At 35.2% G+C, this 72089-nt stretch overlaps 1 pseudogene; it reads left to right on the top strand.

Moving 5' to 3' along the window:
• The first annotated feature begins 42435 nt into the window (after positions 1-42435).
• LOC101037153 (heterogeneous nuclear ribonucleoprotein A1-like) lies at positions 42436-47326 on the top strand (annotated as a pseudogene).
• Positions 47327-72089: the final 24763 nt, after the last annotated feature.

Raw genomic sequence — 72089 nt, 5'->3', positions numbered from 1 at the left:
TCAGAGACTTCAGAATTTCTTGCTTTCTAAGGTTTCACTAAAATTTAAGGTTACTAAAGGTAAGAATTATAGTTTATATATAATCCTGTATATAAAATGTGTTAAAAATATGTTTCTAGTTAGAAGAATAATTTTGTCAAATTCAGAAGTTTTCTGAAAGTTAAATTATAGACTTAAAAAGGATATTTATGAAACAACATACAAAGGAACCAGCAAGTAGGAAAGAAAGATGTGAAAAATGTTATGAATATGAAGATACGTTTTTGGTAAGGAAGGTTATAATGAAAAGACAATAATTTTATATGAGAAAGGATCTTGTAGTGAGAATTTTCATCCTAAAATTAAATGACTGGTTATTAAAAAAGAAAAGCAAATGTAGGACAAAACAGAAAGTCCAAGCATAACATAAATGGCCTGTGAAAGTCATATGTGTTTTTTTTTTTCTGGTTTGCTGTGTGTCCTTATGCACATACAGAGAAAATAGAAAGCTGAAAAAATTTAAATAGTAAAACCTGATAGAAACTTGGAGAAATTTGGCTAATTAACATTGATTATAGTTAAAGCTCTTAATCTCAATGAATCTAAATTAAGAAATATAATGAAATACACTGGCTAGTTGGCAAATCTTTTTTTAACATAGTTAAGCATAAAGCCATATTTAACATGGAGCCAAATTTCACATAAATGCTCACATTGCATTGTTTCACACTGTGTTTGCTCTACTTCATGGATAGTACTAGTACTGAATTACTTACTGATCATATGCATAAAGTGAATTTCTTAACGGCATAAAATTCATAGTGGTAGACTAAATATGTTCCGGGAATGAAATACCTATCATATTGTCTTAAGGCTCTGGGTAACATGCTAGCCTCCAAGGTTAACTGAGTAGAAAAAAAAATTTGGAGTTGGTTTATTTGTTTTTGCCTTTAATTTTTATTTATTTGCTGTTGGTTATCCTTTGGGTTCTACTTATATAGACATATATAGAACCATTGATGTATTTTAGTTTCTAGTAGGAGGCTTTTATTTGTTTCTATAAATAGTCATCTTGTTTCCTATGCATTTCCAAAAAGCTATCATTTGTTGTGTCTTTCTAGAATTCCCAAACTACCTTTGTCAAGCTCGCAAAAAATTGTAGAGCACACCAGCCATTTAAAATTTGGTTCATTTTGCTTACCTCTGGTTATCTAGAGCGATTCAAGAGCTTTAAGGATGCTGGTGAAAATTAAAAAATAAGTAAAAAACTTATTTATACAAGTTTTGAGCAAAAATAATGCATTATTTATTTTTCTGCTTATAAAATGAGGTGAGAATAAAAATTTTAAAATGCATTTATTTCCAAAGTAATTAGGTAATTTAATTCAATCAATAATTTTAGTTTGTTTTAGATTTTTTTTGGTTAGGTAATGAAAAGCACAATGTGGATACAAAGTTTTAATGTTCAGGAAAGATTAGCCTTGTCCTTAAGTGATTGGTATTTCTCAAACAAATTCAGTTGTGTTTACCATTATTAAAATTAAGTGCTATTCACTTGGATTAAGTAGTAATAAAAAATCATGAGACTTTCTAGTGAACTTTGAACCAAGCCATTTATCTCTAATGGACCTTCATGTATATATTTGAAAACAAAATATGTATGAGTGTTGCACTGGTATTAATATTTTAGTGGCAGAAGTTACATAATCAGTTGTCAGTACTGTATCTAGAAACTAATCTTGGAAATATATGATAATGCTTCTTTAAAATAGCTGAAAAGAAATAATTGTGTGCTTGTTCTTACTTTGTCCCTATTTTGTTATATAAAATGTAAGTTAAAGATTATTTACCCTCATATTGGATTTTCAAAACTGATATTTACATTTACTTTAAAAAATTAATGGACAGAAAAGTTGTCTTACTTTAATAAATTTGCATTGTAACCAAAACCATCACACTTTTGATGCTTTTGGTCACAGTTCTGCCACTAGAATGCTAGCAACTGGAAATATGCAGTGAGTAACCTAACCACTTAAATGAAGTGATTTCAAGTGCTGCAGGCAGGCAGTGACATATTCAGGACTTTCTGTAGTTTACATATTCTATTAACTAATCCTTTTGCTGTTAAGTTATTGGCCTTTGACTCCTAGATCCTAAAAAGGCACCAACCCCTGATAAATCCTGAGTAATGACACAAATTGAAGCCTGTATTTAGACCTGGGAGAAGGTGACAATCAAAATGAACTGTTTTAGTGAGAAATGAGGCCAGAAATTAAAACTCTCAATCCCTCTAGGCCCAGGGACTAATTGCAGAAGAGGCAGGCATGTGAGATTGTAAGGGCCAATTTTGAGGGATAAGATTAGTTCAGAGTTTTTCTAGAAATGAACTATTAATTTCAAAAACACACTGATGCAAGGCCAGTATCTGGGCCCATGTGTCAGAATAACAGGGTGTTCTTGGAGCATTGATTTGTTCTTTAATAGGAAATGGGAAAAGGTTATAAAAAGCTTATGGAAATCTTACTTTATGATCAAACTGATTAAAATTTGAAAGATTTGTTTATAATATTTTCCTAAAATTAGCTTTAATGTCAATAATGTACCAGACTGCCTCAGCACAGTATCTCATGCCTGTAATTCCAGCACTTTAGGATGCTGAGGTGGGTGGATCATCTGAAGTCAGGAGTGCGAGACCAACCTGGCCAACATAGTGAAACACCATCTCTACTAAAAATACAAAAATTAGTCGGGTGTAGTGGCTCACACCAGTAAATACTCAAGAGGCTGAGGTAGGAGAATAGCTTGAAGCTGGTAGGTGGAGGTTATGGTGAGCTGAGATTGTGCCATTGCACTCTATCCTGGGTAATACAGCAAGACTGTGTCACAAAAAAATATATATGTATATATATTTCTTGGGCCTGCTGTAATTTCTCTTTGGTGGAAGTGGGGGAATAGAGAGATAAAAACTGTATTTCACAAGAAAACTATAGTGTTAGATTAATCTTTGATTCCTGGGTTGCCAAACGGTCACCTGTGGAATGGAGCTGCCCATGATGCCCCTCCTTGGCATGAAGTAACCAGAAAGATCATGACCAGATTCCCCAAATAGTAAAAAGCTATTGGGCCAGTTTCAGTCCCACCTTTCTGTTTAACCAATATTGTATAATATATTTATCAGTAAATATTGATAAAGCAATATTGGTAAATAGCGGGGGACTGAAACCAGCCTAAGAATCCCATAGACAGTTTTTTCTTCTTGATAAATATAGAAATTGGCCCTTTTTGTCTTAAAGCTTGAAGATTACATTTGTTTTATCTACATTCCTTCCTCTGGAAGAGAGCCCCAGGCCTCTTTAAAAGTATCAAAGAACTGAGTTTCATCAGATCATCACATCCAGGCATTGAGACGCCAGGCCCCTCACTCATCATGACTGACTGCTTTCTTACCCCTCCTAAGTTCCTGTTTTCTCATTCACAGTTACATATCTTCCCTGCTATATAATCCCCAAGTTTTAGTTCATCAGGGAAGTGTATTTGAGATTGATCTCCCATCTCCTCTGCTGCAACATCTGATTAAAGCCTTCTTCCTTGGCAATAATCCTTGTCTCAGTGATTGGCTTTTTGTGCAGTGAGCAGCAGGACTTAGACTGCATGATGGTATTTCAGTAATAAATGCAGTAGGATAGCTACAATCCAGTGCATAAAGCAATACATTTGGGTTAATTCCAAGACTTTGGTTTATCCTTGTCACCTGTGCATCTTAAGGACCTTATAATGCAAACACTGGGATCTCCTTCCTGAAATCTGATATCCAGCCCATTAGGCATTATGTTTTACTGTGGAAGCAGTGGACAAAGGCAAACCATGCAACTGCTACTACTGCAGTTTTTTATAAGCTTTTAGTCACTTGTGAAATGAAATATAAAAAATGAAATTATTAAATGCTGCTCAAACAAGTACAGTCTGTATACTATTTGGCTGTTTACTCTTGTTTGTATGATACCATCCAATTTGTATTAAAATCTATTGAGATTTTTGGTAATGAAGTAATTTTGCAATTCTGGGATAAATTTTGCCTGATCATTGCTGATTCATTTTAATTTCTCATTAGATCAATAAATTTGTGGCATTAAGATATTGTACATCTGTATCATGATGTGAGATTGGCACATAATTCCCTTTTGTTGGTTTGCTTTTACCTCATTTGTGTAAAATGTTTTGCCAAGTTTTCCTCTTTTCCTGTATTACAGAGAAGTTCTTTAAAAGAGTGATTTTCTGTTGTTTGAAAGTATAGTAAAATATCCTCAATAAAATTCTAGCAAACCAATTCAACAGCCCATTAAAAAGTTAATTTACCATGATCATGTGGGAATCATCCCTGGGATGTAAGGATGATTCTACATACACAAATCTATAAATGTAAAATACCAGCTTAACAGAATGAAAGACAAAAATAAAATGATAATCTCAATAGCTGCAAAAAAAAAAAAAGCAATTGACTAAATTGAACATCTTTTCATGATAAAAACTCTTTAACAAAAACATATAAAAAGTATGTACCACAGCACAATAAAGGCAAGATATTACAAGACCAAGTGAACATTTACTCAGTGGGGTAAAGAAAACTGGAAGCTGTTCTTCTAAGATCCAAAACAAAATAAAGATGCCCACTCTCACCACTTCTATTCAACATAGTACTGGAAGCTCTAGCCAGAGCAATTAAACTAGGAAAAGAAAGAAAAGGCATTAAAATTGGAATTGAATAAGTTAAATTATACCTCTCTGTAGATAACATGATCTCATACAGAGAAGAGTGAAACTCTACCAAAAAATATTAGAACTAATAAATAAATTCATAAAGATTTAGGATACAAAATCAATGCACAAAAATTATTAACATTGTTTATACACAAATAGTGAACTATCTGAAAAAAAAAATCTAGAAAAGTTTCATTTTTTAATAGGTACACAAAATAAAAATTTAGGAATAAATTTAACCAAGAGGTGAAAGTTCTGTACACCAACTAGAAAATATTAGTGAAAAAAAATTGAAGAAAACACAAATAAATGGAAACATCTTATGTCCATGGAATGGAAGAATTAATATTTTTTTAAACTTTCATGCTACTCACAGTAATCCACAGATTCAATGCAAGCCATATGAAAATTCCAACGACATTTTTTCACAGAAATAAAAAAGTCATAAAATTTATATTAATCCACAAAAGACCCTAAACAGTCAAAGTTATGTTTAGTTAAAAGAACAAACTGAAAAACATCACATGATTTGTCTTCAAAATATATTGCAAAGCTATAGTAATGAAAACAGCAAAGCTATAGGCCTAAACACAAACACATAGACCAATGGAACAGAATACGGAGCCCAGAAATAAATTCATGCATTTATAGCCAACTGATGTTTAACCATGTTGCTGGAATAAGTGGATCTCCACAGGCAGAAGAATATAATTAGACCCCTTATCTTATATAATATATACAAATCAATATAAATTTTTAAAAATAAATGAAGTATAAAAAATAGATTAAAGATGTAAATATAACACCTGAAAGTATTAAACCATTAGAAGAAACTAGGGGGAAAACTTCATGAGATTAACCTGGACAATAATTTTTTTGGATAAGACTTCAAAAACACAGGCAACAAAAGAAAAAAATAGACAAATGGGATTACATCAAACTAAAGAGCTTCTGTAGAGACAATGAAAAAATCAACAGAGCAAAATGACAACGTAAAAAATGGGAGAAAACATTTGCAAACCATACATCAGATAAAGGGTTGATATTTAAAATATATAAGGGGCTCAGCCAGGCACGGTGGCGCACGCCTGTAATCCCAGCACTTTGGGAGGCCGAGGCAGCCAATCATCTGAGGTCAGGAGTTTGCGACCAGCCTGACTAACATGGTGAAACCCCATTTCTACTAAATACTAAAAAATTACCCAGTTGTGGTGGCACATGCCTATAAACTGAGCTACTTGGGAGGCTGAGACAGGAGAATCCCTTGTACCTGGGAGGCAGAGGTTGCAGTGAGCTGAGGTCGTGCCATTGCACTCCAGTCTGGGCAACAAGAGAGAAACTCCATTGTGAAAAAAGAGGGAGAGAGTTCAAACAACTCAATGAAAAGAAAACAAATAATCCAACTTAAAAATGGGCAAAGACCTGAATAGACATTTCTTAAATGAAGGCATACAAATGGCCAAGAGGTATATGAAAAAATGTTCAACATAACTAATTATCAGGGCAATGCAAATTAAAACTACAATGAGAAGTTACCTCATACCTGTTGGAATTGCCTTGGTGAAAAAGACAAATAATAAGTGTGGCAATGTGGATAAAAAGGAACACTTGCACATTGTTGATATAAATTAGTATAGTTATGAAAAAAGTATGGGAATTTCTCAAAATATTAGAAGTAGAATTACAGTATAATTAATCAATCCCACTACTTGGTACATATCCAAAAGAAATGAAATTAGTATTTCCAAGAGATGTCTGGACTTCCATTTTTACTGCAGCATTATTCACAATAGCCAAGTTACAGTATGACCACAAGTATCTATCAATGGATGAATAGATAAAGAAAATGTGGTACATATACATGATGGAATGTATTCAGGCATACAAAATGAAATTATTTTATTTTAGACAACATGGCTGAAGCTAGAGAACATTATGTTAAGAGAAATAAGCCAGTCACAGAAAGGCGAATACCACATGATCTCGGTCATGTATAGGATCTAAAAAAGTTGATCTCATAGAAGTAGAAAATAGAATGGTGCTTATCAGGCACTGGGTCAGTAGTGAAGAAGCGGTAGAGAAACTGTTAGGAAACGGTTACAAAATTTCAGTTAGGAGTAATAAGTTCAAGAGATCTGTTGTGCAACATGGGTGACTTTAGTTGGAAAGAATATATTGTATTCCTGAAAAATGCTAACAAAGTAGATTTTAAATATCCTCACCATAAAAATGACAACCATATGAGGTAATGGATATGTAAATATGTTTGACTTGGCTATTCTACAATGTATATATATAAGTATTATAAATCATCATGTGGTACACCAAAAATATATACAATATTATCGGTGAACTTATAAAAAAATAATATTTTATTTATTTATTTATTTATTTATTTATTTATTTTGAGATGGCGTTTCGCTCTTGTTACCCAGGCTGGAGTGCAATGGCGCGATCTCGGCTCACCGCAACCTCCGCTTCCTGGACTCAGGCAATTCTCCTGCCTCAGCCTCCTAAGTAGCTGGGATTACAGGCATGCGCCACCATGCCCAGCTAGTTTTTTGTATTTTTAGTAGAGATGGGGTTTCACCATGTTGACCAGGATGGTCTCGATCTCTCGACCTCGTGATCCACCCGCCTCAGCCTCCCAAAGTGCTGGGATTACAGGCTTGAGCCACTGCGCCCGGCAAAAGAATAATATTTTAAAAAAAGAAACTATAGTAGAACTCACCTGTAAAAGGCTATAGGTCTGACTAGGTGAGGTGGCTCACTCCTGTAATCCCAAGCACTTTGGGAGGCCAAGGTGGGCACATCACAAGGCCAGAAGCTCAAGACCAGCCTGACCAACATGGTGAAACCCCATCTCTACTAAAAATACAAAAATTAGCCGGGTGTGGTGGCACATGCCTGTAATCTCAGCTACTCAAGAGGCTGAAGCAAGAGAAGAGCTTGAACCCAGGAGGTGGAGGTTGCAGTGAGCTGAGATTGTGCCACTGCACTCCTGCCTGGGTGACAGAGCAAAACTCCATCTCAAAAAAAAAAAAAAAACAAGAACAAAAAGGCTGTAGGACAGAATTTGTGTGTGTGTGGTGGAGGGGTGAAGTACAGAACTATTTTTCCTCTAACATGTTAATTTACATAATGATAATCTTTCAAGCTTTCTATTTCTTCTGACAATTTTAGCATCATATAGATGAAGAAATCCATCTATTTTATATTCTTTCAAATTTATGAACATAAGTTTAATAATATTTAATAACTCCTTTAAAAATCTCAGCAGTTACTTGTACTATAAAACACTTGGATCTGAAACAGGGAAAGATATTTCTACAAAAGGTGATAAGTTCAGCAGAGGCTCTGATGACATTTTACCTTTTAATAGGGATGTGTTTCAAGCTAAAGTCATATTTTGTGCTACAGAGAGGAGTCAAAATACTGTATTTTAACACATTTACTTATAACTCTTGAAAGTCAATAGTGTGACTGCAGCCATGTATAAACAACTAGAAAATCAAATTGCATATTTTAGTAAAAACTTCTGGGATGTTATGTAAAAATAAGTCTGCAGTTACAGTATATGCAAAAATATAGAATAAAATTAAGATCTATATTATATCTAAGGGGACTAATGTAAATAATGGCAGCTGATGGAAAGAAACAAGTGGCACCATGTATACTGACAAGAACTGTGTAGAAAATTGTTATGGAATAATTTGGAATAATGGAATTGTACATGAAATTTATCTTGTGTCTCTATATGAAAAGCTATATATCTCACATATTATTAAAAAATAAGTAAAACCGAGAGACTTTCCCTAGACTAGAGTCTATACTCTTTTTTCTTTTTTTTTTTTTTTGCATTTTAGGTTTTGGGGTACATGTGATGAACATGCAAGATTGTTGCATAGGTACACACATGGCAGTGTGGTTTGCTGTCTTCCGTCCCCTCACCTGTATCTGTCATTTCTCCCCATGCTATCTCTTCCCACCTCCCCACCCCCCCGTCCCTCCCCCATTTCCCCCCAACGGACCCCAGTGTGTAGTGTTCCCCTCCCTGTGTCCATGTGTTCTCATTGTTCAACACCCGCCTATGAGTGAGAATATACGGTGTTTGATTTTCTGCTCTTGTGTCAGTTTGCTGAGAATGATGGTTTCCAGGTTCATCCATGTCCCTACAAAGGACGTGAACTCATCGTTTTTGATGGCTGCGTAATATTCCATGGTGTACATGTACCACATTTTCCCTATCCAGTCTATTATGGTTGGGCATTTGGGTTGATTCCAGGTCTTTGCTATTGTAAACAGTGCTGCAGTGAACATTCGTGTGCACGTGTCCTTATAGTAGAATAATTTATAATCCTTTGGATATATACCCAGTAATGGGATTGCTGGGTCAAATGGGATTTCTATTTTTAGATCCTTGAGGAATCGCCACACTGTCTTCCACAATGGTTGAATTAATTTACATTCCCACCAACAGTGTAAAAGTGTTCCTATTTCTCCACATCCTCTCCAGCATCTGTTGTTTCCAGATTTTTTAATGATCGCCATTCTAACTGGTGTGAGATGGTATCTCAATGTGGTTTTGATTTGCATTTCTCTGATGACCAGTGATGATGAGCATTTTTTCATATGTTTGTTGGCCTCCTGTATGTCTTCTTTTGCAAAAGAGTCTATACTCTTTTTAAAAATAATTCAAATTTTTAAATTGGAAAATAATATTTGTACATATTTATGGGGCAAACTGTGATGATTTGATACGTGTACACACACACACATAGACACACACAGAGTAGAAAAATTAAATCAACCTTATCAACATATCTATTTCCTTATCTATTCTCTTGATTCTATTTTACAGTGCTTTTACTTCTAGACTTCAGTGTTTGAATAGACTTTCTTGTCAGCCTCACTGTTTTGTAGTGTTATTGATGTTGTATGCTCCCTTTACTCTCTTGGATAGAAAATAGTAAGGGAAAAGAAAAGTGGATCTCTGGCAATGAATAGTAGACAGTGGGAAATATATAAATAGTCTATGATAAGTCCAACTATATCTTTTTAATCTGGTATCATTTCCAAATCCACTTATCTTCTATTTTCTTGAGTTTTAGCTGCCTGAGGCTTGAAAGTCACTTCTCTGAGGCTCCAGAGCCCCCAGCCTAGAAGAAAAAAACTAGAATCCTACACTTTCTGGAAGGTGTTTGGCCTCAAAATATCATATGCTAAGTCACTTGTCATTGCTGCCAAATCATTCTTTTGTGCACAATGCTACAACTCAACAAAAATAAGTGTTCAATTTCTATCCTTTGGCATGATTTTGGAATTTATATTACCAGGTTAATTTACAGTTTGTGAATCACCTTGAAAACCTTGAAGTTGACACACAGACTGTAAAAATAGAAGCTGCATAAAATAATAGGAGATTGTTAAAGAATACCTTAAGTAGTTGGCATTCTTTACAGGGTACATGCCAATAACAAGTTGGCCCAGAGAACACACAGGGGTCATGACGAAGACCTCCAACAAGCTAGATTGGTGTCCTAGTTTAAACGAATACATTTCTTTACATAAAATTATGTTCTTTTCTACCTCATAGGAAATATTAATTTTACATTGTGTTGCTATGCTGAAGATTTTCTGCTTTTTGTTTGGTGTATATATCATATTTCAACAAGTTATGGAACAAATTTATTTAAATTTCTTTTTTTTTTGATTATTGATGTGATAATTTCTTCAAAAAGAAATTAGAGAAACTATAACAATAGCATCTTTGTTTTACTTTTATTCAAAAATCTAAGAGGTCCACATGATGGCTACATAACTACATAGACTGCGTTTAAATCCAGTATGCTGCTGATGGTCAAGTTTCTCTATAGAGGATACAGTGTTTAACATGTATCGAGGTGTAGTGCATGATTTATAAGTACATCCAGAAATGTGGCGTTTCTAACTTTTGTATATTAAACTAGTAATTATAAATTTAGGTTTTTATAATTTTATATATGATTATTATATAACAGTAAGTATTAACCATGAAATTCTCAAGAGACATCAATTTGACATGTAATACTAGCCTTTTAAATTCATTTCTAAAATAAAGCACATTTAATAAAATAATTGAAACATGTAAAATATAGTGATACACTAAATAGAAAAATGCAATATATGCATAATTAGTATAAATACCATTCAGGTTATTTTACTTGAAAACTTTTCACTTTGGGGTGTTTGAAGAGGAACATGCTAGCTAGCATTATGTATAGCTACCATTGTTTTATGTAAATTGATCTTATATGCTATCTTAGTGGTCTGTCACGGAGTGTATTTTTACAGTAAAGAAAGTAGGTAGAAAATGAATATGATTATCTCTAAAAACACAAAAAGAGCATCATTTATATTTCTTTAGGTTGCTTCTGTTTTAGATAATTTTTTCCTACATTTATACAATATGATTATTCTCACTTATGGTCTTCATGTTGCTGGAGGAAGAGAAGCATTTATTAAAAAGGTAAAAGAGTATTTTCCTAAATAGCATTCCCAGGAATCTTCTTTTTTATTTGTGTGCCGATTTTCAATACTGAAGCAAGGTGCCAGAACACAAGTAGGTATGGGCTTATTGCTTAGTTTACCCATGTTCACCTTCAAATATTTTCATGTCTGTAGAGTTTATAAGAATTAAAGTTGTTACGAGTATGAAATCAGTTTTTACTGCTTTATTTAGCTGTATTTAAATTAACAAATAATTACATATCCAAAAGCTTGAAATATGATGTGATGATTTATAATGCCATTCGTCTTTTAGAGCATTAGAATTACCTATACCGCCTTCAATTTATTTTTAAGTGCATAAAGAAAAAAATGATATTATGTCCACTTTCCAGCATCTATTTGAAACAATTGCACACACCATCCCACTTTCTTTTGCTCATTCCTGAAATGCAACATAAATATATATACATACACCCACTCCTAGCAAAGCAGCCAAATGTACCAGGCAACAGATGGGAAACTGAGAGCCCATGTGTTCACATTTCTATTATGCCAATAACTTGCTGGGTGATCTTGGGCAAACTACATATCTTCAGCTAATTACCTTCTATCTAAAAGAACAGAGCCATAGGGCCTGGATATTAGCACTCAGAAGCCAGGTAATAAATTTGTCCCATCATCTTTCTTAATATGGAAAACATATTCAAATAATAAAGAGCTGGAATTGATCTTATTATTATTGCATAATCTCACTAGGTTTTCCCGGCCGTTCTGAAGGCTATAACCAAATGCTTTGCAATGCACATTTAAAAAAAAAACTTTCTATACTACAACAATAAGAATTTTTTTAAAAAAATATTAACTCTCTAATACTGATACAGCAACAACAAAATAAGTACCTCTAACTTCTCCAAAGAAGATGTAGAAATAGACAACAAATGCATGAAATAATTCTCAATATAGTTAGTCATTAGGGAAGTGAAAATCAAAACCACAATGATATTCCATTTTAATCTACTAAGATGACTAAAATAAAAAATACAGAAAATAATGAGAATTAGTAAGGTGTGGAATAACTGGAACTCCACATGCATCGCTAATGGGATTGTGAAATGGTACATCCACTCTGGAAAACAGTTTGAATGTTCTTCAAATTGTTAGATATAGAATTAGCAGATATTTCACTACTAGTTATGTATCCAAGAGCACTGAACACGTATGTCCATTCACAAACACAGACACAAATGTTCACAGCAGCATTATTTCTGTATGATTCCAAAATAGAATTTTGTCAGAAAATGTACATCCAAATGTTTATCAACTGACAAACAGGTAAGCAAAATGTGATACATTTATATAATGGAATATTATTTAGTCATAGGAATGAAGTACTAAAATATGCTACAATATTCATAAACCTTATTAAGTGAAAGAAGTCAATGACAAAATACTCCATATTATATAATCCTATTTACATAAAATGTTCAGATAAGGGAAATCCATCGAGATAAAAAGTTTACTCACAGCAAAACTGACTCAATGCTATTTGGTGTCATCTCAGCCTATCCTCATGGTCTTCAGTGACTGAATTACCGGAAGATATTAAGGAGTCCTAAGCTGCTTTTTCCAGAAAGAAGATCTTAGAAAAAAGGTTTTGTGCAGGTTGTTAATTTGATAAAGTGAAACAAGTATGTAGTGACAACTAATGCAAGATTACATGATGCATCAGGTAAAACTGTAGATAACTATCCCCCAGTCCAAGTGGGAGCACACACCCCTCCCTGCCTTATATAAAGATCCAGGTAAACTATAATTCAAAACTATCTGATCATGAGAGGAAAAGGTATCACTTATCTGCCACTATCTGTTGCTCACTGACCAAAGGTGAATCCCTTGCATGTTAACATCTTCTCATGCTGAGGTTCACTCAGGGTGGCTGACAAAATCATAGGGGAGTATTAGCGAAAGTTATAGATTATAGTCTCAAACCTTTTGGAAGGCTGGAAGGTTTTATTAAAGCAGGCTGAAGGCAGCTGGTTCATTACATTAGCATAGGGAAAAAGATGATAAAGGCTTTCCCAGTTAAGTCTGTTTACCCTACATTCCTTTGTCTCTATTTTGTTTGCTTATGTAAACTTTGTGCTGATGGGTCTCTCAGTGGGAAGTAAAAGGGGAATTACCTGTTAATGGTGTTTACTCTGGGTGCCGGGAACCAAAAGTTTTATCATTTGTAACTTTTTTAAGCATGTTAATTATTGCAAGACAGACCTCCTCAGGGAGTGATCAAGTCTCACTCACATGTTCAGTTACCACATAGACAAGCAGCTAGCAATTCTCACGACATCCCAGGTTGAGGCCTCAGAAAGCAAGAAAGATAGGCAACAGCTGAGGTTGGGTACTGTCACATTACACTTTATTGTAACATTATGCAGCAGTAGCTAAAGAAAAGATCTGTTGAGAGACCATAATGCTAAACATAAGGAGTATATAATACAGTCTCTAGCCCTTTATTCTCAATTATGTCCAGTAGTGTGCTGAAGCTGTTCATACTAGCTCATATGAGCAGATCATATGCATGCATCTCTTGCCAAAATTGGCCATGGTGGGTGTACTTACACACTGGAAATGGGCAAACATTAAAAATTAGCTTTTTTAAAACTATATATTTATCAGGGCATTAAACATTTATCAGCATATCTTCTATATATCATTCTTCCTAGTTTTTGCTAACTAGATAGTAGACTAGGGAAATAATGTATTTACTGAGACCTAGAAATAAAATGCAATGTCTGGCCTCCTTCTTTGACTTATTAGTACAGAATTTGATGAATATTAGGGGAAACAGACTGTATTAGTCAGGGTTCTCATAGAGGGACACAACTAATATATATACATTAGGGGATTTTATTAATTATAAACCTACACAATCACAACGTCCCACAACAGGCTGTCTGCAAGCTGAGGATCAAGGAGAGCCAGTCTGAGTACTAAAACTGAAGAACATGGAGTTCGATGTTCAAAGGCAGGAAGCATCCAGCATAAGAGAAAGATGTAGGCTAGGAAGATAGGCCAGAACAGTTTTTTTTTTACGTTTTTTCTGCCTGATTTATATTCATTGGCGGCTGATTAGATGGTGCCAACCCAGATTAAGGGTGGGTCTGCTTTCCCCAGCCCACTGATTCAAATGTTTATCTCCTTTGGCAACACCCTCAGACACACCTAGAATCAAGATTGCGTCATTAATTCAATCAAAGTGACAGTATTAACCATCACAGATCTACCCCATGAAAATTTAATCCCATGCACATCTCCTAGAATCATACATAATCTTCAAATAAAGAATAATAAGGTCAGCTGGGTGTGGTGGCTCATGCTTGAAATCCCATCACTTTGGGAGGCAGAGGTGGGTGAATCAGGAGGTCAGGAGATTGAGACCATCCTGGCTAACACAGTGAAACCCCATCTCTACCAAAAATGCAAAACATTAGTGAGGCATGATGGCACATGCCTGTAGTCCCAGCTTCTCAGGAGGCTGAGGCAGGAGAATTGCTTGAACCCAAGAGGCAGAGGTTGCAGTGAGCCTAGATTATGCCACTGCATGCTAGCCTGGGCAGCAGAGAAAGACTCCATCTCAAAATAAATAAGTAAATAAAATGAGTAATGTCACAATTATGCCGGACATAGTATAACTATTCTTTGTACAACCGGAAACACACCACTTCCCAACACAAATACTATTATATAAAGTTAACAGTACTTAAATGCTATTAGAAGTCAATAAATCTTATGTCACATAATAAAGAAAAATGAACTACAATGAAGATATTTTCTTAGTACAAGTATGTAGATGCACAAACATGTTATTAACAAAAGAAGGAGAAAATACTCATGATAATTACAGTCCTCATTTCTGCAGCTGGTCACATGGTAGTAGCTGGTATTGATGACTACCTTCTTCTGCTACACATTCTGTATTCCCTTTGCTTTTAGCAAGCAACTCAGCAGGTTGTGTGTGTATATGTGTGTTTTTTCCTGGTGAAGTGACCCAAACCTTCATTCCTGAAAGGTCTGGGCCATTTGTAGTCCTGCCTGGATTAGGCTGTTGTAGTTTCCCATTTACCTTGATCACAGAGCATGGCAATAATAAGAGATGCACTAATGAATCTCCTGTGTACCATGTATACTCTTCCTTACCTCCTTTGTGGACCAGTAGACTGAATTTATCTTGATAGCCTAGATCAATCATCCCAGCCAACACTGTAATTCCCTTCTTAGCCTGTTGACTTAAAGGTAGGAGAAGCCCAAAGTGTCCAGGTGGCAATCTTAACTTCCAATTTAATGGAATTGTTGTTGTGTTTCCTGGTGGCAGAATTTCTTCCTCTGGAGCTAAGACCTCTAGGCTAGCAGAACATAAGGTAATGGGAAGAGGAAGCAAATATTTTGCTAGTGGATCACTATGGGTGATGGTGAGTGGTGCCACTTCCACTTCCACCTCTTGATTCCTGGACCGGTGAATCCTGGCTATGGGAAAACAGTACCATATATTGGACACTGATTCAGAACATGCATGGCCTTCTGGAGAACTTAGCCCCACCCCTGCAAAGTATTGTCATCTAGTTGGCATTGTAATTGTGACTTCAAAAGACCATTCCACCATTCTACCAATCCAGGTGCTTCCGGATCATCAAGAACAGGGTAAGACCAGTGAATTCCATCAGCATGTGTCTATTGCTGCACTTCTTTAGCCATAAAGTGAGTGCCTTGGTCAGAGGCAATGCTGTGTGGAATACCATGACAGTGGATAAGGAATTCCATGAGGCCACAGATGATAGTCTTGGCACAAGCATTGCGTGCAGGATAGGCAAATGTATATCTGGAGTGTCTCTTCTAGTGAGGACAAACCTCTGCCCTTTCCATGATAGAAGAGATCCAATATAATCAACCTGCCACCAGGTAGCTGATTGATTACCCCAAGGAATGGTGCCATATCAAGGGCTTAGTGTTGGTCTCTGCTGCTGGCAAATTGGGCACTCAGCAATGGCCATAACCAGGTCAGCCTTGGTAAGTGGAAGTCCATATTGCTGAGCCCATGCATAACCTCTGTTCCTACTACCATGACCACTTTGTGCATGGGCCCAATGGGAAATGAAAAGGGTAGCTGAGGAAAGAGGCTGAGTGGTGTCCACAGAGGGGTCACCAAATCCACTTGATTATTAAACCCCTCCTCTGCTGAGGTCACCTGTTAATGAGAGAACTTACATGTCTTCACAGTATTTGACCACTCAGGTCCATCTACATAGCTCTTCCCCAAACTTCTTTGTCACCAACTTTCCAAGCAAGCTTCTTCCAAGTCCCTGACAATCCAGCCAAGCCATTGGCTACAGCACATGAATCAGTATATAATAGCACATCTGGACATGTTTTCTTCCATGCAAAGTTCACAGCTAGGTGAACTGCTCAAAGTTCTGCCCACTGGAAAGATTTCCCTTCACTGCTGTCCTTAGGGATTCCCTAAAAAGGGTTGTAGTTCTGCAGCTGCCCAGTTTCTGGTGGTGCCTGAATATTGTGCAGAACCATCTGTGAACTAAATATACAAAAATTAGTCAGGTGTAGTGGTGCACATCTGTAATTCCATCTGCTCTGGAGGCTGAGGCACAAGAATCAGTTGAACCCAGGAGGCGGAGGTTGCAGTGAGCTAAGATTGCACAGCTGCATTTCAGCCTGGGCAACAAAGCAAAGCTCTGGCTCAAGAAAAAACAAAAGCAAAAAACAAATAAATACCTTTCTTTTTTAAGCAGAATATAAGTTCATGACTTTGGGGATATATAAAGTTTAAGGCATTGATCAGTAGCATCATGGAGCTTGGCCTACTCCACGTTGTTTTCCTCTGTATCTTGTTTGAACAGCATTCAAGGCCAGGGAAGAAGTTATTGAAAAGTAACTGCTTCCATTATCATGGCAATGTCAGAATCTCCTGTAGTCATTCTTCCAGCCCATGTTTTCAAACTAACTCTGACATTCACCCAGATTTTAATTGTGGATTTTAGAAACTGACAGTTTGTGGGTAAATCAACATCACAGTAGGGCTGATTTGTTCAGTGAACAGATAATATTGACCAGAGATTTTTTAGCATGAGATTGATTTTATCATACAACTAGGCTGAGACAGAGAGAAAAAAAAAAATTGTGATTATTATAAACCCAAGGGCGAAGTGATAAATTAAAAATAGGGTTTTTTTTTTTAATAACATTTTGTCAGTTGAACTTAAGATTGCACAGAGACAGAGTGAAGAATGAATGAGTTTAAAAAGCAGTTTTTCACTTTTTTAGTCAGAACTGGAACTGTGTTAAGAATGAAAGAAAAGCAAAAAAAAAAATGATTTAGCTAGAGAAGAAAAGAGATTTGCTTAGAAAAAGTGAAAGTCTTAAATAGAAATCTACGAAATAGGAAGGAAGAAAGCTAACATGCCCATATATAACTATTTTAAAAGTCAAACTAGCAAAGTTGAAGCTCCTTCCTTTTTTGATTAGGATTCAAAAAGATTTCTTATAGCAAAAGAAAGTCAAGATGTTAGCAAAATAAAATAAAAATAAAATTTGGAAGCCTTCATAGGAAGCCTGCAAGACAGAAAAGTATATGGAATTATATACTCTAGCAGTGTTCTCTATTCAAAAAGTGGTGTTAGATCATTAGGTAAGATTTAGAAATATTTTTGAAGTAAAGATTTGGGAATATCAGTATGAAATTCAAGTATTTGTCGATTTTCTTGATTAAAAAATAACATTAAGTGGAAAAGCTGATCATTCTTATGCTAGAAGACAACATCAGACTTCAAGTAGGGACTTGGAAGTTAAGATGCTAAAGTTAAAGAATGAAACAATAAATTATATACAGCTTTTTTGAATTCTGGACAGGTAGTTGATTGCCTTCTCAACAGAATCACCCCTACTTTGCCTCAGTGGTAGACAAGATGTGTTTTGAAAAAATGTAATTTTTTTTCATACTCAGAATTCGAAAACTATCTCTCACTCTGAGAGACGTATAAGGCAGAATCAGCTAGAATACATTAGTAAAACAAACATCTGGACCCAAGCAAAGTTAAAGTTAATAGAAATGTAATCCCTCAATAGCATATAGTGTTTTTCCTGCATCAGGTAGAGAAGGAATGGAACTAGAATTAAAAATAAGTTACCTTTTTTTTTTTTTTTTTTTTTGTCATGGTCTACTTGAAAGGCATAGGAGACTAACAGAAAGTATGGATCCAAAATATATGAGACAGGTCTCGATCAATTTAGAAATTTTATTTTGCCAGGGTTAAGGATGTGCCTGTGATACCGTCTCAGAAGGTCCTACCACATGTACCCAAGGTGCTCAGGGCACAGCTTGGTTTTATACATTTCAGGGAGACATGAGACATCAATCAATATACATAAGATGTACATAGGTTCAATCCAGAAAGGAAGGACAACTTGAAGTGTGGAAAGGGCTTCCAGGTGGGTAAGAGATAGGTAGATAAGAGACAAATGGTTGCATTATTTTGAGTTTCTAATTAGCTCTTCACTGAATATACAATTTACATATGAGGGGAGGGTAGAGGAATAGTCATGTATCCCTTAGTCTGGCTTAGTGAAACAATAGGACAGAGGAAGCAATCAGATATGCATTTGTCTCATGTGAGCAGAGAATTTGAGACCTCTCTGCCTTTTGTCTACAAGGTAATATGGTTTGGCTCAGTGTCTCCACCCAAATCTCATCTTGAATTGTACTCCCGTATTCCTACGTGTTGTGGGAGAAACCCAGTGGGAGATAATTGGAATCATGGGGGCGGTTTCACCCATAATGTGCTCATAGTGGCGAAAAAGTCCCACAAAATATGATGGTTTTATCAGAGGTTTCTGCCTTTGCATCTTCCTTATTTTATCTTGCCATATAAGAAGTGCCTCTTACCTCCTGCCATGATTCTGAGGCCTCCCAAGCCATGTGAAACTGTAAGTCCAATTAAACCTCTTTTTCTTCCCAGAATCAGGTATCTTTATCAGCAGCATGAAACTGGACTAATGCAGTAAATTGGTACCAGTCGAGTTAGGTGTTGCTGAAAAGGTACCTGAAAATGTGGAAGTGACTTTGGAACTGGGTAGAAAACAGGCAGAGGTTGGAACAGTTTAGAAGGCTCAGAAGAAGACAGAAAAATGTGGGAAAGTTTGGAGCCACCTATAGACTTGTTGAATGGTTTTGACAAAAATGCTGATAGTGATATGAATGATAAGGTCTAGGCTGAGGTGGTCTCAGATGGAGATGAGGAACTTTTTGGGAACTCTTGTTATGTTTTAAGGAGACTGGTGGCATTTTGTCCATGCCCTAGAGATTTGTGGAACTTTGAATTTGAGAGAGATGATTTAGGATATCTTGCAAAAGAAATTTCTCAGCAGCAAAACATTCAAAACATGACTTCGGTGCTGTTAAAATCATTCCATTTTTTTTTTTTTTTTTTTTTTTTTTTTTTTTTTTTTTTTTTTTTGAGACAGTCTCAGCCTGTTGCCCAGGTTGGAGTGCAAGGTGCAATCTCAGCTAACTGTAACCTCTGCCTCCTGGGTTCAAACGCTTCTCCTGCCTCAGCCCCCCAGGTAGCTGGGATTACAGGTGCCCACCATCACACCCAGCTAGTTTTTGTATTTTTAGTAGAGACAGGATTTCACCATGTTGGTCAGGCTGATCTTGAACTCCTGACCTCATGATCCACCTGCCTCCCAAAGTGCTGGGATTACAGGTGTGAGCCACCACACCCAGCCAAGCATTTCATTTTAAAAGGTAAACAGAGCATAAAAGTTCAGAAAATTTGCTACAATGCAGTAGAAAAAAACAACAACAACAACAAAAAACATTTCTTGAGGAGAAATTCAAGCTGGCTGCAGAAATTTGCATAAATAACAAGAAACTAAATATTAACTCCCAAGAAAATGGGGAAAATGTCTTCAGTGCATGTCATAGGTCTTCATGGCAGACCTTCTCATCACAGACCATGAAGCCTAAAAGGAAAAAATGGTTTCGTGGTTGCGCCCATGGTCCCATGCTGTGTGCAGCCCAAGGACTTGGTGCCCTGTGTCCCAGCCATTCCAGCCATTACTAAAAGGAAGCAAGGTACAGCTCAGCCCATGGTTTTAGAGAGTACAAGCCACAGACTTTAGCAGTTTCCACATGGTGTTGAGCCTTCAGGTGCACAGAAGTCAATAACAGGCCTGGATGTCTAGGCAAAAGTTTGCTGCAGGAGCAGGGCCCTCATAGATAACCTCTGCTAGGGCAGTGCAGAAGGGAAATGTGGGATGAGAGCCCCCACACAGAGTCTCTAGTGGGGCACCACCTAGTGGAGCTGTGAGAAGAAAGCCATGGTCCTCCAGATCCCAGAACTGTAGATTCATTGACAGCTTGCACTGTGCAGCTGGAAAAGCCGCAGACACTCAACACAAGCCCATGAAAGCAGCCAGAAGCCAGTGATACCCTGCAAAGCCACAGAGGTAGAGCTGCCCAAGACTATGGGAACCTACCTCTTGCATCAGGGTGGATATGAGACATGGAGTCAAAGGAGATCGTGTTGGAGCTACAGAATTTGACTACCCTGCTGGATTTCAACTTGCATGGGCCCCGTAACCCCTTTGTTTTGGTTAATTTCCCCCATTTAGAATGGCTTTTTTTTTTTTTAACCCAATACCTGTATCCCTATTGTATCCAGGAAGTAACTAGATTGCTCTTGATTTTACAGGCTCATAGGTAGAAGGTACTTGTCTTGTCTCAGATGAGACTTTGGACTGTGGATTTTTGGGTTAATGCTGAAATGAGTTAAGACTTTGGGGGACAGCTGTGAAAGCATGATTGGTTTGAAATGTGAGGACATGAGATTTGGAGGGGCCATGGGTGGAATGGTATGGCTCAGCTCTGTGTCCCCACTGAAATCTTATCTTGAATTGGACTTTCATGATTCCCACGTGCTGTGGGAGGAACCTGGTGGGAGATAATTTGAGTCATGGGAGCAGTTCCCCCATACTGTTTTCACTGTAGTGAGCAAGTTTCATGAGATCTTACGGTTTTATCCAGGGTTTCTGCTTTTACATCTTCCTCATTTTCTTCTGCTGCTACCATATAAGAAGTGCTTTCACATCCTGCCGTGATTCTGAGGCCGCCCCAGCCATGTGGAACTATAAGTCCAATTAAACTGCTTTTTCTTCCCAATCTCGTATATGTCTTTATCAGCAGCATGAAAACAGACTAATACACAAGGAATTTCTTTATGGGCAGATTATGAGGGAAGCATATAGCTTTTTAAAAAATCTTTGTAGCTATCCTATTTAGGAATAAAGTAGGAAGTTGGTTTCTTCCCCACTTGACTTCCATTTGCCTTCCTGATTTTGGGGTCCCAAGATTTATTTTCCTTTCGCTAAGAATATAATACACACAAAGCATCAGATTACAGGTGTATTAACTTTCTCTGACAGTGTAACAAAGTAACAAAACCCAGAGGCTCAAACAACAGATATTTACCCTCTCACAATTCGGATGCTAGAAGCCAAAATTAAGGTGTCAGCAGGGTCAGTTTCTTCTGAGGGCTGTAGGGAAGAATCTGTTCCATGAGCCTCTCCTACCCCTGGTAGTCTTAGGCATTTCTTGGCTAGTGTATTACTGGTAGCACTAAATAAAATAAAATAAAATAAAAGTTTTTATTTATTTATTTATTTACTTTTATGAGACGGAGTTTCGCTCTTGTTACCTAGGCTAGAGTGCAATGATGCAATCTTGGCTCACTGCAACCTCCGCCTCCCAGGTTCTAGTGATTCTCCTGCCTCAGTCTCCCAAGTAGCTGGGATTACAGGCACCTGCCACTACGCCCAGCTAATTTTTTGTGTTAGTATTCCCTACAGCCCTCAGATTCTTGCTTCCATTCTTGCTTCCTCAGATGAAAGAATTCAACTGAGTGGCATAACGCAGAAGAGACCAAGGCAAGTTTTAGAGCAGAAATGAAAGTTTACTAATAACCATTAGAGCAGGAATGAAAAGAAAGTGAAGTACCCTTGGAAGAGGGCCAAATGGGCTTTTTGAAAAACAAGTCAAGTGCAGTTTAATCTTTTGACTTGAGGTTTCATATATTATCCTGGTTTGGGGTTTTCCCGTCTCTCCTGATGCTTCCCTTGGGAGGGACTGTCCACATGCACAGTGGCTGGCTAGCACTTGGAGGAAAGCATGTGCAGTGTGTTTACTGGTGTGCAGTGTGTTGTACACATGCTCACTTGAGGGATTTTCCCCTTACCAGCTATGTCCCTAAGAGGTCATTACCAGTTAAACTCTGCCATTTTGCCTCTTAGTGAACATCTGTGAGCCCACTCACCAAACACCTGAGATCTTACAGGGAAGCTACTCATCATGTTTCCGGTTTTTCCTGTCCATAGGGAGACTGCCTTTTTCTTGTACTGGCTGCAACCAATTATTATTTTAAAGAGACAGTTAACAACCGCCTGACCATTACCTGATGGTCACCTGACAATTCCTGGGTGTTGGGGAATGGGGATGGGCCCTCGCCTACCATGTTCAAGTCTGACTCACTACCTACTGTAACAAGTAGATGACATTTTTCCTGGGTCTATCCATCATCTTCCCTCTATGCATGTCTGGCTATGTGCCCAAAAGTTTTTTTTGTTTGTTTATTTATTTATTTACTTTTATGAGATGGAGTTTTGCTCTTGTTACCCAGGCTAGAGTGCAATGGTGTGATCTCGGCTCACTGTAACCTCCACCTCCCAGGTTCTAGTGATTCTCCTGCCTTAACCTCCCAAGTAGCTGGGATTATAGGCACCTGCCACCATGCCCAGCTAATTGTTTGTATTTTTAGTAGAGATGGGATTTCACCATGGTGGCCAGGCTGGTCTTGAACTCCTGACTTCAGGTGATCCACCCACCTCGGCCTCCCAAACTGCTGGGATTATAAGCATGAGCCACTGCACCTGGCCCAAATGTTTCTTTTTATTAGGAAACCAGTAGATCCTATGCTAATAGCTTCATCTTAGCTTGATTATTTGCAAAGACCCTATTTCCAATGAGGCCACATTCATAGGTACTGGAGGTTAGAGCTTCACCTTTTTGCTGGATGTAGGGGAGACAATTCAAACCAGAAGCATTAGTTAAACAATAAAGAATGTAATAAATAAGAATGTTTCTTAGACCTTTTAAATACTTCAAAATACTCACATCATGTGAAGTTAAAGAAAAAGAAAACACTAAAGAAGGGAAAGGTTTTTCATGTATATCACTGCAAAAACTATACAGGTTCCCGCCAGACCTTTGCATCCACAACCTCTGAAGCATAGTAGTTTTAATTGGGAGTAGTTTTAATTGGGAGTAGTGTTGAAGGTGATTCTCAAACAGAAATGTAAAGACTAAGAAAAAATATGCTAGGAAGTGGGAATCATGAATCTGGAACTATACTTTAGGTGTCTGCAGCAAACTCATTTAACACAGTGCCAAAAAAAAAAAAATGACGTAGGATCTTTCTAGAAGAAAAAAAAAAATCTCAGAAAAATCTGAGTAGGAGAGCACTTTCAAACTCTGAGAAATCTCAAAATGCCTTCATGCTTGTAAAGTTTTATATTTAAGGTTGGAACAGCTTGGTACTAGAATTAAAAACAGTCTGTTTCTCTACAGAGTTCACAGATTCATCTATGCAGGGCCCTGAATTCAAGGTCTAAGGAAATATTTAGAGTTAAAGGTTTGTACATATATGGGGTGAAAATCAAAGGAATGCAGGAACCTCAGGAAAGAACAATGGATAAGAATTGTCACCCTTGCAGACATCTACATCTGTGCGAGAGATGAGACCATTTCAATCCTGAAAGAGGAAGCAGGCAAGCATGACTTTTTAAAGCATGATGCCACAACTAACATTTTGATAGGTGATTTTTCATAAATGAGTTGTAAATTTGGAACAACTGGTACTGACTGGTATCTTGTAAAAGCTGAAGCTTAAATGGCTATTCTAGCTCATGCTTTGCATCTATCTGCCCATCTTTTGAACAACAATGAATTATGATTTCTTGGAAATATTATTACAGGGGTCACATCAAGGTTAATTTTTGACATAATAAAACTGTCCTTTTAGAATTGGTGGAATGTGAAAGACATGAGGAACTTGAAGACAGTTTAATACAGCTTTTGAAAAGTTGTTCTTAGAAAGACAACTGCAGAAGAAAGTACCCAGAAATCTCATAGGCACCCAAATAAGATATTTGTGACTGGTTAAGATACAATTTTTAATTAAGCTGTTTACCCTCATAATAACAACTGGATGTGTTAGTCAACTGCTGTTACAACAAAGTTTCGTAATTATCACAGAGATAATTATCACAGAGCTCAGTTGCCTCCAATAAGCATTTATTTTCCTTGCTCAAGAGTCTGCATTTTGACTGGTACAGTTCTATGTCGGGCAACAGATTAGCTGCATTTGGCTCTAATCTTTGGGTTACATTTATGTCTGCTCTTCATGTCTCCCCATTCTTGCTCCAGCTGCTATCTGGCAAATTTTCTTTTGGCAAATGTTATGAGCACCAGAGAAAAATATAAGCCACATAAGCATGTTTAAGCCTCAGCTCTCAACACGTCTGCTCACCTCCACTGGCTGAAACTATTTATATGATCAAGCTTAAATTCAGTGGAGCAGAGGAATACACTATCTGCAGATGTCACTATCACAACATTATGGAACTCCATCTTAAAACAAAAAGTTTTATTTGTGACTAGCATCATATTCCTGATGATTCTCAAAACAATCTCAGACCTATTTGTCACAACTCCATATGTTTCTCTACATATTTTTTGTTATTTAAAATCATGTACTTAATAATCAATTTGTTTTACAATCTTTAAAACTCTATTATCTAGAAATGGATTCTCATTATTTTATTTCTGTGCTTTTATAGATACTACCATTTTACAGTTCACATGGTCTAACACTCCATGCTTTTGAGTTCTAAATTCTATAATCAAAATATTCTCACTTGTTTATCCTATTTCTACTTATCTGAAAAACCTTCCCATTGTTTCAGATCCTCTACTTACAGGAATTCCATCTACCAACAAACTTTCCAACAAAAAATGGTATCTTCCACTTTTTCTGGGCTCTTACTACACACGATTTTAATGTTTTCACTGATAATACTTCACTTTGAAGCGTAATACAAGAAAGTTATTTGGGTTTGAGTCTTATGCCAATCATAACAACAATAAATAAATAAGAATTATACACACGCAAAAGACAGATTTTACTGATTAAAATGTTATTCACCAAATTCTTATTGTAACATGTACAATATTGAAATAGCTCAGGATATAGTCCAGATATAGAAATAATTTAACTGAAAGGATTTACTAAGAAGAATTCTAAATATTAGAAAACTAGTTTCCATTTCTACCAACAGTATAGAAGCATTCCAATTTCTCTGCAACCTCACCAGCATCTGTTCTTTCTTGACTTTTTAATAATTGCCATTAGATGGTATCTCATTGTGGTTTTGATTTGCATTTCTCTAATGATCAGTGATGTTGACCTTTTTTTCATATGCACATTGGCCACCTTAATATCTTCTTTTGAGAAGTGTCTGTTCATGTTCTTTGCCCACTTTTTAATGGAGTTTTTTTTTTTTCTTGTAAGTTTGTTTAAGATCCTTTTAGATTCTGGATATTAGACTATTGTCAGATAGATAAATTGAAAAAATTTTCTCCCATTCTGTAGGTTGTTCATTCACTCTGATGGTAATTACTTTTGCTGTGCATAAGCTCTTTAATTAGATCCCATTTGCCAATTTTTGCTTTCGTCGCAATTTTTTTAGTGCTTCCATCATAAAATCTTTGCCATGCCTACATCCTGAATGATGTTCCCTAGATTTTCTTTTAGGATTTTCATAGTTTTGGGCTTTACATTCAAGTCTTTAATCTATATTGAGTTAATTTTTGTATAAGGCATAAGGAAGGGTCCTAGTTTCAATTTTCTACATATGGCTAGCCAGTTCTCCCAGCACCATTAATTAATTAATTAATTAAAATTAATAAATTATAAAATTAATTTATTAATTTTCTGCATTGCTTGTTTTTGTCTAATATTGTTGGTTATAGATGTGGAATATAAGACATTCGTCCATTGTGGAAGATGATGTGGTGATTCTTCAAAGTTCTAGAGCCAGAAATACTATTTGACCCAGCAATGCCATTACTGGGTATATACCCAAAGGAATATAAAGTATTCTATTACAAAGATACATGCATGTCTGTCTTATCACAGAATATTCACAATAGCAAAGACATAAGATCTACCCAAATGCCCATAAATGATAGTCTGGATTTAAAAAAATGTGGTACATATACACCATGGAATACTATACAGCCACAAAAAGAAAGAGAACATATCCTTTTCAGGGACATGGATAGAGCCAGAAGCCATTATCCTCAGCAAACTAGCACAGGAACAGAAAACCAAACACCTTATGTTCTCACTTTTAACAGGAGCTGAACAATAAGAACACATGAACACAGGGAGGGAAACAGCACACACGGGCTTGTCAGGGGTGGTGTGGGGGAAGGGAGAATATTAGGAAGAATAGTGAATGCATGCTGGGCTTAATACCTAGGTGATGGGTTGATAGGTGCAGCAAACCACCATGGCACATGTTTACCTATGTACCAAACCTCAACATCCTGCACATGTACCCCAGAACTTAAAAGAAAAAAAAAAGAAAGAAAAGTTAAAAGTCAAAAAGGAACTACTAAGTTAACACAGAAGCAGCATATGCAAAATGCGGCTATCATACCTAAAGGAAAGGTAAGAGGCTTTAAGTAAAAATTTAGAGCCCTGGTACAAGGACTTTGTGGAGTTGAAACTCATGCATTTGAAAAGGTAGTATTACTTGGCTGTATTGATGCCTCTGAGATGTGAGCAAGATTTTAAGGAGTTGTGAAAAAAGCTCTGAAAAAAGGTCCTGACTACCTAGTTCTGATGCCTCTACGAGGGGGTACTATAAGACCTAGTTATGTGAGAGGTAGAAAAACCTCAGAGGTAACAAACTGCTGGTACTGAGGTGTAAAAGCAAGACTAGTAACACTAACAAGAATAGGAAGCAAAAACAGAAAAAATTATCCAGAAGAAACCTGTTTCCTCTTTCCTCTTTCAACCTTCTGTCTCTTTTATCCCATACCATCTCTTGGAAGAGCCAAACAGGAAACAAGGTAGCAAAGGAGAAAAATAGTTTGCAAAGACATAAACTTTGACTCACAAAGGCATTTCTAGAATGGACATTTGTAGGTGAAGGGTCATTTTACCCCATCTATATAAATATTCAGACATGAAGAAAAGTGTGTTTTGTCTGATATAACAAATATTTTTTTAGAAAACAGTTTTTATCACTGCAAATCTTTCTAAGTTCAACTATCAATATTAACAAAATTAGTTATTAACATTGTTATTAAACAGTATAATAATTTACTTAGATTTAGGATTTGTCTGCCAATATGTCAAGAAGTTGTAGAATCTGTTGAGCTATGAATCTTCCAGGTATTCTTAGTTTTCTAAAAAGATAAAGATAAACACATCACATTTATATTCAAAAACTGTATATGGTATTGTCTTTAACTATAATAGAAAAAAACTAGTACAAAAAGTTAGAAACATTAAGAGAGTGCTGTATGTGTCATATTGGACTTAGACCCAGTTGGTCACCACTAAATACCCGTACCCTAACAACATGCCATAAGCATAACAAATGTGTGTCAGGTGGCATGCAGAAAACCTCCACCAAATAAATAATATAAAACCTTCATGTAATTGTTGATACAACTGAGAGGAAAACTATGAAGGTAAATGCAAAAATTTCCCAAAGGGAAACTCTTTAATTCAAGTTGTCATGAATAGAATTTTATTTAAAAAAGATTTCATGTTAAATGATTAGACTATACTGGTAAATAATCCATCATGAATGAAAGGTCACAAGACAAAGCCAAAAATAGCATTAGCCCATCCAAAGCATCATATTATCTAATTACTGTATAGAATTTCTAAGATAAATGTGTATAAAATTAAAGATAAAAAAGAATTAAAAGTACAAGAAAATAATACATTATAAACAAAGAAAAAATTTTAAAATTAAACAAATAAAAGTATGATGTTGAAAACAATGCACATGAACTTAGAAACTTATAAGGAGCACATTTGACTTCACATTCAAGTGTAGGTCAGCTCTCATACTGATTAAGTCACAGTGTGATTTTTTTTTTTTTTTGGTCTCATATTACTATTTTTCACACTAAGAAATTATTAGAATATGTTTAGACAAATATTTCAATTTTATCCACTGATCAAAAATATGTAGTTCAAATAGTAACCATATATTAACCTTTTTCTTCAACTGAAAAAAATCAACAAAATATGAAGTATCTTAAAACTTGTATATAGAAAACATGTTTATACTTTTAAGTTTTCTGCAAAAAATATTGAAAAGAATTAAGTGTATACAGTAAGTTAGAAAGTGAAATATTAACAACCTTCATAAACTTCAGAATGAAAGAAATGTGTTATTTGAAACTATTAGCAGTTAAAAGATAGAGTATTTTCTTACCACAAATTAGAATATAAGGTTAGACATTTGGAACTTTGCTCTCAATATTTACTCTTCCCTTTCTTATCAGTAAAAGAACCCAGAGGTTGAGCTCATCACTGACACCTGGCTAAACCCTTGTATCATACAATCTCCCTAGCCACTAGATGTGGCCAGGTGTCCCAGTCATCACTGCTGAGATGGGAGTGTTCAGTGACCTTTTGTACCTATTATGGGACATCCTAAAAAGATGAGAGTGCCTTTATCCTCTGTCATGCTGGCTGGAATGTGAATATAATGTCTAAATACTGGAAGCCATTCAGAATATAAATTGACCTTGGAAAAAGAAGCCATAGTCATGAGACTAAAGGAAAAGGGAGCCAGCATGCTGGGCATGCCTTACCAGCAGCCTCAATGTGTCATAACAGCAATGTCTGCCTAATTACTGATTTTGTTTGGAGTTTGTAGCTTATTTAAGTTCCCGTTTAGAGGTCTGTGCTACTTGTAAGAATTGAAGAGTGACTTTCTGTATATTCTTAGATTAAGATAAAACAAGAGAGGAAGAAATAGAAATGCAAATAATACACAGAAAACAGAGGTAATAAAAATCAGTAACATCAGAAATACAGAAGTCATACAGAATGGTGAAGAAAAACACTATATATAATAGAATAAAAATGTGGAGCAAGAAGAGACAGATATAAAGTTCATTGGCTTAGAATTATCACAATATTGAATATTTGAGAAATTAACTGAAAGAATGACTATCATTTGGAATAGTCAATGAGGGTGTACAATATAGGAAGTTAACAGAGAATAAGTAAATGGACAGCAATGAAGAAGTGTGGCCTAAATTCTTTATTTTGGTTTATTCTATTAATTTTGTCACAACTTAACTTTTTTGTTTTAAAAAAAAGTATTTAAATACCTCTTTCTATGCGAAAAAAAAAACTTCTCTGTAAAACAAACAATGTACATGCACATCTAGTTCCCACAATCTACCATCCTCTCTTTCATTTCAGATTATACTTGCTGTGTATAAACCACATTACAATTGAGAGCTGAAGTCTTATCAACTGATTTTTTCTTATGTAATTCTTATTTTTCTTATTTATTTCTTATTGAAATATAGAATATTTCAATTTGACTCCATCAAGAAAAATACACACTTCATGTAGTGTGAAGCCTGCAATATGAAGTCAAAATGACTTTAGCTGGAGTCACAGATCAGCCATTTCAGATTTGGGATTACAGGCAATTTCTCAGAATGATCTACTCTTACTTTGTTTATCTATAAAAAGTAGGAGAATAATAATGAATGTGAAGAAGTAAGTCACGAGTATGAGTCCACTTGTATGTGTGTAGACTCGGTATGTAATAAAGCAGCTGATTGTTTCCTAAAGTATAGTCTGTTAAACACCTATCTAAGTTGCATTGGTAGCACTAATTAGAGAATTAAAATGGTCACAAAGAATCTAGATTTTTTATGACACTACAGTCAACTGTTATTATTGTTATTATTTTGAGATGGAGTCTTGCTCTGTCACCAGGCTGGAGTGCAGTGGTGCAATCTTGGTTCACTGCAACATCTGCCTCCTGGGTCCCAGTTCAAACGATTCTCCTGCCTCAGCCACCTGAGTAGCTGGGATTACAGGCATGTGGCACCACACCCAGCTAATTTTTGTGTTTATAGTAGAGACAGGGGTTTCACAGTGTTAGCCAGGATGGTCTCGATCTCCTGATCTTGTGTTCTGTCTGCCTCGGCCTCCAAAAGTGCTGGGATTACAGCGTGAGCCACCACGCCTGGTCAGTTATTAATTATTGATTATATTGCATGGCATAATGGTCAGCATTTGAGTAACGAGTACGCTAAAAGCCCAGACTTCACCACTACTTAGTATATCCATGTAACAAAACTGCACTTGTACATCTATAACAAGAAAACAGAAAAAGATACTTATTGTTGTATTTATTCTCCTTCTTGCTTTAAAACTGATTTGATATCACACAACTGACATTAGATAAAAATATGCTTAGATTTATGTGATGCAGGTGGCATAGATATAGATAGCTACAGGTATGGATTTAGATATAGATATAAATTGTTGATCTATTACCATTAAGTGAAACTAATTTAGTAGCTTAATTTTGCACTTAAACTTTAATATTGGTCATGCATTTATATGCTGATTTTAATTCTAATCCTTTCCAATAAGGAGCAAATAAGTCCTTAATTTTGCACTTAAACTTTAATATTGGTCATACATTTATATGTTGATTTTAATTCTATTCCTTTTCAGTAAGTAGCAAATAAAGAATACTAATCACATGAACATGAAATAACAATGTTGCAATTAAGCGATCACTATCTATACAGTATTATCCAAAACTAGAGAACTGTCCAACAGAGAATAAAATGAAAGAAAATGATAAATTATATTGATAATTCTGTTATATATTGTTTCTTTTCTTAAAGGCTTTTAATAGTATATCAGTTTAAAAATAAGAATATATGGACAATTTGCATAGGTGCACAATCTGTCAAATTTAGTGCACATATTTTAAAAATTTTGGAATTGAAACTTATCATTAACAATAAACTCATATAAACAAACACACAAAAAAGATAGTAGAATTTGAGTAACATGAGGATAAATGGTTATCTGCATTATAGTTATCAATATTTCTTTATGAATCTAAAATAAATTATAGTTTCAATAATAAGAGTTATTTTAAAATATAGTTAAACAAGTGAAAAGAAAAGGTAACTTCTCTGCATTGCCTGTGTGAAGGAAAAGGAAAAAATTCAGGCAGTTTTCAAAAAAAAAATGAAGGTAAACAAAGAAGTATTAAAAAGTAGTAAAGAGAATGAGGAGTTGTAACAAATATCTTCCTGGGTCAAATTTACTGTGCCATATTCTTTAACTTAACAACTATAATTTTATTCATTTCACTAACAAGTTTGTTGCTTTAATTTTTATTTTAACTTTGTTTTCAGGGCTTTAAGTGATGAGTAAATGTTCTCAGTCCATATGCAATTCATTAGATCCTCCTGCACTGGAGCTCCAAAGGTTATCTTTTTGAAAAAAGAGTATGCACTAAATATTTTATACCATCTCATGTATTTTTACGTAGTTTTTTTAGTTGTGTTAATGTATTTGCATGTATACTTAGACACTTAATAAAAATGAGAGCCAAAGTCAAATCATCCCCCTTGTTCTGATGATGAACCAGAACTGCAAGATATAAAGGGATTCATTTAAGGTCTGATTGCTAATAGGTAGCAAATCAGTACTAAAGCACATGCTTTTCACTTAGACCATTTGTCTTTGCATTGAAAGTATCTTTTATTAATGTTAAACCTAGAGCTGATAGGGCAACATAATCTTGAGCCAAAAAAAAAAAAAAAAACCTATTTAAAAATGCTAGTGAACACAGGCTGAAAAAAGTAATCTTGAGAAATAATACAAACATATCACTTATAAGGATGAATTTAACTTTTTATTTTGAATCTAGTTTCTATAAATCGAGAGAGTGAATAATTAACTATTAAGATTTTTTTTCTGACCCAAAATTACTGAAGGCAATTTGTAAATGAAGGCAAATACTACACCAAGGAGTTAACAGAAACAAATATAATACAAATGAATATGATACTTCTCTCTCATTCCACACACATTTGACCTCTTGTTATTTCTTAGAAAGCTGCCCAGTTGTCAGACAGGATAATCTCAGGGCTAATACACAGATACACACATAACACGCGTGCACACACACACACACACACACACACACACACACAGCCTGCCAATGAGGTTTTTCTTTGCTAAACAATATTCAAACACCCTACTTTTCCATCAAGAAAATGGTTCTGCATCGTTAAAAATAAGGAAAAAAAGGCTATTTTGATTTTCCTCTGATTTGTGAGACAAGGTAAGAAATGTGTTATATATTATTTTATCTCTTTGTATTATGTAGTTAATTAGATTACCCCTCTCCTACCTCTGAACATTAAGGTTATAATTGCAAATAATGAATGATTTATTCCTACTATTGATGGTACTTTGAATCTAGCTGATCTTTAAAGTCATCCTCCCAGATTTATAGTTACTGGAGAATAAAAACTGCAGTGCCTGCCAAAGCTAGCCAAAAATTGAAGGAGCAAATACCACATGGAAAGCAGAATTTATTTCAACAAATTATAAAGTAAGTTACAGACAAACACACACACACACCCAACACACACTCATTCAAGTATACAGTCAAACACACACAAAAGTTACAAATCTCTAGACTCTGAAACTGTCATACATATACTTCCTAACCAAGGGAAACTGCTTGCTTTTGTATCATAAATAGCATGACTGGCAAAGGTAGCATCAAAAGACTTTTCTTAAGTTGTGAAGGGCAGTGGTTATTGGCACCCATGGAATCTACATAACTTTAAAACAAAGAGATCACAACTTAATATGTTTTTAAGGACAATGGGGTAGTTAATTTTATTCTGGCAATGCTAAACAGAGGTATTGAAACAGATGGCTCAGTAAGATTGAGGAATATTTTTGAATCAAAATCTTTAAAATGCCTACCAACAAAAAAAATTCAATTTTTAAAATTGCAGCATTACATGTTTTCTGCTGCAATGGAATGGTATAAACTCTGCTGCTCCTCCATCCTTTGTATTGTTCTTTTCTTATTCTCAAAGACAAGCTGTAGAAAGAGATATAATTCTCAGGTTACAGATTGACTCCCATTACCTTCTATTGTGGATCTGTTTAAACAGCTCTTGAAAATATAATAGCAAATTTTACATGCAAATTCAGGGCAATTGCAAGAAGGAGAAGGAATAATGTCTCAAAATTATAAATAAAATTATATTTATGATGTAACATTTAAGGCACAAACTATGTAGAAACATTCTATCTTTGTATCCACCTCCTAACTTAAAAATGTTAGAAGTAGAGTTAGAATTCTCTACTTTTCAGCAGATAACTAGTATCAGTATTCTGTGGTTTGTCAATCTCACATAGGCTTTTATTCTGTTATATTTTTATCTATCCTTAGGCAATGTCTAGCATCGTTTTGCATATGGTCACAAATCAGTGGCATTCTACTACATGTTCCTCTTACTTTCCTCTCCTTCTACCAAAGAAAGGCATGGCCAGGTCACCCACATTTCATATCAAAAGTATTCGTTCTTGTATTTTATATTTCTGTTCTGTAAATTAAATTTTTCCACAGAAATAATTGCTATTTTTTTACCTTGAAAAATAAATGTATGACATTGAAAATAAGGAGAGCTCTTCACCCTCAATGACAGTCAATAACAGAAAAATATAAAAACCATTTTTAGAAGTTTCCAGAATATTTTAATGTTGTACAAATTTGTATTTTATGATAATACAATAAAGACTAAATTAAACTATATGAAAGAAAGTCTAGTGTAGGCTCCAAGGAGCCCCATAAGGAAGACTTTAACACATTGCTTTTCAGTAGAAAAGACTTATTTGTTAGGTAGAGAGAGGGGTGAGACCATGTCAACTTCAGAACTATATAGACTTTAATCAGCATTAATTACAAAGATTGAAACAGGTTCTTGCACCGAGGACTCAAAAGAGTCCAGTATCTTAGGAAGTAAGTATCTACAGCTTTTTCCTGTTTGGATGCTATGGCAACAAATATTCCTAGTTCTGGCCTTGAGTTCCAGGTATTAAGTAGAGGTTATGAAGAATGTGACATGCTAATTCTAAAGTAATGAGCCAGTAAGGGCTGGATCTAATAATTAAAGCAAGTATTAGAACTGGCTTGAAAAATGAACTCATACATAGAGCAACAATTTAACATATGTTGGGTGGTAATATCAATATTCTTTAATGTTGGAAGCTTTACAAAAGAGAAAGGCATTCATATCAGTAATACATATGCAAAGGTACTACTGGTGGTACTCAAAACAAAAGAAATGCCAATTCCTACGTTTCAGGAATTGATGATGAGAAGAGATTAATAATAATCAATGACAGACTTCCTCATAGCATGTCACAAATTCATCAAGTGAAGCCCTCCAGGTGGTACAATCAGTTCCCCATCTGTGGTTGTTTTCCTGTGCTTTATCAAGAGGGGCAAAGTTAAATGCTTTTATATTGTAATACAAATAATATGCATACATATATATACACATACACATGTATTTGTGTGAATAGGGAGAAAGAGACACAGAGAAAGCATCCAGGGGAATGTGTGTAATAAAAACAGGTGCTCAGATAAGCATATGCCTGTATATATATTTGGGCTATCATACATTTGATTATTTTTTTACTAATTAATAATGTTAAAATTGCTCTTTTTTAAAAGCCATAGTATTAGCTTTAGATTTATTTTTTAGAGAGTGTTAATAGTATAAAAAAATTAAGTTAAATTAATTTAAAGAAATTAAAACAATCCTAAAGTTCTAAAAATAAATAAGGTCAAAAGTATTTTCTAATATTATTCTGTGTTTTAATTTTAGTAAAGCTTTTATCTGAACATTTCACTATTAGAAGTAATACTTTATACATGAAAGTTTGTATAAATTGCATTGCTATGCCCCATTTTTCCAAAGTGTTTTACAAAATAAACTTATCTAATTATAGAAAGCATTAACTTCTTAAATTTTACTCATCTTTCTTTTTACTCGTCTAAGTGCAAATCTAAAAATTCTTTTACTCTTGTGCTCCAAATATTTTTACAAGATCTCCCTCTTCTGGCCACAACAGTTATTTCATTTCTTTTTATCAACAATAGTTTCAAAATCTGCTGTAAAGTTAGGGCAAGCTAATTTATACTAATCTGGTATCAAAGAGATAAATAGACGGGCACTCTTTAAAAATGAAAAACAGGAAACTCTTTTCACTATCTGTAATACACATACTGTTCTATTAAAGTCTGTTTATCTAATTTCATGTAAGTTTTCTGCCTCACTGATAGTCTGAGGATTCATATGCCAAGCTTGGTAATAAGTTAATAAATGAACTGAATGCTTGAGGTGTTCCAGATGGACTTAAATTGCAAATGCTGTCATTTACAAAAGAGTCTGAGCTCATACAGCTGGAATACAAACTTCCAAATGCGGACTTACCTGTGCACCTTAAGATGCAATAAAAGTAAGAAGGAGGCTCCATTAAATGCCTTTTCAGAACTTAACTTTTCCCTCAAGTTTGCAAACTTGGTTGAAAACAATAAAGCATATCTCCTAAGCATTCATAAATAAGGAAAAGAAACATTGAGCATGCAACTTGCACAAAAATAACATACTGAAAACAGTTTTAAACGATGTGCTTGTGGCACTGTCACATACCTATTTGTTAGTTTTGATTATTAGATTAAATTTTATAGAATTTCAGTGAAGCTTGCATGGGAGGTTTTGTGGGCACTATTTATTGTTCTTAAAAAGCATATTGTATTGGTGTTCTAAAACTCCCAGTAATTATTATTGATAGGTTTTTCCATTTCTTCAAGAAATATTTACAATGTAATGACAATCTAAAACAAACACAACATATACTTAGTACTCAAAAATATATGGTAAGGCACTAACCTTGGGTTACATTAACAGGTTTCAGCAAATTATATTCAATGTGATTTTGCACATATGTTTAGTTTTCAGAAGAGAGGGTTTATAGCTTTCATCAGATGCTCAAAAATATCAGTGATCCCCAAATTTAAGGGTAATTGAATGAAATAAGCAAATAATTACAAATTACATAACCTTTGATATTTTAAAAAACTAGCATGAACAAAAGACTATAATAGTAACTAACTCCACATAAGAGAATCAGAGAAAGTTCCCAATAAATGGTAACATATGCTCTGAATTTTTATATCTCAAGAAATTTATCACGGATAAAAGAAAGAAAAAAGGTTTCAGAATATCTCTACTATAGATGTAAAAGTGATGTCGACTAATATAGTTTGACATAGTCATTGTACAAAATGTTCTTTGGTAGGACTACACTAAAAATGTGTGCATTTTAATGAAATTTAATCGATTGCATTAATTTCTGTATTTCTTACATCTGGAAAGTACTTAGTACATTGAGTACAGAGGTCTATAGACATTTACTAAAAAAAAAAAGTGAATCGATTTAATAATAGGATAGGAAATGTTAATGAAAGTTCTTGAAGCCTTCAGTGAGAATCTTGGCCTCTATCCATTTCTATCCATTAATTACTATAGATAGTGGAGGTGTGTTGGCCTTTGTTTTGTTTTGTTATTGTTGTATTTTTAGTGGAATCATATCATCAGTTGTATGCTTTATGCTGAGAATGATGTAAACTATTTACAAAACAATGAAGATACTGGATTCTAGGAAAGTAAAGATAGGACATCAGTTAAAACATCAGTAGCTTTGGGAGAGACAATAAAAATAACATGATTTTTTCAAGTATTCTGAGAAATGAAATTAGAAGTTTAGATAATTAAGTGAAGAAAAGTAATGAGAAATGGAGAGGTTGAGAATAAGCTACAGTTTATTTTTTTTAACTTGAATATTTAGATGTCTGTGTACATGGCGATGCTATTATTCACAATTTTGAAAAATGAAAAACAAAGTTAAAAATGAAGACATGTTTAGGGTAGTTACAAGGAAAATATAGTCAAGATTGTGGTGTTATGGGCATGTAAGTGAAGAAGAACAAAGGAATTGTTAAAAATCTGTAAAACATTTAGAATTTTTGAGAAAATGGACTGCGTTTGGAGATTGTATATGATATAACCACAGTCTTGAGAATTGCAGATTATTAACATGACACTGAATGTTTGCTGATGAATACAACCAAGTCCTTTAGCATCAGTTATTGTTACGTGAGTTGAATCTAGAGTTTTAACCTCATATTACATATATAAGAATAGATGACAGGAGAGATCACATAGGGTTCATTCTATTACCTGTTTTCTGAGGTTTTAGGAAGATTTCTACTTTTAGAATATGTCCACTCAATTATTTGAATCCTTTATAAAAATGCAGAACATAATGGGTCACATAGCGAATGCGACTTTCTATTTGGAAGGCATGACGTAATTTTCATGTTTTCTCAGGTAAGGGATGCATCATTCTGGTGATTCTGGGCCACAGATTTTTCATCTAAATTTTTACCTCATGACAGGTTACATGAGAAGATTTAAGAAGGTGAGAAATGTAAACCATGTATTATAGTGTGTGGCATATAATTTTATGTATTATCGAGACAACTCTTCATAAGTACATGCTGACATATTTACATTATATATAGGTACATTTATTTAATCAGTTATAAAATAGTCCTGGTTTTAAAAATAGCAAATGCTTGGGTATTTTTTTTCTGTGAAACATCTTAATTATTATTAGTTTATTGAAAAAACATATTAGAACATAATAAACTGATCTCACCTGAAAAAATAACATAAATAGGAGATGAAAATTGAATCCATTTTGGCTTGATTGTAAATACACACTTAATATGTTTATTTAGCTTTCTTTTTTTTTTTTTTTTTTTTTTTGTTAACCCAGGCTGGAGTGCAATGGCACGATCTTGGCTCACCGCAACCTCCGCCTCCTGGGTTCAGGCAATTCTCCTGCCTCAGCCTCCTGAGTAGCTGGGATTACAGGCACACGCCACCATGCCCAGCTAATTTTTTGTATTTTTAGTAGAGACGGGGTTTCACCATGTTGACCAGGCTGGTCTCGATCTCTTGACCTCGTGATCCACCCGCCTCGGCCTCCCAAAGTGCTGGGATTACAGGCTTGAGCCACCGCGCCCGGCCCGTTTATTTAGCTTTCTATAGAGGAACCAATATTTATACCTCATGCTGATATGGTCAAGTCAGCAACGACTTGGATAATTAGGATTTTGGAGTAACGTTAATAATTAATTTTTCTGCAATCGATCACATTAACTACACTGCATTTCAAAGAGCCAAAAATAACTGAAATTTGATCTTTTTCATTATTTAGCTTCCATGCAAAATTGATCATTCTGTTGAAGCAGTTGGATGTAGAGAGGGTGACTGAGCAGAGGAGAGCTGCATTAATCCCAATAATAACTACTTAGAACTCTTGAGCAGGGATTGAATTGGGGAGAAGACAAAGAAAAGTACATTTCTGAGAGATGTCTAATTTCAGTCTCTTCCAAAATGCAGGCATACGCAGAGTATGATATCCTAAAACACACTAAACTGCTATTTTCCTGTGACTCACTAGACCAGTTGGTCATGAACACCAAATATAGCACATTATTCCAGCCCCATTTCCAAGTGTTAGTGTCTTACCTGCCCCTCCCCTAGATTTATGTCCTTATTCCATATCAAGCAAAGCACACTTGTTTAAAACAACCAACCTCCTTCGCATAACAAGGATGTTTTCAACATTTGTGTGTCTTTTCTGTTGCACTCTTCCCTTATGGCTGTTGCTTATCTGCTTGCCACCTGACATCTCTCTGTAAAATTCCACAGCCTTGCACTTTCAGTAGTAAAGACTTGTAGTTTGTTTTTAATCTTGATCATAAGGGATGGAGAGGATTCAAATATTAATAGTTCTACTCTAATGAGGCATTATCAATATCTAAATGGCGCTTGTCTATCAACTTTGAATCATTGTAGTGAAACTCAACAAAGGGGATTCCAGAAATTTGTGCTTACAGGATAATAAACATGATTAATTTTCAATGTTACTTTGCTGGCAAGGAACTATCCTTGAAGGTCTAAAACAAGTATTCATCAAATAACCACTTTACTGTAAGGTATTGATAGACAATTTAACTTAAGCAAACCCCAATTATCATGGATAAAGAAAGATTACTTAAGGGAGAATATTGACTTTGTAAAATATATCTGGGAATGATTGCATTGGTACTGATATTAATCTTTAAATAATAGCCAAATGTTCTATGTAGCTATATAAATACATAGCTCATAAAACAGATATCAAACTGGGAAGCTCCAAATTGTTTAGATTATTTCAGAATACTCCTTCTTCAAATAAGAAAACAATATTATATTATTTTCTAAAATGACATTGTACCTATGTTTTGTGATGTAAGGGAGCTATATTTAATGGCTAAAGAGGTTTTATATATTCATATATTTCATTTCTGCAAATATACATTATGTTCAGAAAAGTTCCAATTAAGATTATTTCCACATATTCTTGGATGTAATATCAATATCTTCAAAATTAACAAGTATCTAGGGAAAGAATTAGAATAAAAAGTGGCATGATTTTTTTGCTAGTTAATTCTAGGGACCTTGGTATTAGTCTAGATCAAATCAACTTCTAATTATCCACACATAAATAATATCACAAAGCAGACTAAGTTTAATCTCTCGGTGTATAACTTTTTTCCTAAGTCTTTTTGTTTTAGGGAGTCCTCCTTTCCTTATAGTTCCATTAATATATTTTTCTTTTATTATTGTTTAATATTCCGTCTAGAGGAACATCGAAAGTAACTTCCAGAGGGATTTGGAAGTAACTCTCGAGTAACACGAGTATATATTTAATAATACTGATAATGTTTAATAGTGCTTTAAGCTAGTGCTTGCAGTTTAAATTCCTTAAGGATAAACGAATAACCCCAAATTCCCTATATGTCAAGCAATGTGTTCAGTATATATACCTATGTTCTTTTTTTTTTTAACCTAGATTTGCTGTGTTCCATTTTTTGACCTCGATTTGTTGTTTATGAGCCAAGGGTTTTAAGTTTTTTAATTTATCTGAATATTTGTTTGATACTAATATTTAGAATGAACTTAAGAATATCTAACATGGCAGACAGTAGCAGGAGTTAAGAAAATAATAATAATAAGGTACGTAAACCCCGATATACCTCACTTATTATGTACTGAGTATTCAGTAAGAATGAATTCCCTTCCTACTCATCTATTTATATTCATCTGCTGTTCCAATCTTATGATAGCCCTAATGAGAGCATAGTCTATTTCTTGTCCCATGAACAAGAACTTTCAGTAACTTTTGGTTTTATTAATAGCCTCAGTCATATATGCAAATCTCCATACAATCTTGTTAGTTTTTAAGTAGAAAAATTCCTTTGCTTAAATTTAGTATATAGACAAATTAATACAGATATTTTTAGGGAATACCATATTGTCCTAGATGGTCCAAACATCTCCTGTCTGTGTATATGCCATAATTGTATATGCATACATGCCTCACTTTAGTGTGCTTCTCTTTATTGCACTTGGCAGATTTGGGATATATTATAGAAGGTTTTTGGCAATCTTGCATCATATTTCAATTGTTTTGTATTATCATATATGTTATGGTTATCCGTGATCAGTGCTCTTTGATGTTACTATTTAATTGTTTTGGGGCACCACAAACCATGCCCATATAAAGCAAGGAACTTAATAAATGTGTGTTTTTACTGCTCCGCTAACCAGTCTTTCATCTCTCTCCCTCACCTTGTGCATCTGTATTCCCTGAGACCCAACAATACTGAAATTAGGCCAACTAATAACCCTACAATTGCCTTTAAGTTTTCCAACGTGTTGACTTAAAGAATAGAGGCAAAATTAATGTAAGTAGACAGTTTATTTGGGCCAAATGTAAGAACTGCAACCTGAGAAACACAGATTCAGGTTGCCTTAAATATGTCCTATTAATAGCAGTTATGAGTAGATTTTTAAAGAAAAAAAGAAGTGATAGTTCTTTTGAACACAAATATTAATTGGCTATACATTGTTCTTTGCATCACAAATTCCAAAAGCACAAAGACAATGAATGAGGACCACATTGTGCAACTTGTGATAGCATTTCAGGTAATTTACCAGCTAGTCTGGAAACTACAGAGAAAGAAAGAAAACAAAATGCCTTTAAACAGTTGCCCCCAGATATGGGTATGTGTGTGAAGGAGGATTGTGACTGAAGACTCATTCTTATATCTCTCTGAATCTGTTACATCTTGCATACCTCACATTCTTCAGACTGCTCTGAACTACTTTTCTTTCTTAAGTGAAAGAGTCAGGTGTCTCTTATTTTTAATAAAAAGCTAGAAATGATTAAGCTTAGTGAGGAAGGCATTTTGAAAACCAACATAGGATGAAAATTAAGTGACAAGTTATAGATGCAAAGAAAAAGTTCATGGAGGAAATTAATAATGTTACTCCAGTGAATAAATAAATGACAAGAAAGCAAAACAGCCTTATTGCTAGTGTGGAGAAAGCTTTAGTTGTCTGCATGGAAGCTCAGACCAGGCACAACATTCTCTTAAGCCAAAGCTTACTGCAGAGTAAAGTCCTACCTCTTATCAATTATGTGAAAACTAGAGAGATAGTAAACCTGCAGAAGAAAAGTTTAAAGCTAGAATGCATTAAAAAGTGGGTCAAGGATATGAACAGACACTTTTCAAAAGAAGACATTTATGCAGCTAACAAACATATGAAACAATGCTCATCATCACTGGTCATTAGAGAAATGCAAATCAAAACCACATTGAGATACCATCTCAAGCCAGTTAGAATGGTGATCATTAAAAAATCTGGAGACAACAGATGCTGGAGAGGATGTGAAGAAAAAGGAACACTTTTACACTGTTGTGGGAGTGTAAATTAATTCAACCATTATGGAAGACAGTGTGGTGATACCTCAAGGTATCAAAAAATTTGCAACAGCCACCCCCAACCTTCGGTAATGACCACCATGATCAGTTAGCAGCCATCACCATCAACATCAAGGCAAAACCCTTGACCAACAAAAAGATGACTCACATGAAGCTCAGATGATGTTTAGTATTTGTAGAAATAAAGTATTTTTAAATTAAGGTATGTATATGGTTTTTATTGAACCTAATTCTGTCGCACATACAGAGACAGTATAGTGTAAATGTAACTTATTTGCACTGGGAAATAAATTTACGAGACTAGTTTTATTGTGATTTTTAAATTATTGCAGAAGTCTGGAACTGAACTCTCATTGTCTCTGAGGTATGTCTGCGCCATCATTAAGGTGAATTCATTTGGTTTAGGTATTTTCTCTGAAAATTTTCAGAAATCATATTTTTTTTGCAACTGAGAGATAAACTAGGCAAAAGTGAATATTTTTTCATACATTTAGCTTAATAAATCTATAGTAATCTGGGTGACATAAATATAACAGTGCACAAATTACACAAAACTCTAGCTTTTATGGAACTTGTAGTCTAGCAAACTCAGGGGGATGCATAAACAAATTAACTAATACATATCAGTCTATATTAAGATATGAACAAACTAAAGCAGAAATATAATGTCACCCAGGTTGGTAATGATTTCTCTGATAAGGCAAAACTTGGACAAAGGTCAAAGGAGGTGAAGGACTAAGCCATGGAAGATTTAGATTTAAATGGTTTTAATTTTGAAAGTTTATAAAGGAGATCTTTAAGGCACAAAAGTATAGTATAAAGCCTGTGGAAGGTTTCAAGCAGGGGTGTGACATGATCAGACGGATGTTTTAAATATATACATAATAACTTATTACCAAGTATAATAAAATGTTATTATTTCAAATTTTTGTTGATGAAATATTTGAAAGCCTGCCTTGCACAGGGCACTGTGCTTTTGTACTGGACACCCCGTGCACTATGTTTTTGTACTGGACACCCCATCTTCACGGATTTTACCATCTACTAGAAATGGTTATGGGGCATGCAGATGAAGATAAATGCTGATTATGAGGTATGATGAATAGTTAAAGAGAGTAATACACAGACAACACTAGAAGTTACAAAAGAATGTCCCCAGCCAAACATTGACTATCTGTTCAGGCTTGTTAGTAGATGCCTTAACTTATAAATGGGAGTGAGGCAGGTGAAGGGAGGACACCTGCAGACATTTTATGTTATTTTATTTTTGTGTATTTATTTATTTGCGTGTGACAGAGTCTCACTTTGTTGCCTAGGCTAGACTGCAGTGGTGTGATCTCTGCTCACTGTAACCTCTGCCTCTGGGTTCAAGTGATTCTCCTGCCTCAGCCTCCCGAATAGCTGGGATTACAGGTGAATGCCACCACGCGTGGCTAAAGTTTTGTACTTTTAGTAGAGACGAGGTTATACCATGTTGTCCAGGCTGTTCCCAAACTCCTGACCTCAAGTGATCCACCCAACTCAGCCTCCCAAAGTGCTCAGATCACATGCATGAGCCACCATGCCCAGCTGAAGACATTTCATATATTCACATGGGACACATGCAATACATATATGATACTAAAAGTGATTCAACATTATTTGGCTGTAAAGTTTAGGTTTGTAAAGACTATTCTGTGCATGTGATTAAGGAGACTGAGACTTAATCCAATACAAATGAGGAGCCATGGAAAGTATTTCCATCAATACTTAAAATTGCATTTGATAGGTCACTCTGACATGTATGAGAAGGGCAGATGTGATGGGAAAAAGAAAAAGAGCAAGAAAATCACATAGTTACTATGATTTTTAGTTATGAGTGAATTGGTGTCTAAATAAGGACAAGAAAATAAGAATTGAAGTGATGAATTGATTGTAAATAAATAGTAAGGGTGAAACCAAGAAAATTGATAACTATTCACAGGAGGAAATAAGGGGAAGAAAAAGTCAGGATGACTTCTAGGTTTCTGGTTGGGTTAATAGCTCAAATGTATTTCTGCCAGCAGAAAGAAAACAATAATGAAATAGGCCTTGGGAAGAAGAATATTTGTTCAGTTTTGACATTTTTGAAGCTCCTGTGTGTCGCCTGTGTTTGTAGAGCAAGCAAATGTTTTGATTAATTAATCCTAGACTGCAAGGAGAGGTCTAAGAGGACAAATAAATTTGGAAGAAAGAGGCACATAATTAGTAGTTGAAACAATGAAAGTCAATGAAATCACCCAAAGAGGTAGTGTATGGGGACAGAAAAGCAATGTGTAAGGAACCAAATTTTAGTATGGATAACATATCCTTAGAAGACACACACACACACACACACACACACACACACACACACACACACAAAGAGAAAGAGAGAGACAGAGAGAGAGAGACATGGAGAGAGATTAGGAACTTTCAAAAACTGGAAAAGAATAAGAAAGAGTTTTCTCCACTAGGAAAGCTAAGGAAGTGGAAAATTCAAAGAAAAAGGGATATTTTTTTCAACCTAAACAGTGAGCTTCTTAAGGGATAGGGTTATTGCCTTTACCTCTGGTCTGCCAGGTTGTCACACATAGCAAATAGTAAGCACTTAGTGCAAAGTTGAGAGAATGAATGAAAAGAAGAGAAATGATAAAAGTAAATTAAAATTCAAGTTAACATTTTCAAATATAAGGACCACTGAATTTAGTGACTGAAGAACATAGAGAGTTTAAGCTTTTAGAAATAATATGGTCCAGTGACTCATGCCTGTAATCTCAGCACTTTGGGAGGCTATGGTGGGTGGATCCTGAGGTTAGGAGTTCAAGGCCAGCCTGTCCAAGATGGTGAAATGCCATCTCTACTAATAATGCAATAATTAGCCAGGTGAGGTGGTGGGCTCCTGTAAGCCCAGCTAATCAGGAGGCTGAGGCAGGAGAATTGCTTGAACCTGGGTGGTGGAGGTTGCAGTGAGTTGAGATCATGCCACTGTACTCTAGCCTTGGCAACAGAGCAAGACTCTATCTCAAAAAGAAAAGAAAAGAAAAGGAGCAATATGGTCAATGCCACAGAAAAACTAAAAATTATGAGTGTTTAATTATCTTGACTTCACTCTTCTTTATGACTACTTTAACCCCCTAATCCATTTTCAGATTTGCAAAACAGAGAAAGGAAATATTTTTGGGGGAGGAAATTTTGCAAAAATAAAAATTTAGAAGAATAAGGCCCACTTAAATAGCTACTTTACTCCCAAAGTGAACTCACTTTCTAAGTGAGCTATCTCACTAAGAAACAAGTGGATTCAATGAGAGTAAACTTTAAAATCAAGAAAACTAATAAACAAAAAGTTCACATTTACCACTCTTACAACAGAAATTTATAATAACAAGTTTCACTTTAAATTGTGAATGAAAATAATTTTCTGAGGCATAATAAAAGGGTTAGATGATGGCTTTACTAGGACTAGTAAACCAGGAAATTAGGGTGAAAATAGGGAAAGAATGATGGCCAAATGAAGTAGGTAATAAATCTAGTTCTGTGAACGAGTTTCCTAATGACTTTGGGAAAATTACTTTATCCTTGGATCTAATATTTTATCTATGCATAAAATAAGAAAGTAACACTACATAACCTTTATGATATTTTCCAGGGCTAAAGGATGGTAAAATTGCAGTTATGATCTATATCAAAGATCATTTGTCTGATCTATATCAAATATCATTTGTCTTAATCTCTCTGTCTGACATCTAGAGCAATATGGGGAAACAGAATGGAAAAAGGGTATAAAATTGGAGATAGACTTAAATAAGTATAAAAAGAAAGGGGGAAGAAAAGAAAAAATGATAAGAAACATGTTCAAAATATTAAAAAACTAGAAGAAGGCTTAAAAAATGTACTTTTAAAGTTTTAAAGAGTAAAGAAGTCTCTCTTCTCCCTGTGATCTTGTCTAAGTCAAAGTCTCCTAAAGAGCCCCAACACCTGAGGAAGCTCTTCATTGCAGGACTGAGCTTTGAAACAACCAATAAGGGCCTGAGGAGCCATTTTGAACAATGGGGAATGCTCACGGACTGTGGATATTAAGACATTCAAATACCAAGCGCTCCAGGGGCTTTGGGTTCATCACTTATGCCACTGTGGAGGAGGTGGATGCAGCCATGAATGCAAGGCCACACAAAGTGGATGGAAGAGCTGTGGAACCAGAGAGAACTGTCTCAAGAGAAGATTCTCAAAGACCAGGTGCCCACTTGCCTGTGAAAAACGATTTGTTGGTGGCATTAAAGAAGACAATGAAGAACACCACCTAAGAGGTTATTTTGAACAGTAAGGAAAAACTGAAGTGATTGAAATCATGACTGACCGAGGCAGTGGCAAGAAAAGGGGCTTTGCCATTGTGACCTTTGATGACCATGACTCCTTGGATAAGATTGTCATTCAGAAATACCATACAGTGAATGGCCACAACTGTGAATTAGGGAAGCCCTGTCAAAGTAAGAACTGGCTAGTGCTTCATCCAGCCAAAGGTCGAAGTGGTTCTGGAAACTGGTGGTGATCGTGGAGGTGGTTTCGGTGGAAGTGACAACTTTGGTCATGGAGTAAATTTCAGTGGTCCTGGTGGCTTTAGTGGCAGCCATGGTGTTAGTGGATATGGTGGCAGTGGGGGATGTCTATAATGGATTTGCTAATGATGGAAGCAATTTTGGAGGTGGTGGAAGCTACAATGATTTTGGTGATTACAACGATCAGTCTTCAAATTTTGGGCCCATGAAGGGAGGAAACTTTGGAGGCAGAAGTTCTGGACACTCTGGTGGTGGCAGCCAATACTTGACCAAACCATGTAACCAAGGTGGCTATGGTGTTCAGTAGCAGCAGTAGCTATGGCAGCGGCAGAAGATTTTAATTAGGAAACAAAGCGTAGAAGGAGAGGAGAGCCAGAGAAGTGACAGGGAAGCTACAGGTTACAACAGATTTGTGAACTCCGCCAAACAGTGGCAGCAGGGCCTAGCTGCTACAAAGACACGATTTAGACAAATACTCATGTGTATGGGCAAAACACTCAAGGACTGTATTTGTGACTAATTATGTAACAGGTTATTTTAGTTTCTCTTCTGTGGAAAGTGTAAAGCATTCCACCAAAGGGTTTTAATGTAGATTTTTTTTTTTTACACCCATGCTGCTGATTGCTAAATGTAATAGTCTGACTGTGAAGCTGAATAAATGTCTTTAAAAAAAAAAGAAAAAGAAAAATAATTAATCTGAGTTTATAACTGGGCAGTAAAAATTATGAACATATGAAATAGTACATTGACTCTATACCTACTTCTACATAGGGTGAAATTGAAGCATACAAACAGGTTTAAATAAACTGTCTTGAATTTCTTTATTTTTTCAGACTATAATAAATCTGGGACATGGTCAGTTTAATAAATTCAGTACACTTTGTCAGATGTGAGAAATAGACCAGGGCACAAAATCACTTTATATTTGAAGACAGGCATGAATTATGACTTGAATTTTGTGATTTTTTTTTTTTTTTGAACTCACAAACAGTGTGACAGACACACAAGATCAAGAAATATTACAGTGTGGATGAACTGGAAGGTCTATGGCATCAGCCTCCCTGGAGACTATGAGAACTTCATTTCTGGAGGAGCCTGGCCTCTCGGGGTTATTTCTTTTTAGGCTGGAAAGAGATCACTCAGCATGTAAGTGTATGGATTATTGGTAAAAGAAGATGTAATTAAAGTTTGCCTTGTGAGCTGAAGATCCAGCCTTCAGACTAATAAGTCCTTGCTATGTTATAGCTCCAAAGCAGAGTTACAAAACATTTTAAGCAGATTATGTTTTTATTAGTTACTTATTGGGCTTTGAGGCCTACCTGAGATCTTCATGCAACAGAACTAGCCATCCAAGCTTGAAGTGTTTTGTTAGCATAGTCTATTTCTTCAAAAATTAAAAAGGTACCCTTACTTCTAGAATTTTGTACTTTATTTGAAACTCTTGTCATCTAATTTCTCTCCACCTCCCAAGATTTTTCTAATTTATTAAAACACTGCTAAATATGTTGCATATCCATTTTTTCAGTCAATTCTCCCACATAACAATGTTTTGACCTTGTGATAATTTTAGCTACAAAAATAGACATGTATTTATGTAATGTAAACACCACAAACACAAAGCATCTTCAGTGTGCAAACCATTGTGTTAGACACTAGGCTATATGGGGTATATATATTTCTACGTATGCTACAAACTGAAAATGGAGTTTATAATAAATGTATACAAATTCCAGCAAAACTGTTTAAAATTTCCTTATATGGAATTACTAAGAATATGAAGGCAAAAGAAGTTTGTAAATAAATTTAAATAGAATTTTCTCCATATTTTTTTTCTCTTCAGTTTACATTAGATATATGGAATCTCCACCAGATGTCAGTATATGCATGCAAATGTTTTACCTTGCGATGGAAGGGCCTACAAAGCCTTAATGAAAAAGTACTCAAATAAGAAATGAATGCCTTTTATTAAAAAAATAAATTAAATTATTTAATTATATTCACTCCATATACATTTTGTCATACATTATTTAAAACCATGTTCTCCAAAGTTTGTAAATCAGCCAAATATAAATACTGTCTAGCTGTGAATCGTTCACTTCTTCAAGGAACTATAATTCTTTGGTTTGTTTGTTTCTAATGAAATTAGCAACTAAAATCTGAATGCCCACTGTCCCCATTGCTACTGCAGTGACACTGCACCTAAGCCCTTTCAGTGGATAGAGCTAAGAGACATACATATGTATGCCAATCCATGTATGCACATTGAAATTTATTTCTATGTCTAATATACTTAATGTACAGGGTAAAATACAACATAAATTCATACTGGTACCTCTTGACTTGAATCCAGCACCATAAGGTTCATTCTGAACTTTCTCCCCATCCCTATTTGCCACCTCCCTTTCTTATTGGTAACTTTTTTCTCTAAAGGGCTTGAGGCCAGGAGTTCAAGATCAGACTGGGCAACATAGGGAGACACCTCTCTACAGAAGTTTAAACAGATTTTTTTTTTTGAAGGCATACATTATAGTCTTAGCTACTTGGGTGGCTAAAGTAAGATTGCTTGAGATCAGGAGTTTGAGGCTGCAGTGAGCTCTGAGCATGCCACTGTACTCCAACCTGGATGACAGAGGGAGATGCTGTCTCAAAAAAAATTCCATTAATACAGATGCTGGAGAGGATGTGGAAAAATAGGAACACTTTTACACTGTTGGTGGGGGTGTAAATTAGTTCAACCATTGTGGAAGACAGTGTGGTGATTCCTCAAGGACCTAGAAATAGAAATTTCATTTGACCCAGCAATCCCATTACTGGGTATATATCCAAAGGATTATAAATCATTCTATTATGAGGACACATGCACACGAACATTCAATGCATCACTGTTTCCAATAGCAAAGACCTGGAACCAACCCAAATGACCATTGATGATAGACTGGACAGGGAAAATGTGGCACATAACACCATCGAATACTTTGAAGCCATAAAAAACGAGTTTGTATCCTTTGTAGGGACATGGATGAACCTAGAAACCATCATTCTCAGCAGACTGACACAAGAACAGAAAATCAAGCACTGCATGTTCTCACTCATAGGTAGGTGTTGAACAATGAGAACATATGGACACAGGGAGGGGAGCATCGCACACTGGGGTCTGTCAGGGAGAACTAGGGGAGGGAAAGTGGGGTGTGGGGAGTTGGGGAGGGATAACACAGGGAGAAATGTCAGATATAGGTGATGAGGAGGAAGGCAGCAGACCACATTGCCATGTATGTACCTATGCAACAATCTTGCATGTTCTTCACATGTACCTCAAAACCTAAAACACAATAAAATATATATTTTTAAAAATTCCATTAATAAAAAGAAGCACCACAATGAGAGAGATTAACTTGTAAAAGCAATGGGAAACTACTGAAAAATGATAAACAGTGAAGTAGCATCAATAATCTACATCTTTGAAGAGATTATTCCAGTTGCAATGTGAAAATAATGAATCAGAGTGCTTTGGCAATACATTGCTATCCTTGTGGTTTAAGATCATTCTAATTGATAAAGCGTGTGTGTGTGTGTGTCTGTGTGTGTGTCTGTGTGTGTGTGTGTCTGTGTGTCTGTGTGTCTCTGTGTTTGTGTTTAACTGCAGCTTGCTTAGATTTCTTTAGGTAAATATCTCTTTTCACTACTGTTTACTCCTCACTACTGGTGTCTCTCAGAGCTCAAACCCTCATTCCAATTGATAACTCTTATTTAAAGATGCACCCTGTGATGCAAATGGGAACTAGAAAATCAAACTTCTTCACACAGCTTTATAAATATTACAGAAGCTCACAGATGAAGAGGCAATACTGCTGAGACAAGTAATGAATAAACTTTGTAAGAACTATTCTTCCTGCTCTAAGATTCTATTATTGGTCTTCATATTATGCCTGTGTTGTATTTGAAGTTGTTAAATACCACATGAAGAGTCTTGTTGTATATGAAATCACATCTTTTTCCCCACCCACCCTTAGAGTATAAATAGCTGACTGTTTGACCTTGAAATTCACTAAATAGATAATACATAAAATAATCATATTTAAATATTTATTTCATTCCCATGACAATGAAATGTTACTATGGAGGGCTGTCAAGATATGTGAAACCCCAGTAGTTCCATTAGAGTGCCAAGTTCCACCTCAATGGTGATATTATAGGTATAATATCAAGGAAAGCATTTCCTACAAATGAGCAACCCTTGTAACTGGATTGCAAAAAATTCAAAGAAGCTTTGAAAATTAAAATAAAGGATATTTGATTGAAAAAATATAAGATTATGGGTTTTTCTTCTCTCAGCCATGGTGAAAGTCCCCAGTAATACTGCATTTCAATTTGCATTCCTATTTCAGAAAAAAAAAAAGTGAATGAATCAATTTTCCCCCTCTTCGTTTGTTGTTGATATATAAGGTTTAACATTTTAAATCTTCATAATGTGGTATTCAAATAAAGCCACTTTTCTGTCATGGTATTTTCTTTTTTAACAAGCAAATGTGAACTACCTGGCTGTAATTCTGTTTTTTCTTTCCTTAAAGAGATTAATTAAGTTAAAACACACTTGTTTTTCCAAAAATATGGCTTCAGGGCTTTTGATTATTTAAATTTTATAGAGGCTTTGATTCCTCTGATCTCTTTTCCACATCAGTCGGTCTAGGAAAATCAACTTCTAGTCTGTAACTGTATTCAAATGATATTGCATTTTTAAAGCCATTCCTGGTCCAATATGTTCAAATAAACATTGTTCTTACCGTCTTTTCTACCCTTAGTATATCCTGTACCTATACCATAGCATTTCTAAGCACCTTGCATGTGTTTTCATATCCCTCTTCCTCTATTTGTCAATAGGCTTCTCAAAAGCTGTTTTTATGTCTTTACTTATTTTTGTTGACCTCAAGCATGGGGCACATTTCAGTCACCAAGTTATATGTAGAGCTTGAGTCCTAGCTCGCACTGAAAGTAAATCATGCTGGTTCCAGTTAAGATTGTACAAATCTGTGCAAATAGTATAAAGATATAATTGGTGAGTGTAAGAACAGTGCATACATAACTTTTGTGTAAAAATATAATTAACCAGTATATATGAAAACTAACCTCTAACTTAGAAATATCTTTGTCAATCTTCCCCATGTAATTGCTGTGTGAGAATATGGATAAGTATGTATGTATATATTTGTGTGTGTGTGTGTGTGTGTGTGTGTGTGTGTACATGCCTATAATTTTATGATAAAAATCCTCAAATGATCTTAGCAGATTGAATGACTGTTTACAGACAATGACAAGTAATTTTCCCAAATGTTTCTAGCAATTTACACTATCACCAATACAATGTAAGACTTTATTTTATTTTATTTCATTATGATTATTTATTTTTAGATGGAGTCTCACTCTGTCTCTATCTCCACTCACTGCAACTTCTGCCTCCCGGCCTCAAGCAGTTCTCCCTGTCTCAGCCTCATGAGAAAGTGGAACTACAGGCACCCACCACCACGCTGGCTAATTTTTGTATTTTTAGTAGAGACAGGGTTTCACCATGTTGACCAGGCTGGTCTTGAACTCCTGACCTCAGGTGATCTGCTCGCCTTGGCTTTCCAAAGTGCTGGATTTATGGGCGTGAGCCACCATACCCAGCCAAGACTTTCTTTTACTCTGCATCTTTAATAACCCTATCTAAGGAGGAGTGCAATCCTATGTAAATACAGCTGGGAAACTGCCCATCCCATTTAATGAGTCCAAAGATGTTGGCTAGTAGTGAAGGTAGTATTAAAAAGATCATTTTGGTATCAGGCACAAACTGAAGTATCCTATACTAACAAATAGAACCTAATGTTTATATTTTGTTCTCTATCTTATTGTGTCTACTTCCTCATTGTAAACTTCAGTTTTAGAACTATATGCAAAACTATCACCTTCAGACTCTAAAATATGGGGACTTGGCAAGGAAACTTTGAGAAATTGGCAAAAGGAGTGGCATTTTGGGACCAAAATACCTCATGGCGAGAGCTAGCTTCTTGATGCAGCTGTCACAGCAGGTGTGTGAAAGCAGGTGAATGTTTGTAACAGGTGCAGGCTGAAGCAAAGCAAGGTGCATGGCTTGCGTGAACAGATTGTACAGACCTCTGGGTACAACAAACCTCAGCACTTGGCCACAGCTGGGACTGCAGATGTGGTGAATAGATAAGGTAGCATTCTGATGACCAGAAAAGAAAATGTTTTTAATGTAAGATGAGGCTTACCTCAAAAGTGACAGAGTTTCAATGTATGTGGATTTCAGCCATTGCTGGGTTGAATAATTTTTACTTATTTATTTTCTTTCTCACTTAGGACTACAGTATTGGGTTAAAACCACAAACATGGCTAAAGTTGGCACTAACTACAAAACAATTTCATGACATATTGCAACCTTTAAATTGTTAGTGCCAGACATGGGTAAGCAACATTAGACTCATTGCTTCAAATTCTATTTCTTTTCATTTTAAAAAATGTTTTGTTATAGAGCATTTTTTTATATATAAAGCATGTACCACATAAAAAATAAATGTATGGTTCATGTAAGTCATGCCACATGACACTTGATAATAAAATGAACACCCCTAAATGAATCATACACTTGAGAATAAAACATAATGCTAAAAAAAAAAAGCCCAATCACATATGTGATTGGTTTTTATCTCATTTTCCTGTTTGAAATTCAGATGTCATTTCCCGGCCTTTTTCTAATATTTTTTACTGTGTATGACTATGTACTTATATATGCATAGCTAGTTAACACATTGAACATCTGTCACACTTTAGAGCTTTATAAAATAGCATCACACTAAAAGTACCATTTTGAAACTTGTTTTTTAAATTAAATTTCTTTCTAGAATTTATCTATGTCACTATTACAACATAATTCATTTTTCTTCAATCTTTATAACATTTCCATTTGGTAAATATATCTGTATGTATGCTTGTCCTGTTGATAGACATTATTTCCAAATTTTTGCTATTATGAATAATTTTACATATTTCAATTCTTGAGTATTGGTCTTTATGCTCATGTACAAGACTATATTCCATTATTGCATTGTCATAAGTAACTATCTGGGACTGGGTACTTTATAAAGAAAAGAGGTTTTGTTTGCTAATGGTTCTTCATGGTGTACAGATACAATCATGGCAAAAGGTGAGGAGAAGTAGGCAGTGTTTTACATGGTCAGGGCACGTTGAAGCATGGGGAGAGTGCTACACATGTTGAAACAACCAGATTTCATGAGATCTCACTCATTATCATGAGAACAGCAAGGGAGAAATATAGCCCCTTGATCTAATCACCTCCATCAGTCCCCTCCTCCAACATTGGGGATTACATTTTAACCTGAGATTTGGGCAGGGACACAAATGCAAACCATATTTAAGATTTAATGTAGGTTTTATTCCTAGGAATGGAATTATTTAACTGAAGGGTACATGTTGAAATTTATATAATAGTGCCAAATTATTCTTCATAGTATTTGAAACAGTTTAACCTCCACTAACGTATAAAAGATTTTCTTGTTGCATTCTCTAATTTATATCTTCACACTTCTCAATTTTTGTTTTACTCCTTTAATGTAAAATCTGATAACATTATTGTTTTTATTTTAGTGATTACTACAAAGATTGGGGATTTTTAAAAAATAGTTTAAATTCTGGATTGGTTTTCTTGTGTTTTACATTTATCTTGCTTACTTTTTTTCTGTTAATTTTTTTAACTTACACTTTTGCTGATTTTTATGCTGGGTTTATTACAGTTTTTTTTCTAGTTTAATTGGGTTTCTCTGTAAATTGTATTTAAATGTAGTATTGAAATATATATTTTCACTTTTATGTTTGTCTCTATTGCCAAAAATGCCTTGATTTTATTGCAATCTATTTTCAGTCTTTTCTAATATTATAGTTATATTTTTTAGTTCCTCTCCTTTTTTTATTCATGTCTCCTTCTTTAATATATCTAGAATTAAATAATGTGGATGATGTAATGAGTACTGATCCTACATTTTTCTGCAACATAACCATTGACCTAGTCCCTTTTATTGATCTAAATTTTCTATTCTTAATAATCTTCAATACAACTTCTGCAACATACCAAGTTTCCATAATTGTGTAGTGTTTTAATTTTTTTCCTTTTTTATTTTTTAACTGATTCACACAACCTTCTCTACTGGGGCTTTTTTTTTCTTTTTTTTTTTCTTTTTTTTTTTTTTGAGACGGAGTTTTGCTCTTGTTACCCAGGCTGGAGTGCAATGGCACAATCTCGGCTCACCGCAACCTCCGCCTCCTGGGTTCAGGCAATTTTCCTGCCTCAGCCTCCTGAGTAGCTGGGATTACAGGCACGTGCCACCATGCCCAGCTAATTTTTTTGTATTTTTAGTAGAGACGAGGTTTCACCATGTTGACCAGGATGGTCTCAATCTCTTGACCTCGTGATCCACCCGCCTCAGCCTCCCAAAGTGCTGGGATTACAGGCTTGAGCCACCGTGCCTGGCTCTACTGGAGCTTTGTAACAAACACTGATACCCAACCATAGAAGTACCCTAACATATTTCTTCCTATAAGAATTATTTTGAAATTATTCTGGAGCTCTGTGTATTTTTATATAGCATTACCTTATTAAGTTCCTTAGAAAATCACTTTGCAATTTTGGTTGGAGTGATATTTTGAATATATTTCTATAATTTCAGTTATTAGAATCTTCTACTTTTACTAGATTTACTTCTAAAAAACACATATATTTTGGTGTCACTGCAACTCGTGTTCTTACTAATTTTTATTTTGCTGATTGGGCACAAAAATAAAATTAATTTTTGTTTATTGATACTTTATTCCAGCAACTTTGTTAGACTTTCTTAGTATCCATAATAAAGTATCTATAAATTATCTTTTTTTGTGTGTGTGTGGCAAATTGTTAACTATGTAGATAATGACAGGTAGATTTATGGACTGAATGTTTGTGGTTACCCACCACCCCCAAATTCACATGTTGAAGCCCTAACTCCCAGAGTGTGGCTGTATTAGAAGATAAAAGTAAGGAACTAATAAAGGCTATATCCAATCATAAAGGTTGGGCCCTGATCTGGTAAGATTAGTATCCTTATAAGAAAAGACATGAGAAATGTCTTTCTCAAGGACTTGGAAGGCATCTCTTTGAAATGTATACATCCAGGAAAATAAATAACACCCCTAACTCCCATTCTGTGAGAGGGTGGGAGCCTAACTGTTGTGAATGCATTGCTGTAAGTCACAATATTAAGTCTTATCATAAAGATATGACAATTTTGTTTTTCCTTTGGATCAGGTCAATTAGATAACACAGATGGTCACCCAATTATGAGGTAATGTTGGAATGAATGAAGTGTAACAAATGGTGCTGTCAAGTCCTCTTACTAGAGGATTAGTCATAGTTTACCTTGACCATATGGATGTAATGTATCTACCTGGCTATATAAAAAGTGAGATTTCATTCTGTCTTTGTGATATCTTAGTAAATTGTCTTTGGTGGGCATCAACATATGATTTAACGCTTATTCAATAATAAAAGTATTTATTTTTTCTTTACTACCTTTGTAGAGAAGATTTCTGTGGTGAAACAATTTTTAAAAAATTATATTTCCCCAAAGTTTATTTTATAATATTATATGGTAAAATATTTTATAATTATGCACTCTCATTTTCTCACCCACTGTTTTATATTTTTATAGCTATCCCGTCTTGTTTTGGATTATTGGTTTGTGGCTATGACTTTTTTCTACTCTTTTGTTTTCAGTCTTACTCACAGATGTGTCCATTTACAGCTGTATCTTTAATCCAATCTGAAAAATCTTTACTTGGACTGACAATTCAATCAAATTACATTTATTTTGATAGCTGTGATTTTAACTTTTTTTAATTACATCTAATTTTTTTATTTCTATTTGTCTCATTTTTATGCTTTTTTAAAGTTTATTTTTAATTATTTTAGAGATAGGGTCTTTCTCTCTCACCTAGCCTGGAGACTAGTGGCACAATCATGGCGCACTATAGCCTCAAACTCCTGGGCTCAAGAGATTCTCTCAACGTCAGCGTCTTAAGTTGCTGGGACTACAGACATGTGTCACAGTGCCTGGCTATTTTTTTTTTTCACATATGGAGTCTCCTCATCTTCCTCAGGCTAATATTGAACTCTTGTGCTCAAGTGATCCTCCTACCCTTGACCTCCCAAAGTGCTGGGGTTACATACGTGAGACACTGCCCCCAGCATATTATGCTTTTAAAAGCTTTCTTTTGATTGATACTTCATCTTTTATTATCTTTTTATAGCTTCTAAATTTCCCATTTTGTTGTTCTAGTTTCTTCTTTTAATAATTACTCTTGAAATTCTACTATTCTGACTTTAGAGGTTAATGTTAATTTACTCTTTTACCTTACAAATGCAAATATTTTAGGGACTTTAACAAAAATCAATCTCTTGCTGACTTACTAATATTTTCCAGTGCTCTAGTTCCGAATATTTTTATTCCTTCAAAATATGCATTATTTACAATATGTTATTTTCATCATTTCAAAAACTTTATATGAATAATTTTTATATTACAATTTTTTCCTTCTTGCCAGTGTTAAATGTTCACCATTCTTTTGCATTCCAATTTTTTTCTGTGATATTGTTCTTCTTCATAAATTGACATTCTGTTGCTAATAAAAATGCTTTTGTTTTTATGAAAATATCTCTATATTTTCGTTGTTCTCAAATGATTTGGATATGGTTGAAAAGAGAAATAATGAAATAAGATTAAAATGTTAAAATATCCAGCCAAACTTGCCTGAATAAAGTGGAAGGGCCTCTCTGGGCAAAAATCCATGCCTATCTTGGTCACTGAGGAATCCCAATTGCTTAACGAGTGCCTGAACATACTATATGATCAATAACTATTCAATGATGTAATTTGTATCACAGAGAATTTTAATCTTTGAATCACTCCTTTCACCAGAAGAAAAGAAGGAAACATGGGAACTGTCATTGAAATAATAAAGTAATTCACGTCCAGAAACATGCAAAAAACTGAGGAAAGGAGTGTTTCAGGAAAACTGAAGCAACAATTACTGGCCCTCCCTAAGGTTTGTGAGCATTGTCTCTATAAATGTAAATATTGCTTCAGTTCAGATATCAATGGAAAGTAATCTCTAACTGAAAAAAATGGGTTTGTGTAAAAACATTTTTCAAAAACAAGAAGTTTTTACTTAAACTCATTTATAAGTTGAGGAAATGTCAGAGCATCAAACTTTAACAGCAGCCAGTGATAGATAGGACTGAAATGCCTCAGGGACATGCTGGGTATGTGACAGACACTATAGAGAATGCAAGTTTGCTTTGAGAGTAGTGGGCTGCCACTGTGTAGTGTATTGTTACAAGAGAGAAACAAAGTTTTAGTAAGATAGCCTGCATCATTAGTGCAGAACTTGATGTCATACAAAATTATAAATTTTAAAATATATTGGATCGGGAAGTAAACTGCTTTCAGGCTTGCTTACATCTGATTTACACCCATCATGATCAACTTCTAAATATGGCAAGTAGACCACTTAGAATATACAGTGGTAGATAGTACCCCTTCTACTCTTCACAACAATCACTTAACTGATGGAAGATTACCCCTTGTTCAGTTTAAGATGCAAATGAATTATATCCATTGTAATACTGGTTAATTTATGTGTCAGTTTGGCTTGGCCATGGTGCTTCAATATGGAAATCTAACATTATTCTTGAAGTTTCTGTGAGGGTATTTTTGGATGATATTTAACATTTAAATCTGTAGAATGACCTTTTGAAAACTCAGGTACAGTGCCAGCTAGATGACAATACTTTGCAGAGTGGGGCAAGTTTACCCAAGAGGCTATATATACTCTGAATCAGCATCCAATACATTGTGCTGTTTCTCTCACAGTGATGCAGAATTTTTTGCTCCTTCGTTCAGGAGGAGGTTTTTGTCACACAACCAAGAAAATTTAGGCATGTGAACACATTGAAAGGTGAGGAGAATGAAATATATTAAGAAATCTCACAGTGAAAATAAAAGAGAGTCCTGCCAACAGGCTCCCACTCACAGATCAAATACCAGGACACCTCCTGGATGGATGGAGGAGCTAAAGAGGTCAAGCTCCTCCTCTCTACACAAGGTATGAATTCCTAGTGGCTCCATCCCACTTTCCCAGTGTGCAGGCAGGCCCCCCAGTCTGCTGTGGGCACACCCAGACAAGCCCCTGAGCCAGTTCCCTCATCTGCACACAAGCCTATGTTGTAAACACTTGTGGGGTAGGTCAGAGATTCTCTGGGGATCCTCCCTTATCTCCCTCCTGCATCTATTAATAGGATTAATAGGTCTAGAAATGAAAGGTGAAAACGGAAGTGACAGCACTCACCGTACCCACAAGGTGAAAACTTTTGCTTCTTGTCTCCATAACTTTATTATCTTCTTGCCTAGAAATCTTAGCTCCTAAGAGAAGAATGTTTCTACCAGAAGACACAACAGTGATTCCAGTAAACTGGAATGTAAGACTAGCACGTAGCAACTCTTTATGTTTCTGTAATCAACAGGCAAAGGAGAGTTACTGTGCTGCATAGAGTGACTGATACAGATTACCAAAAGGAAACTGGAATACTCTGTTACAATGGAGATCAGGAAGCATATGCCTGAAATATAAAGAGATACCTTAGGAAGTCCCTGTTGTGTAATTACAGTGAATGGAAAACTATAACAACCCAATTCGGTCAGAACTACTCATGCTCCAGACTAGGTCACTCTACCAGGTAAAAAAACATAACCAGCTGAGGTGCTTGCTGAAGGCACAGGGATTATGGAATGGGTAGTGAAAGACAGTAGTCATAAACAACAGCGATGCCATGTGACCAGTTATAAAAACAAGGCTGTAATTGTCATGACCATTTCTACCTGATAGGCTTTAGCTTTGTCCCCACCCAAATCTCATCTTGAATTATAATCCTGATGTGTTTAAGGGAGAATGTGGTGAGAAGTGACTGGTTTATGGGAGTTTTATTTTCCCCATGCTGTTCTCGTGGTAGTGAGTGAATTCTCATAAGATCCTATGGCTTTATAAATGATGGTTTCTTTTGGGCTGTCACATATTTGTTTCTCCTGCCTCCATGTAAAGATGGCTCTTGCTTCCCCTTCACCTTCTGCCCTATTTGAAAGTTTCCTGAGGCCTCCCCAGCCATATGGAACTGTAAGTCAATTAACATTTTTGCTTTATAAATTACCCAGTCTCAGATATTTCTTTACAGCAGTGTGAAAACAGAGTAATATACTACTTTATTGTGTTACAATTATGTGTGTTTATAATATCTTTGTTTTCTTCTCTTTATTATATGTTTACCATGTAGCATTAGTTATGTCCATTTTAAATCAGTATTTAAACACTGTTAACTTTGTACCACAGTATTTAAGTTCTAGGATGTCACAAGGAGTAAACCTTACCCAGAGACTTTTCATCTTCTGCATTTTTGGCTGGACTCAGCACAGCTATATCATGTTATGTGAAAGTATGACCTTGTTATTATGATTACTTCAATGTGTATTGGTGTCACGTTAGCAAGGGGTGAAGTTGAGACATTCAATTTTAAGGATCAACTTAACTGGGCCACAGTGCTTAGATATGTCTCTGTAAATTATTCTGGAGGTTTTGTGAGGGTATTTTTGGATAGGACTAAAATTTACATCCGTGGACTTGGAGTCAAGTAGGCTGTACTCCTTAATATGGGTGGACCTCATCCAAACAGATGAAGGCCTGTTAGAATGACAGCACTGACAAAATGACTGTTACGAGCAAGATGGAATTCTGCCTGCACATGACTTTCAGACTTGAACTGCAGCATAGGTTTTTCCCCTTGACCTTCACGTGAATGGACTTCAGACTTAAAGTGCAGTATCAGACCTGCCCTGGTCTCCAGCCAGCTGACCCACTTTGCAGATTTGAACTTGTCCACCTTCACAATAGCATGCCCCCAATTTTTTTTCTATACACATATACATCCTATTGGTTCTCCTCCTCTGGAGAAGCCTATCTGACACACACATTGTATTAGAACACAGTTGAGTTTGCTTCTGCCAAATGAATCCTTAACTCTAGCATGTAAATAAATGAGACTCTGGCTGAGATGAACAGAATAAGAAATTAGAAAAACAAAAGTTTTGGAATAAACTCTGGAGATTTAATATGTAGAGAAAATAATCCTTATTTGTAGATTGTATTCCTATTTGGAAATTTACTAATGTGAGATTATAAATGTAATTTCTAGATTAATATGACTAAAATTTTATTGTTTAGAATTCTATAATGTCATTTATACAAATTATATAACCTCCCAAGAGAAATAATAGGTGGGATTCTGAAGATCATTAAACATGATAGATGAAATAGGAGTAAATTTTCAGTCTATGGTAAAGTAAGGATTTCTCAGGCCCTACTTTAATTGTTTAAAGTCCTCTTATGAAATTATTTTAAGACTTAGGTAAGGAAAAGCAGGATTGTGCGTCATTGGCCAAAGGAAGCACTTTGTTTGGAATTGGTGGCAGACTTTTGAAGGAAAATGCAGGAAAGCAATTCTCTAATAAGTATTATAATGCCTTTAGGGTTTTGTTTTTGTTTTCGTTTTTGTTGAGTCAGAATCTTGCTGTGTTGCCCAGGCTGGAGTGCAGTGGCGTGATCTCAGCTCACTGAAACCTCTGCACCCCAGGTTTAAGCAATTCTTGTGCCTTGGCCTCCCGAGTAGCTGGGATTACAGGCATGTGCCATCACACCTGGCTAATTTTTTGTGTTTTTAGTAGAGACGGGGTTTCACCATGTTGGCCAGGCTGGCCTTGAACTTCTGGCCTCAAGTGATCTGCCCACCTTGGCCTCCTAAAATACTGGGGTTACAAACGTGGGCCACCATAGCTGGCCTTAAAATGGCTATAGGTTTTTGATACATAACTTTTGTAGGTTGAATTCTCTTTAAACTCTAATTTCCTGAAACATTTGTGATGCTTTTCTGCATCTATTAGAATAATTACATAGTGATATTTTATTTGTTAATGTGATGACTCATATAAAATATTTCTTTTTAAGCTTAAACCACCTTAAATACTTGAGATAATCCCAAATGATTAATGATGATATGTATGTGTGTGTATAAATACACACACACACACACATATGTATATATGTACATACATTCACACACATATACAGATGCTCCTCACTTATGATGGATTTATATCCCAATGAACCTACTATAGGTTAAAAATGTAAGTTGAAAGTGAAACTAATATACTTAACTGAATAAATATCATAGCTTAGCTTAACCTGTGTTAAACATGGTCAGAACACTTAAATTGGTGGAAATTAGGCAAAATCATCTAACAAAAAGCCTACTTTATAATAATGTGTTGAATATATCATGTAATTTACTAAATAGCATATGTGGAGTTGGAATTTTATTATATGCCTAAATATCATAGTATTATTTGCAGTGAACTACCTTGGCTACTTCTGATGACCCAGATTTCTCATCATTCTAGGGTTGCAATTCTAAATATTTTACATATTGATATAGTCAGAGACATTATTTCATATTGAACTGCAAAAACAATTATTTTAAATATTTAGAGGGAATACAACTAAATCTATAATTGTTTATGGGTTCTAGTAATTCTTTCATATTAATTAGTTTTGTATTCTTAGCCATACTACTTAGCTGCATTACTTTTTCAATCATAAAATAAAATGATTTGGAAGTGTGATATGTAGCATTCTGCATTAATGATGTTATATACCAAAACATTAATTCATTTTTTTTAATTGGATGCCATCTCAGTTTATAGACCTTGATTTGGCTACCACTATAAAACTAGCTACTTTTTTCCTTAAAACAAATTGTATTATTATTAATAACTGCAGCATATTTATAAACCAGCTGCTCTTCTGATTGCTTGAAGAGTCTGAGTTTAGAAATAAATTAATAAGGAAAAGACAGTTTTAAAATATTAGGCATACAAAAATATGACACTAATGGCTTAAAGCCAAGATCAGAGTGACAGTTCAATAAATGCAGCCTTTTTAATCATAACAATTATCAATTGCAATTTTTTTTGTACAGAAAGGAATCATACCAAAAGGAGAAAATTAGATACCCTATGGCTATGTTGATTAAAAAATATCCAACTATGCAAGAGCTAAATTAACTTCATACTTTTCTTCCAGCTTTGTAATTCATCATAATGAATGTAGAAAAAAACTATTTTTAAAAAAAGACTTGATTATACCTCCACTGATTACTATCCCATATATAGAAATACACAAAAGTTGAAATCTTTCTATTCAGCAAAACAAAAGATGCTATAAGTATGCATGGCATTATGCAAATCACAACCCTAACACTATAATTTTATTTGGAATTCATTTTATTTCAGGTGTGCTCAATCTTTAGTGACTCTAAAAATAATTGAGGACCACTTATACTGCATTCAATTTGTCATGTTCTTATAATCGTTTTCAGTAATTTATTTCTTAGTCTATGTTATTGTTTAAAAGTATGTATCCCTCCAAAATTTGAATGTTGGAACTTAACTCCCATGATGATAGTATTAAGAGGTGGGACGTTTATAAGGTTATTAGGCTATGAGAGCTTTGCGCTCATGGGTGGGATTAGTATTCATAAAAACAGGGCATGAGAGAGTTCATCCCTTTCTCACTTCAGCCATGTGAGGGCATAGCATTTCTCCATTCCAAAGAACACAGGGACAAGATACCATCTTAGAAGCAGAAAGCAAACATTCATCAGACATCAAATATGCTGGCAACCTGACCTTGAACTCCCAGCCTCCAGAATTGTGATAAATTCCTATTATTTATGGATTATTTTGTTATAGCAACAGAAACAAACTAAGATTGAAATTTGTACCAAGAAGTAAAACGCTGCTATAACAAATACCTAAAACTGCGGAATCAGCTTTAGAACTAGATAATAGAGTCTGAACCATAAAAGGCTATTATGGTAAGAGCTATAGAGAGAACCTGAATCTTCCTAGAAATTACCTAAGTGGTCATGAACAGAATATTCATAAAAATACGGATGGCAAGGCAATTTTGATGAGGCCTTAGATAAAAACAAGAAACAAGGTTTTGGAAACCGAAAGAAACTTCATCCTTGTTATAAAGTAGCAAAGAACTTGGTCTAATTGTCTCAATGTTCTACTTTGTGGAAGGCAGAACTTGTCAGGAATAGACTAGGATATTTGGCAGAAGAAGTCTCTAAGCAAAGTGTCCAGGGTGCTTCATGGCTTCTCTTGACAGCTTATTAGTAAAATGAAAAAAAAAAAGAGAAATGACTTAAAGATAGAATTTATAATACAAAGGGAAGCAGAACTTAAAGAATTGGAAAAATCTCAACCTGGTGAGATTGTAATGAATTTTTTAAATGTGGGTTCTGATTCACAATGGCCAACTAGAGGCAGATAGGAAGAACATCTTTCTTAGAGAGTCTGGGATATTAGGAAGACGGGTATACTCTAAGCCGATCTTCAGAAGGAAGAAATTAAGAGTGGATTCACAAGGCACTGGGCTGAAGGTAGAGGAAGCTGGAACTCTGCATTGGGTGGCTGAGCATGGAGACTTGTTCCTGGTCCCCAGTGACTCCTGGGCAAGAGGTGAGTTGAACAGGTGAGGAGTGACCTCCAGAATCTAGCAACAGGAGACTCTACAGTTCCCATAGACACTTAAGCTGGCAGAGAGTGCTAATTAGAGAGGTGGCAGGGGCAAGATTCCAGTTTGTGCAGTCCAGAGAGTCTGGCATGGAAACTGCTGCCATGGAGCTGGGTCAGAGTTGCTCATCCTCCAAGGCTCTCCATGCTCCTCTAGGAGACTTTAGCCTTAGAGTGACTGTTGAACCTCGATAAAGCAGAGTGGTGTTCATGAGGAAGACACCAAGCAATTGAAATGAAAGCAAAAGTTGACAAATGGGACCTAGTTAAAGAGCTGCTTCACAGCAAATGAAAATACCAACTGAGTAAACAACCTACAGAATTGGAGAAAATATTTAAAAATATGAATCTGACAAAAGTCTAATATCTAGAATCTATAAGGAAGTTAATAAGCAAACAATAAGCAATCCCATTAAGAAGTGGGAAAAGTATATAAACATACACTTTTCAAAAGAAGATATACACTCGGCCCAGGCCAACAAACATATTAAAAATGCTCAACATTACTAATCATAACGGAAATGCAAATGAGATGCCACCTTACACCAGCCAGAATGGCTATTACTAAAAAGTCAAAAAAATAACAAATGCTGGCAAGGTTGTGGAGAAAATGAAATGCTTATAAACTACTGGCAAGAAAGTAAATTGGTTCAGCCATTGTGGAAAGCATTTTAGCAATTTCTCAAAGAACTTAAAACAGAACTACCATTCAACTTGGAAATCCCATTATTGGGTATATACCCAAAGAAATATAAATTATTCTACCATGAAGACACATGCATGTGTATTTTCACTATTCACAACAGCAAAGATAGGAAATCAACCTAAATGTTCATCAACAGTAAACTAAAGAAAATGTAGTACATGTACACAATGAAATACTATGCAGCCATAAAAAATATCATGTTCTTTACAGCAACATGAATGGAGCTAGAGGGTCTTATCCTATGCAAAGTTAATACAGGAAGAGAAAAGCAAATACCACATACTGTCATGTATAAGTGAGCTAAGCATTGAGTACACATAGACACAAAGTAGCGAACACATAGACACAAAGCAGGAAACAATAGACCCTGGGGCCTACATGAGGTTGGAGTGTGAGGGGAGGGTGAGGGTTGAAAAACTACATATCAGGTACTATGCTCATTACCTAGGTGACGAAATAATCTATACACCAAAGTCCCCCATGAGACACAGTTTACCTGTTGTGTACCCCTGCATATGTACCCCTGAATTTAAAATAAAAGTTTTTATTCAAAAAAAGGAGAAAAAAGAATTTAAAAAGTATGTACAGGAAAAAATATCAAAGGTGTGAAAAAGCAAACATTTGATATCAAGAATAGCACAAATGGTAGGCAGCCAGATGCTATTCATCAGGACAATGGAAGGAGCACTCTGAAGGCATTTCTGATTATCATGGCTGCTCCACTGATCACAAGCCTGGAATGCCAGGGCCTTGAGGATAGAAGGATTTCAAAGGAGGAGCCCAGGTTGCCCATGGGACATCAAGGCTCACTGTCAGGTATCACAAGTTTTGGCTTCTTATATTCTGCACAATACACTCCCCATCAGACCCAACTGTGGCTCAAGCAGGCTCAGGTACAGCTCTGGCCATTGTTCCAGAAGGTGCAGGCAGTAACCGTGGCAGTGTCCATATGATGTTAGCCCTTTAGGTATAAATTGCTCAAGCTGGGGAGAGCACCCCTACATAGATTTCAAAAAATTCCCCAGAAAACCTTGAGGGCTCATGAAGAAGGCTGCCACCCAGGCAGAGACGTCACAGAAAGTCCTCACCAACTCAATTCCTAGTGAAGCTATGGGAATGGGGTGTCCCCCCAAGAACTCAGACAAGTAGAGCCACCGGCTTGTGACTCCAGCTTGGAAGTTGAACATTACTTCACTCGGTAAGATGTGTGGTATGGACTATGCTAAGCAATGTTGTGAAGTCAGGGCTACCAAGAGCTCTGAACAACTAGATCTCACAGATGTCCATCCAACAATGGCAGAGTAGAAATTCTTCAAGGGCATATGGAATGTTCACCAAGATATGCTCAGCTATTAAGCAAGTCTATGCACATTTGTAATGATTGAAATTATACAAAGCATATTCTATCACCATAATAGAAATCAATTAAAAATAAATCATAATAATCTTTGAGAAATCACTAATATCTGAAAATTAAACAACACACCATTAAATAACTAATGAGCCAGTGGAGTATTTGCAAAGGAAATAAAAAATTCTTTGAGATGAAAATTTAGCTAAACATACGGTATACACCTAAAGCAGTGCTTAGAAATTTATAGCCATGAATGCACATATTACAAAAAATCAGACACCTTAAATTAGTCAATTAATCTTTTGGCTTGAGAAAGAATCAAAGAAAGAGCAAACTAAATTCAAAGCAAGCAGAAGAAAGAAAACAATAAAAAAGTAGCCTACCATCAATGGGATATAAAAGCAAAACAATAGATTAAATGGAAAAAACCTCAAGTTGTTCATATTGAAAAACCTATAGTAATTTGACTAAAATCTTTAGAATAAACAAAATCTAGTAAAAGTAAGAATGAAAGAAGAGGCATCGCTACTGACTTTATAGAAATAAAACAGATTATGAAACAATGCTATGGACAACTACATGCCAACAAACTAGAAAGTTAGATGAAATGGATATATTTCTAACTACTGGATAAATTTGAAGTACTGAAAGGGCTGAAATCTGAATAGCAAGCAGAAAAACTGAACAGATTTAATAACAGGCAGGAAAAAAGAAAACAGGGTCTGTATTCTTTGGATTCTAAGCCTATGTCCAACATTAGTATAAAAAATAAATTTAAACGTGCAAAAAGTTTGTTAGTTTAACAGAAAATATACTCAGTAAAATATAAAATCTATATTTATTATATATGTATAATATATGTATTATGAAAAATATCAATGTTTTGAAAATGCCAGCTGGGTCTATTAGTGTCATTTACAAACTTTCAGATTATTCTGCAATAACTTTTGTGTAATATTTCTTCAATTTGCCTTGTTGCCTGTCATGGCGAGTTCTACTTAACCATCTATTAATAATCATTTGTGATAGCAAAGCAAGCTTGTCACTTCTGACTCTCAATCCACTCATTGATGTATGTCCTTGTTCTTTTATTGGAATAATTAATGTTGTTAAAATCTCTATACTACCCAAAACAACCTACGGATTTAATGCAATCACTTTCACAATTCCAATGACGTTTTTCACAAAGATGGAAAAAAACACTCTTAATATTGCTATAGAATCACAAAAGACCTTGAATAGCCAAAGCAATCTTTAGCAAAAATAATAAAACTAGAGGTATGACACTCCTTGACATCAAAATAAAATGTATCTAACACTGAAAATTAACGTCAGTACAAAAGCTTTTGCAAATCCTTACCTTCTGTGTGTGGGATGGTGGTGGGGACTCTGTATTGAGTAAGCCAGCCCATCATGTCATTACCAGCCACCACATCACTGTCAATTCTCAGAGTGCAGATGTTGAAGTATCTCACAAAACTCTGATGTAGATTAATAAAAATGCAATTTATTTCCAGGCACATGGTAATGAAACTGTGGAATACCAGAGTTGAAGAGAAAATCTTAGAATCTAATAAAAAGAAAAGATCAATTTCTGAAAATAGATAAAAAACTTGACTAAAAAGAAAATTTCTTTGTAGAAGAGACAAAATTACATAATATCATTACTATAATGATGTTGCCAATAGAAAATCCTAATACCTACCACTCTTTAACACTGAGAAATAAAGGGATTTTTATATTTTTTATAGTTTGTAAAAAAATTATTTAACATTATTTCAAAAGGAATTAAAGCCATAAAGAAAATATGAAAATGCAGAGATCAATGTTTCATATTATTTTTCTTTGAAAGTATGTTTCATTATATTTCAGAACATTTTATATTTAAAAAATATAGTTAAACATGACAAGTTAGCTCAATATTAAAAGTAATATATTTTTAATACATATATATTTTTAATTTATATCATTAAGTAGTTGAGAAATATTTAATATGAGCTAGTTGTAAGTCTAAAAGTAGAGAAAAGTAGAATTTTATTTTATTCATACCATGTATCTTTCTACTTCTAGAGAACGGTCTTAAAACAACAAAAGGAAATATTGATTCATACCATCTGTTCTAATGTCAGTCACACCAAGAATTTCAGCATTCTAATCCTTACTAACTTTTAGGAAAGAAGAGAATGATTTTTTTGTCTTTAGTGAATAGATGGCAAAAATAGTTCCTTTTAAACATTTATTTTATTCTATTTGGCAAAATAATAGAAAAAGGAAGAACCGACTATAAAACACATGATCTTCTTCTTCATTAAGTGTGAAAATACCTTTTATGAATGTAGCATTAAAGAATCACAGCAGGAATTATAAATAAATCATTAAAGGGGAAAAACAGTGAAATCTCAAGAGTGATAAAGTCTGTCTGAGGTACACTTGCGTTTTATTACTATGTTTTTATTATTAGGGTATTGAATTTTGTGCTCTTTTTTATTCATGATATTATGTGGAAAATACTCAAATGAACTAAAATAATGCAGGATTATACCAGTGAGATTTTTTTCAAGAAAACACCAGCTAATGATCAATCTACATTCTATAGTTGTAGGCCTGTACCTCTTTAATAAAGTGTAGTGGCAACATTCCATTGCAACAGGACTGCATGTGAAATTAGTTCACACTAGATGGCAATATTTCCTAATCAGGAGCCCCAAGTTTTGCTTCTATAAAGTAGTCCTTTTTATATTAACAGCTAAATGTTTCTCCTTCCTCTTCCCTTTTTCCTTTATCCTTCCCAATATCCATTTTCACTGCTGGTTTGCTAAAATCCTATCGTTTAGTATTTTGGTGACCAAAATATATCTGTATTGATTCCTCTGCTGCATGCTTTGTTCCTTCATGTTGAGTCTCTTTTGTCCTCAAAGAAATACATTGTGAAGGCTGTGGAAAGAAATAGGCCAGGATATTAGAAAAGAAGCCAGTATGATGGGGACAATGAGTGAGTGAGATAGAAATAGTATTGAGACATTGACTCAGCTATTGGGAAGTCAGCAGTGCAATGTACAATATGAAAGGGACAAGATGCACTGTGGTTCACTTCCATTGCCTATTTTAAAAACATGTTTTAAATACTTGAATGTATTTAATTCTCTGTATCCAGTGCCTTGGGAGGCTGTGGCAGGAAGATCGCTTGAGGCTGGGAATTCAGGACCAATCTGGACAACATACAGAGACCCTGCCCCTACAAAAAATACAAAAATTAGGCTGTTGCCATCTTCCACACATGTGGTCCCAGCTGCTCAGGAGGCTGAGGAGGGAGGATTGCTTGATCCCAAGAGTTTGAGATTACAGTGAGCTATGATTTTATCACTGCACTCCAGCCAAAGCTACACAGAAAGACTCTCTCTAAATTAAAAACAAAAACAAAAACAGTCAAAAGTTTTTATTTCATTCTTTATACTTTATTTGCTGTCTTAAACATAGTGACATTGAAATATTATATATTTTGAGCCTGTTGAATATTAAACAGATCAACCAAATTTGACCACTGATATAACTGGTTTTGTTTTTGTTTTTAAATTTGGTTTGAGCTGTCTCTCCGGGAGAATGGTTATAGATTCTAGGCCTGTACTGACAGGCTCCACAGGAAGTGTTTGTGGGTGTTTGCACTGTGCCTTTCAGGGGACATACCTTTATCCTGATCCCTGGCCTAACTCCTAGGTATCTGACCTGTGACAAAGATTCCCTTTATATTAGCAGGCATTCTGGGGGCTTTTGTCTGGCCTGTATTCAATGTATTCATACTAAGGTAGCTACTTTCCAGGGGAACCCTGACTGGGGGAAGAGTTAGGTTTAAGTATATCAGTTAGGTGAATCATAGTGAGGGGGCAGCACAGTAAAAGGCATGAAATAACAGAAGCATTTTGTTGCTCACAGATCCATGAAAGAAGCAGGGTGCCCACTTGGGCGGGTGACAAATCCCGTGACAGCAAGGTGTTCAAACAGCGGGTAGGTTGGGGGTGGGAGCAGAGAATCTGATGTTGACCATTAGGTTGAATCCTGCTCAGCAGCTGCAGGATATGCTGGGTTTGGGGTCAGTGAGTTTAGAAATAAGCATGGCATCTCTCAAGCAACTACACAAGGAGGGGAAGTTTTAACTAGACCAAAGGTCATAGGGTATGACTAGCTTTCAAATAACTTTTCAAGTCTAAAAAGGGATGTCAAGGCAGTGGCTATATCAAACAAAATTATAACACAACTGTGATACATTTATCAATCATTAATGGTGTTTATCAACAAATAAAATTATTTTTTATCTCATTTAAAAATACCTATGCCAGGAGGATGTCCCTGTACTGATAATGATCTGCCATATAAAAGTAAGTCCTGTTTATTTATTGATATATTTATTTTGTCTATTTGTGGCTTATATCTAGTAGATCATCCAGTCAGACAGAAATGTCATAGTAGCAGAAATACCAACAGAGGGATATAGATATCAGAGCTAATGCAGTTACAGTAGATAGTAATGCATGTGTTTAGCATAGGACTAAACAGATGTGGGTATACATGTACTTCATTTCTGTAAGTAAATACCATTAACTTACTGCATAATATTGATAAGACACTGTGTATTCTAACTTCTTTATTATATTCAATCTTCATGGCAATCCTATTCCACTAATTCATATGTTGGAGAACCTGGTCAGTTAAAAGGGCCTTGGTCAAATTGCCCAAAAGTCAAAGAAAATTTCTTGTTCAATTGACTGAAATGATGATACAGAAACAAACTGAAGGACCAGGCGCTTCTTGCCCATAATTCCAGTGCCTTGGTAGGCTGTGGCCGGAAGATCGCTTCAGGCTGGGAATTCAGGACCAATCTGGGCAACATACAGAGACCCTGCCCCTACAAAAAATACAAAAATTAGCCTGTTGCCATTGTGCACGCATGTGGTCCCAGCTGCTCAGGAGGCTGAGGAGGGAGGATCGCTTGATCCCAGGAGTTTGAGATTACAGTGAGCTATGATTTTATCACTGCACTCCAGCCAAAGCTACACAGAAAGACTCTCTCTAAATTAAAAACAAAAACAAAAACAAAAATCTACTAGAGCATAAATTTTATGGATAAATTTAACACCACCATTAAAACAGTTATAATACAATTAGTGCATTTTGGGAAAATAAAGGAAAGGGGCATGATTATAAGAGTGATATAATTAAATATTTAATTTGTTTAATTTGCCAATCATCCTGCCCCAACTCTGCAC

The sequence above is a fragment of the Saimiri boliviensis genome, chromosome 16, assembly GCF_048565385.1.
Source record: "Saimiri boliviensis isolate mSaiBol1 chromosome 16, mSaiBol1.pri, whole genome shotgun sequence".
Classification (NCBI taxonomy): domain Eukaryota; kingdom Metazoa; phylum Chordata; class Mammalia; order Primates; family Cebidae; genus Saimiri; species Saimiri boliviensis.
Note: the sequence above shows the minus strand (reverse complement) of the source record. Positions and strands in the feature narration are given on the sequence as shown.